The following is a 53,880-nucleotide window of genomic DNA, read 5'->3' as shown; positions in this document are numbered from 1 at the left end:
CTGCTAATCCCGTCCAGCAGGTGGTTAACCCACCAGCACAACCTCCTCCTGTACCAGAACCCCAGCCACCTGTATTAACTCCTCTCAAGGTCGCCCTCCCGGAGAAATACCACGGAGACCCAGAGGTATGTGAGGGATTTTTATTGCAATGCGATATTTACTTCGCCCAACAACCCCCGCCTGGTCCCAACGATAACGCTAAAATAATGTTTGTCACTTCACTACTCTCTGGTAAAGCCCTAAAGTGGGCTACAGCGCTCTGGTCTCAAAACCCCGCGATGAATGAGAGTTATGAACTGTTTGCCAGTACTTTCCGGACTGTTTTTGGCAGCCCAAAGGGGGGTAGAGAAGTTGGGGAACAACTACTGGAGCTCCGACAAGGCCGTAACACAGTAGCGGACTATGCCCTTACCTTCCGCACGTTAGCCGCGCAAAGCGGTTGGAATGAGGCTTCTCTCATCACGGCGTTCCGAAGAGGGTTGTCCGAAGTAATCCAGACTGAGTTAGCTTGCCGGGATGATGCGTTGTCTTTGAATGACCTTATCAAGATGGCCACCCGTCTGGATGTGTTACTGCAAAGCCGGCGTCATACGTCACGCGCCCAGCGTGGTCACGCATTGCCACAGATAGTTTCAGCCGAAGAGGGTGAACCTATGCAACTGGGACACACGCGGCTCAGTCAAGCAGAGCGCCAGCGCCGCATAGAGGGCGGTTTGTGTCTTTACTGCGGAAACGGGGGTCATATGAGAAGTGGCTGTCCTAATCGACCACTTTCAAGGCCAGGCAACACCACCCAGCGCACGAGTTCCGATTCGTGCGCTGACGCAGTGAGTATGCCTGATCCTCTCATCTCAATAAAGATGTTAACTGTACCTGTAACTGTACACTACCTTAATCAGATCTTTTCCTTTGCAGCCCTCGTGGACTCCGGAGCGGCAGGCAACTTCATCGAGAAAGCCGTGGCCGAGAAACTGAAGATTCCAGCCATAAAATTAGATACTCCATTAAGGATTCAAGCCATCAATTATCAACCCATTGGAGAGGGCACAGTAACGCACATCACTGAACCCGTAACTATAACCATTGGATCTGTTCACAGTGAACAGATTTCTTTCCATGTCCTCCGAGTGTCCTCTCACCCCATTGTTTTGGGTCTACCCTGGCTCCTTAAACATAACCCTAAAATCTCCTGGGAAGATAGAGACATTGTTCAGTGGTCCAGCAATTGTTTTGAAAACTGTATTAAACTGACCTTGGCATCTACCTCCATTGAAAGCCCCTTAGAACCCAGTCTCACTGACATTCCGGATGTCTATTTAGACCTATTAGAGGTTTTTAGTAAAAGAAGAGCCTCTGAATTGCCACCTCATCGACCCTGGGATTGTTCCATTGAACTGGAAGAAGGAAAAATCCCTCCCCGAGCTCGCATTTATCCTCTTTCAGTCAAGGAAACACAGGCAATGGAGGATTACATCCAGGAAGCCCTGAACCAGGGTTTCATTAGACCCTCTACTTCTCCTGCCTCCGCAAGTATGTTTTTTGTGGAAAAAAAAGATGGTGGTTTAAGACCGTGTGTGGATTATCGTGGTTTGAATGAAATCACAAAAAAGTTCCGTTATCCACTGCCTTTGGTACCTGCTGCTTTAGAACAGCTTAGGGGAGCCCGTTATTTCACAAAATTGGACCTTCGCAGTGCATATAATTTGATTAGAATTAAAGAAGGTGATGAATGGAAGACTGCTTTTTCAACTAACTCTGGCCATTATGAATACCTGGTGATGAGCTATGGATTGGTAAATGCTCCCTCTGTCTTCCAGTCATTCATCAATGAAGTTCTGAGAGACATGCTGGGTAAATATGTCATTGCATTTTTAGATGATATTCTTATCTATTCTGCGTCTCTTCCTGAACACGTTCAACAGGTGAGGCAAGTACTGCAAAGACTCCTACAGAACAGACTGTACGTCAAAGCAGAGAAATGCCAGTTCCACCAGACCCACATCTCATTCCTGGGTTATCTGATCAATCGTGAGGGGGTCCACATGGATGAAAAGAAAGTGGAGGCTGTAACTGGATGGAAGCAACCTGTGAGTAGAAAAGATTTGCAACGTTTTCTTGGATTTGCCAACTTCTACAGAAGGTTCATCCGAAACTTTAGTTTGGTGGCAGCTCCACTCACTACTATGCTTAGAGGAGGACATAAGACAGGCTTCTCGGTCAGAACCCACTCCTCATAATTGTCCAGCTAATCGTGTGTTTGTTCCCGAATCATGCAGGGACAGGTTGATAAGATGGGCCCACACCTCTCTGGCTACGGGTCATCCAGGCACAGCCCGCACCTATCATCTGCTGGGAGAACGGTATTGGTGGCCTCGGATGGAGCCGGAAGTACACGCATACATTCAGTCCTGTTCCCTGTGTGCTCGTACCAAGTCTCCCAGATCACTGCCGGCAGGTAAATTAGAGCCTTTACCCATACCTCTCAGACCCTGGTCCCATCTGTCCATAGACTTCCTCACCGACTTACCTCCATCACAAACATTCACCACTATTCTTGTAGTTATAGACAGGTTTTCTAAGGCCTGTAAATTGGTGCCTTTCACCACTATACCCACGGCATTCCAGACTGCAGAGGCTTTGTTCACTCACGTTTTCAGGAATTTTGGGATACCGGAGGACATTGTATCCGATCGGGGACCTCAGTTCACTTCTTCAGTTTGGAAAGCTTTTATGGATAAGTTGGGGATTACTGTCAGTCTCACGTCAGGCCATCACCCCGAAGCTAATGGACAAGTGGAAAGGCTCAATCAGGAAATAGGTCGTCTGCTGCGCCATTACTGTCATGACCAACAGGGGGAGTGGTCCCGCTTTCTGCCGTGGGCTGAATACTCTCAGAACTCTCTACGTAGCTCATCTACAGGTTTAACTCCATTCCAGTGTGTCCTAGGTTACCAACCACCATTGTTCCCTTGGAATGCAGAGAGGACAGACGCTCCTGCTGTAGACGACTGGTTCACACACAGTGAGAGGGCTTGGGAACAGACACACGCACGTCTGGGTTTGGCTGTCAGACGACAAAAAGCACAGGCAGATCGACATAGAGGTAAAACCCCTTTATTTAACCCAGGTGACAGAGTTTGGCTTTCCACAAGGGACCTCAAGTTGCGCCTGCCCTGTCGTAAACTCAGTCCACGGTTTGTTGGACCCTTCAGAATACTGCAAAGAATTAACAATGTGACTTATAAATTGCTTTTGCCCCGTAACTACAGAGTCTCACCCAGTTTTCATGTGTCTCTCCTCAGGCCGGTTATTCCTGGTCCACTGGATGATGCCTCCCCTCTCTCATCACCACCTCCAGCTCTGGACATCGACGGCAGTCCTGCCTACAAAGTCAACACCATTGTGGATTCACGTCGGAGACGGGGGCACATCCAGTATCTAGTGGACTGGGAGGGGTACGGTCCCGAGGAGAGGAGCTGGGTGTCTACATCGGACATACTGGATCCCTCTCTCATTACGGATTTCCACTCCCGCAGGCCGGAACGTCCTGCACCCAGACCTCGGGGCCGACCCCCCGGCCGGACTCTTGGCGCTCCTGGAGTAGCGCGTAGGGAAGGGGGTTCTGTAACACCTGCTCGCACTACACCTTTAAGATCCGCCTCTCCTGAGTATTGAGGCTGACTCCTCCTCTCCCACACACCGGTGGGAGATTACTCATTCACAAGACTATATAAACTGGACTCATGCACTGCCTAGTTGCGAGATATTGCCACATTGTGTCTTATCGAGCGTTATTGAATGTTACTGTTTCCCTGGTTTCTGATCTACTGCTTCCCCTTGACTACGATTCTAGCCTAGCGTGTCTTTTCTGGTCTTTTGAACCTTGCCTGTCTGACTACGATTTTTGCCTTCTGTTTTGGACTAATAAACCTGTCTGCATTTGCATCCAAACTCCTGGTTGGTTTCTTACATTCCTAGCTTGGGCATTCCATGTTGAAGCCAAAGACTGTAAACTATTGAGGCCAAAATCTCTTTCTACTTTGCTCTTTATGCTTTTTATATAGGTGAGTACTCATAGCCATTTTAGCTCATTTTTTTGGTTTGGCTAGAAATGGTAAACATTCAGTATTTCAGTTTAAGTATTTTGGAATAACAGAACTCATTAACATTAGGTGGCGGAAGTAGCTACATGTGCTGAAATAAATACTGCATCTGTAAAGCTATTTTTAATATATACATGAATATTAGTTTATAATTGCATGCATATCACTAAGGCATTTACGGAGCCTGACTCAATTAAATTTTTTTTTATCCACAGCCCCTCCCGGGCTCTGTAAATAAGTGGATTTTATATTTATTATTAGTATAACTATTATTATTATTATTATTATTATTATTATTATTATTATTATTATATTGTTATAATTATAAAGATATGTTTTTTATTTTTTACACACATATTCTGAGTCTGCAGAGAACTTGACTAAGAGGCATTCCCTGTTGAAGCTATTGAGGCCAAAATCTCTTTCTACTTTGCTACTTCTTCTGTTTTTTTATACAGAAGAGACAAACACACAGACTGAAGCTGATTCCGGTGTCCTGAGCTTTATTTCATACACACACAACACAGAAGATAGCATTAGCATACAGATCAGCTACACGTTGTTTAAATAGCAACAGAGCTTGTACATATATATATATATATATATTTCTGATATATCTGATATAACAATATAACATCAGATATATAACATCTGGTGTATTGCTATTTTGGCAGCGGAAACACGTGTGCCACTGACTGATTTCAACCCTGACAACAGTTACTCGTCAGAAGTCCATTTGTATCTTGGCTATGCAGGTGCGAAGCACGCGCCGTGTGTGCTCGGTGCGTACACTGCCACTTGTTATACAAACACACAAACACAAGGATGCGCAGCAGTGCTTTTACATAATCAATAAACAGAATACAGAATAAAATAACATTACCTGTAAATTATCTGCCCAAATTATCTGCCCATCTGCCAAAACACTGCATGCAGACATAACATGTTTTAGAAAACTCTTCCAGTTATCAGCAGGCGATGCTTAGCATCAGCACAACGCCTTAAAAATTCCTTAAGCGCCTTTGCCGTGGGATTAAAGTTGAACTATGTTGAACTACAACCATGGTTAGCCTGAGTGTGGTGGAGGCGTGGTTATGGACGTGGAAATTCACCACTTTCAGCACTGCTTAGCGGCAGCGCTAAACAATTTAATTCAGCAGTACGGCTTACACATGCAGTGTGAGTGCACCTTTACGGTTGCCAAAGTTCAACTTGGTTACAGTGTGACCATGCGACAATCAGTACCACAGTAGAAAATGTGTGACATAAATTCATGCAAGTAGGGAAAAAATTTAGTCCTAATAAAAACATGGGCGAGCGACTCTCAGAAACATTAGAAAAAAGCTCTGATTTTTTGTCCTCCTCCTATTATCTCTACATGAGTGTAGGGTAATGTTGTCAGGAACATCTCAGGATATTCACTAATCGTTAATATTAATCACTCCTCTTTTTTGTTGTTTAGATAATTTTCTGCTGCAGTACCGCTTGTCAAAGTTGAACTTTGTCCATAGAAAGTGGCATGGTTACGGGCACGGAGATGCAGCGCTTTCTCCAAGCAGTATCGCAGCAGAAAATGTGTGACATGAACTCATGTGACCAACGTAAAATTGTAGTAAAAAAAACAAACAAAAAAACAAACAAAAAAAAAAAACATGGTTGAGCAACTAATATTAACGGTTAGTGAATATTCTGAGCTGTACAACACCTCCCTATATTCATATATAACAGGAGGAAGACCAGAATCAAAGCTGTTGAAATAGATGCATGTCTACAGATGCTGTACTTAGCACCATACACCATATCACTGGTTGCAGACGTGATGTGTTTTCAAAAAAACCCTGCTTATTATAAGCAGGTGATGCTCGGAATCAGCAGCTGCACAACAAACCACAATTGGCCAGCGTCAAGCAGAGGGAAAGAAAAGGAGCCCACTGCTGACGATGTGAAAGCGGCTAAAAAAGTGTATGCCTTGATGACTAGATATGTTGTTTTTCTGATATATTTATAATTGTTCGTAGTCATGGACATGTAATTACACCACACTGTGTGCAGTGAAATAGATTTTATTTGAACCAAAAACTAAAAAATGAAACAAATACACTGTAACTTTTACTCTATACATATACACATGAATACATGTACAATAGAACTCAAAAGGTGATATCAGGAGGTGACTATTATCCTGATTTGGCAGTAGAAACATATATTGTTGTCAAATAAATCAGTATTTTATTGTTTAAAGCTTGCAATCAGTGATTAGTAACTTACACAAGCAAAGGGATATAAACAAGGTTGTACAACATAAGAGCAAGGTTGTAAAACATAACAGCAATATAGCAGATGTAAAAAATAATTATCAAAAATGGAGACATTTAATTATCATTATAAGCCCTCCGAAACCACATATGTGAATGTTATATTAATTTTAAGAGCAGTGAATGAATGACACATCAGGCAAAAAATTGCCTTGGCTACATATATTTTTTCTAGACAAGCTGTTACCTAGAAGTAACACACGGATGGTAGGATAGTAACCGATGACCAAAACAAACAGGCTCAGTGAAATTATATTGAAAGCCTCCACTTTTAATTGGTGTTTTTTTTTGCTGACTGTTAAATCTCAGATAATGTGCGGCAATCACAGTGTGCAGTTGCATTTTGGACATTCTTCATTTAACCTCACCTGCACAATACCGTACACAAGTGTGCACACAGTTAATGTCTTAGCATAAGCGGTAATTTCTATTTAAAAAATTGTATTACTACAAAGCTCTAAATTCATTGCCACTGCACAAGCCATTGATGTACTGAAAAAAAAAAATTGTATAAGTATTAATAATTATTGTACAAAACATTTTTGATGAATTTAAATAAAATATTTTTTTTTACGCTTAGATGTTGCCTACAATCAGTCAGTCTTTCAGTAAATGTTTTAAATAAGTGAGGTGCATGGTATCATGGTATCATGTTTAACTTTGAGAGATAAAGGAATGAATGGATGACACATATCGGCAAAAACAGGATAAAAGAAATTCCCCTGGCTATACATAACTCTTCATCGGGTATCCTTTTCTCTAGAAGTGATGCACAGATGTATGGAAAGTAACCAATTACTAACACAACCAGGATCAATGAAATGATCTTAAAAGCCTTCAGTTTCAGAAGGTGCATCTCTCGTCTTTCTCCATTACCTGGACTAGGCTGCGTTAGTGCTGCCAGTGTTGCCAGATTACATATCAGTATCACTAACAGCATTAGAGAGTAAGGCACTGAATACAACCATTCAGGTACATTAAAGTTCAGAGAGGCAATTATTACTGCCAACAACAGAGATGAAATCCAAGTGAAACTCACCCACACCAACTTATACCTGTACTTCTTGAGCTTTAGAAAGAAAATTGGGAAAACCACAGCCAGACAGTGCTCAATACAGATCCAGCTGTGGAACTGAGCCTGAGCTACAGTGCTAACGAAATCAAAGAAGAAAGCAACTGAAGAAAGAAACAGCAACAAATGTATAGTGTTCATGAAATAAAGAATGTAGACAAAGCACACAATAATACATGAGTAAAACAGGTTAAGAGTCAATATGTCGGAGGATGCAGAGCGCCCATTCATAATCAGTTTCCTTGTGCTCAGGAAGAGAGACCAGATGTTAAATGGGATGATGAAAACACACATTATGACCTCACCAATGATGAAAAAAACCAAACAAGTTAAAACTGAAGTGATGTTGGAAGACGTGGAGGTGTTGTCCAAAGTGAAATTCATGTTTGTAGATTTTACTGTGGAATAATTAACAGCAGTATTAAATGAAGACAATTATTTTTCTAGATTTAAAAATAGTAGTAAATGTATATTATAATTAGTACATGTAAAATATGCAAAATTCTTAGCTAATAGGCTGACTGGGTTTGACAGCCCTTATAACAGTAAAAGAAAACAAGAAATCTTTACATTTTTTAATTTTAACTTCTAGCTTGATGTTATGTAGATAAATAACTGTGTGTCAGCATATGTTGTAAAAGCTTTTTTGCTAATTTGCTTGTCATATATTGTTAGCTAAACTGAATTATTGAACAAGCATTCTGTTGGCTGCTAGTTAACCACGCTTACTTTATGTGCATGTCTGTCTGTGTGTCTGTCTGTGTGTGTGTGCATTACAGAGATAAAAAAAAAAGTATAATTTAAATAAAAAAAGTAGTCTGACAAGGACAAGCTTATCATGCGCCTTCATTACTGACTGTGATAATCAAATTTGATTCATTTAGAGTGGTAGACTGTAAAACTTATTGTATTAAAATAATTAAATGTTATTGCTCTTCTATAGCATCACTCCTCCAGTCTTGCTAGGGCAAACAGGAAATTTCTAAACAAAAAACACTTCTTATTCTTAATTTTCTTATTATTTCACAAAATACAGCACAGACTCCTAGCATACTTTAGTCTCAGCTTAGTGTAGCCAGCTCATTTATAACCTGTAAGCAGATATATTACTGATATAAAAAACAAGGCGTAATGTATAGTCTCATATGTTTTCTTGTAGAAGCATTTCTGAATTAGATCTTGTTTTAATGTCAAACAAAATTTGATGTTTAACCTGTGATCTGCAGTAGATATGTCTCAAAATATCACTAAATATGTATAGAATGTACTTTAGTCTCTGTTTTGAAGGGCAGGGAAGCGTGATGTTTACCTAACATTAACCAACATATTCACTGGTAACACGCAGGTTTACCATCATATTACATGAATCTGTTAAATAAGTTTTAAGATTATGTTAGAATGTTAAAAATAATCACAAAATAAAACAAGTGGCATGGAAATCCTATAATAGTATAGGTTTTAGTACTTGTATTGTAGATGAAATAATAGTTTGTATAACTGGGGAATATCACCTGAAGGAAATGTTTTATGCAGTCAATAAAATCAAACATGTTCATAACATAACATTGACTATGGTCAATAAAGAATAAAAAAAGGGGTTTGTTATCACATCGTATCATATCACAGTCATATTATATATCACAAACCTGGAAAAATGTCAACTGAATGTAACTAATTAAAACATTAGCAAAAACATTCGACAATATTATCTGTAGTCTCAGTGTGATTTTACCTGTAATGCGAAATCTGGAGATCTGGTTTGTCTTGAGGGGAAAAGCCTGCAATGATTATGCCTAATTCATATTTCCATATTTTTTGTGTCCTGGTTATTAAAGGGACAGTGCACAGCAACAGAACGCTATATGCTATATTGTAGTGTATCAGTACCTGTATCACCACCACTTGATACCTCTTAAATTGTTGTTACTAATAGATTCACTACAATTAAGTTTAAAGACTTGCAACTAGCCACATTTTAGATATTAAAACTCTTTAACTGTATTTAAGAGAGACTTGAGGCCCTATCTTACCGTTCTGAATATATCTACGCTGATGGGCATGGTGGTCTGAAAGTGAGGTGTGTTTAGGTAAATGTTTGGTGAAGTGTTATCTTGGCTAAAAGCACATACATGCTCATTACATGCACAAGGAGTGTACAAACCCAACTTTTACATCACCAATAAACAGAATACTGTCAGAGCACACCTGGCTCTTAAAGTGAATGGCAATTGAAACACTGATTGGTTTATTTTATATTACACCTAAAACACACCCATAAATAATTAAAAGAATTGGTATATGTATTTTGTTTTGAGCCGCACAACACATACTTTTCCTGTTCTTTTGATAGCAAAGACACACTGACGCACCCTAAAGCTGGCGGCTTGCCAATAGATTGATAATATTGGGACCACAGACCTTTGGTGGACCGTTAACCCTATTTTAGTAATCTATAGATTAGCCGTCAACCACGCACTGCTTTATTAAGGAAGTGTCAGTTTGTCTTTGCTATCGTAATACCAGGAAAAGTACACCTAGTGTGTTATAAAAACATTATAATTTTTTTTTGCTACAGTTCATGGCTTAGTTTCCAGAAGCATAATAGTGTTAAGATCTTCTTATCTGGTGAAGTGAGAGGTCAGTATGATGCTTGAATCATTTTTTAACATGTTTGCAACTTCTGACTGCAAACTATAGATTTTCTTTTGAACTTTTAAAGAAATATGAAACCATTCAGATATAGATGGTAAATGGTAAAATAATTTTAGGAAAACAATAACATAGCATAACAACATAACATACAAAACAAAGCTTTTTATTTTTAATTTTTTGTTAGCATGAACAAAATAATTGAGTGTGCAACAGATGCCAAAACCATGTCTTGTGAAAAGGAATGGTAACATTACAAAGAATGTGGTAGAATGTGGTTCCAACTTTTTATGGAATGTGTTGCAGGAGTGCAGAAAAAGATGAAAATTAGCAAATTAAATACAATTAATCAGACACAACATGAAATACCCTGTTTTCATACTGTCTGCAATTAAATAAATTCTATGTAAATGTAAATATAAAGTTTTTTTTCTTTGTGCCAACCTTTTTTTGATTTGGGGGTTGCACAAATTACGGACAAAGTTCTCTTAAACTTTAGTTTACATAGTATACCAATATTAAACACTTTTAAACCAACACACATAAAGCATTTTTTCATATCTGTAATAACATATTTAAATTATATATTGTAAAATTACAGTTCATGGTTTGCAATGACAGACTGCAATCATATGTTAAAACAGAAGTAATTTTTTTTCTATTTTTTATTTTTGTTTTTCAAAAAATGTATCATAAGGGACTTCTCCCTAATAAAGACTTAAATACATGTTTTAAAAATGTTGGTCCAATTGTACAAACAGTTTATCACATAATACAACTGATTTTAGTCAGTCTTTCAGTAATGTTTTTAGATTAATGAGTTGCATGTTTTGTTGAACTTTGAGAGATAAATCAGTGAATGGATGAGGCATCCAGGCAAAAACAGCAAAAAAGAAATTGCATTGGCTATACATACACTTTTATCAGACATGTTGTGGTGTAGAAGTAACACAAAGATGTATGGGTAGTAACTAATGACTAATGTAAAAAGAGTAAAGGAAATGATCTTGAAAGCTTTCACTTTCAGAAGGTGCATCTCTCGTCTTTCTCTATCACATGGACTAGGCTGCCTTAGCGCTGCTAGAGTTGCCAGATTACAAATAATTATCACTAACAACATTAGACTGTAAGGCACTGAATATAACCATTTAGGGATATTTAATTTCTGAGATACAATTACTCCATATATCACAGATGAAATCCAAGTGAAACTCACCCACACCAACCTGTACCTGAACTGCTTGAGCTTCAGATAGAAGATGGGAAAAACCACAGCCAGACAGTGTTCAATACAGATCCAGCTGTGAAACTGAGCCTGAGCAATGAAACCGGTGTGATCAAAGAAAATAAAGGTTGAAGAATCGAGTCGGATTGGATAGTTAAGGTGGATAAAATAAATAAAGGAGACAATGCCTTGAATAACACATGCGTTAAACAGGTTAAGAGTCAGTATGTCAGAGGATGCAGAGCGTCTATTCATAGTCTGTTTCCTCCTGCTTAGCAAAAGAGCCCAGATGTTAAATGGGAGGACGACAACAAACATTGTGATGGTAGCAATAAGGTAGAAATCTGAACATATTGAAACTGTGTTGATACTTGACCCAAAAGTGAAGTTGGAATAGTTGAATGAGATGGAGGTGTTGTCTAAAGTGAAATCCATGTTTGCAGGTTGGATTTTACTGTAAAATAAATAACAAAAAAATTAAGTAGAAATAGATACTGATCAACCACATTAAATAAATGGCCTGTTAAATAAGATGCTATTAATCATTCAATAAAAGTGAAAAATGTGTAACACATTTCTCATGTAAAACATGCTTAGTTAAAGTTAAAAGTTAAAGTACAGCAGATATTTTTGTGTATTAAATAAGTTTTTGTACAATATACATTGATATTTGCAGGTAAATGTCAATGTCAATTTCAGGAATTTTCCATATGGAAAATGAGTGAAATGTCATGCATATTTACATAACATAAAATGTTGTTTAAAGAAAAAATCTATATAACAATATAAATAAAGAAAATTTCTTTTGAATGAATAAATAATTGTAAATTGTTCTAGTACATGTCCTGCTTTTTTGTGTGTGGTGCTGTGCCTCACTCCCATACTACACTGTCAGTGTAAAACTGTAAGCAAGCATATTATAACTTGCAGATTTGTATTTTAGTCACTGTTTAAAAGAGCATGAAAACAAGTAAATGGCTTAATGTTCACTTAACATACACCAGCACTTTCACTGGTAACATGGAACAAGCATATAATTACAGAACACTGGATGTATTAATATAAACAATAGCACAATATAATAGTGCCACAGATGTATTTTCATAATACATTACTAGAACATGTACTAGTAGATTTAACATTTAATTTAAGGAAAAATGACTTAGTAATCAAAGTACTTACAACATATTTGATTTTAATAAACATTTGTCGAAAAAATATTATTATTATCATATTAATATAATAGCATAGTTAGGGTCCACATCCTTCAAATGAGTTTGCCTAGTCAATTAAATTATATGTCGTGCAGTGAAAAAATTCAGATATCTCTTATATATGTCATTGATATTACCTGTCAGGTGAATCTTGGGGATCAGATTAGAGCATAGAACAGAAAAAATGTTGTATATAAACACAGACACATTTGTGCCAACAGCATACAAATTATGTGTCTCTACTCAAGGTGTTAGTTCTTAAAGGGACAGTGCACAGCAATAGAATGCTACATTTTTATATTTTTCAAATTTACAGTCAATAATTTTTAGCAATTAACATTTATAATATCCCTAAACTAGCTTTTGAGGGAAAAAAGTGTCTAATGTCACAACCATGAAAATATTTACACATTAATTGTCATTTATGTAGAAAAGAGCTGTAGTTCCAGAAGGGTTATTGGAGTTACTGGCTGGTGGAAAGAACATGATGTACCTCATTTCATGTCTAATGTCTGTGGTTACTTATATTGTATATGAAATTTAGGCATAGTAGCAAAGACAGCTCATTTAATTTTGTTAGAGAGAGATTAGAAAATCTTAATTTTAGTATGATACATAAAAATCACAGAAAAGATTCAGAAATTACTGCTACTACTTCTTCTACTACTACTACTACTACTATCAATAATAATAATAATAATAATAATAATAATAATAATAATAATAATAATAATAATAATAATAATAATAATAATAATAATAAGATGAAGAAGAAAAAGAAGAAAATGAAGTGTTAGGCATATATTTGTTTTAGAAAATCATTTGTGTAAGTGCAGGTGATCATTTGACTGCTGAATGTCATAGGCAGATGAAGTTTGACCACAGGATAGAAATAAAACATGACAATCTGTAATAACATATCCCACACATCCATGTTTAAACTAATATTATCTTTTTGTATTTGACATTTATTTAGCTGTCATGTCAGCAGTAAACATACAAGTATCCATCAACTATGGTTAAACTCTTCTCTTGTAAGCAATTCAAAACGTGTTTTCTTTGGCCGGAGGAATTTTTTGTGTTTTAGCAGTTACCCTGGGCGTTAGACCAGTTTTACTGACCAGGGATAAGGATTTGATATAAAGACAGACATCAGATGGCTTTGAAAAAAAAAGTGACATAATTAATAGAGGGGGCACCATATGGCAAAATGAGAACATTTGATTATTCCTTTTTTATTTGCTTTCTATTGATGTTATCCTTTATTTATAATATCTGCATCAGTATTGGAACCTGGTGAATGAATAGGTAGGATAAGCATGACCTGAACACTTAACAACCGGAGATCAATCTGTCCTTGTTATCTGGGTGTGCATAACCAAAAGTATACTATCAATCAAAATCTCCTGTTGACTTCTAATGGGAATGAATTGGAATAAATTGGAATAAAAATACATTTTGCATTACTATACCAGATTTCTATACCAAATATTTTACACACATTTTATTATTTTCAAATTTATCCTCAAACTGTCTAAAAATGAAAATAATAAATGCAATACTGGTCCTGCAAGATTCTCATGACAAATTTATATTATATGTCTTTAAAAAAGTATTTTCAAAATCTTCAAGTGTATGGTTGGCACCAGCAGCGGACTCATTTAGGGCTTTATTAGAATACGTTGTGTGCTCTGCTTTATGCTTAATGTGTATCAAACAGTCATTTTAATCAAATGGTCTGCTGTTACCTGCTGTAGTCTCCATTTATTGCTTTTTGAATTTGCTTTCTTTCCTTGTTTGTGTGCTCTCTGGTTTATTCACCCTTCATTACATCATTTGTAGTCATAAACATGTCTATTTTTCTTTTCTTCTTTAAAGAAAAGTGAACAACTGTTTCTTGTAATATGTTGTATGATCTTTAGGTGTCAGTAAAAACATACAGGCACTAAAGTTGTCACATGTTAGCCCATGTCTGTCTTGTGTTTCTCCCTCATTTGGTCTCTTGTACTCCTCCCCTCTGTTTACCTGTCATGTGTTTCCCAGCCATGTGCTTCTGTTGTGTTTTTGGTCCTGTCTCCGCCCTAGCCCCACCCTGTCATCAGTTATTTGTAACCCCGCCCCCTCTTGATTGATCCTCAGGTGTTTCCAGTTTCCTGTTCCCTCCTGTGTATATAGCCCCTTTGTTTCAAGCCTTCTGGGTCTAGTCTTTTGTTGGTTTGTTTGCTGTCTGTGGTCAGGTTTGTTTCATGTCTCATGCTGTTTGTTAGATTCCTGTTTTCTAGTTTAGGTCTTCTGTAGTTTTGTATTCAGTGTATATTTGGTTTATTTATTTTGTTTGTTTGTTTGTTTTAGTTTGTTTATTTAAATAAAATTATTTTATTTCTGCACTTAAGTCCATCCCTCCTCACTTTCGTAACAAAAGTATACATGCGAATTTAACATTTTATTTTGTTAAGCTGGAGGCCTGTGCATTAATAGAAGTCTATTCTCCCCTTTGCACTGACACAGAATGTGCCCCTTACTGACCCCCATACAAATGTACATACAGTAAATTACTAAAGGCCGTTAAGTTTTAAATTAATTTGTAAGCCCATCAAAGCTTTTATTACTGTATTAAACACATTTTTTTTCTGTATTGATTTATAAATAAATTAACCATTTATTTTCTATTCAATTGATTGAAATGGTAAGCAACAGGATTGTGAACTGAGTTTATAATTAAATTAAACCCAAAGTTTTAGTAGGGTTTCCAGGGTCCTGCTCTAACCTTCCTGGAACAAGGTGCTAAGCTTGTCCCTTGTGGAACAGCTTGGCAAGGACAGTAAATAGCAACCAAAATAAGAACGGTCCTCTTCTCTGAGCTCATTCTCCCACATGGCTGAGCGCTGCAAATCAGATGTAATACCCTACAACTGTAAACATCAAAGAAGGTGATATTTTATTTCAGACATGCCATGGTTGTTTTTCCGGTACCAGCTTATCTTGCATTAGAAAGCTTGAGTTTGACTTTATTAGAGGGTTTATACAAGGTTCAAATAAGATGTAATGTTGGATAATAAAGGTGAAATATGCATATCTACAGATTCTGAGAATAAAGCATAGCTGATTACTGTAAAATACATATTTAGACATTTAATTGATTTTCTTTTACTACTTTCTTTTAAAGACTATATTGTACATTTGTACTATATAACATTTTGAAAGTCAATCATTATATACATTTTCTTTTAACTTGCTTCAGACGCAAATCAGCGTAATGTCTCAGAAAAAAATTAAAGACAACATTGAATATTAAACTATATAAATATTTAAGCAAACAAATGAATAGTTAATGCAAGTGCAATGGATAATAGAGTATGCTGATAATTTAAGACAATGCAGGGACAATAAATTATCTTCTTCTAGAAAGTTTTTTTTTCAGTGAGAGCTGCGGGTAGCGGTAGAAGAATGATTGGGGCATTTCATCCCTTGAGCCCTGGATGACAGCTGGACTATTCACTGAGGATTCAAGTGCATTCCAACACTGCCTGCAGAAGTTTACACAGGCTTTACCACAGGACATTCTGGTTAAGAGTCCAAAGGGGAATTGGACTTGGAATTGGACTCTACGGTCCACAATACTAATACTAATGCAGCAAACATTTAATCCTATTTTTTGAATATTTGGATCTAAGCCCTGAGTGAGCAAGTCAAGCATAATTATGCCAAGCACATACTCATTAGGTTTTTTACTTTAGTATGATCACAGTTAGTTGTGATTTCCACTGAGGTTTTTCTTCTCTGGCTTCATAACAACATATCATACCAATTCAAATAAATAAATACAATACAAATACATGAACAAAAGTAAGAAACCTTGAGATGATCCAAGACTCAAGAATGGAACCATTCATCCTCTTGTTGACATCAAAAATCTAAACAGCTCTGATTGCACTATATATTTTTTTTAGAATGGCCCAAGCATTCATCCTGTATGCTTTTATTTTATTGGTGTGAGAAAACTACAACAATACTGTCATTACAATAATACTGTAGATGTCAAGAAGAGTGCTGTCAATAGAATGGAATACAGATAAAAAGAATGTCTTGTCCCCATAAATGGAGATCTCCTATTAAAAGATAAAATATAGTCCACATCTAGACTTGATCCCTGTCTGGGCAACTGACCCACCGATATCACAGATTAATCCTAAAATTACATTTTTCTCAAGTTTTCATAACACTTGTGTATGAAGTAAATTATATGTAATAAATGTTTATAGCTTTTAAACATAAAACCAGTTCATGGAAAATAATAATAAAAAAATTGTTCACAGCAGTTGAGCTTAGCCCAACTGATTTACAATGAAATTACCAACTAAGCAAATTACATACTGTTCAGCCCAGACAGTACAGACCAGTCAATCAAAACAAGTATTTTGTATATATTTACATAAATCAACCATAAGGGTACAGAAGAAATGCCACCTATTTTTCAATCTGCTTCGTCTTTGTTTAACAATAAGTCGTCAGAGTCACGATGGGTCCGGACTGGAATCATTGGAAATAAAACAGAAACAAAAACACAGCTTTATCTGTTTGGCTGCATAAATGTACATGTAATATAATTAAAAATATATAAACAGCAAATTATCTGTTTTACTTGTAGTGAAAAAGGAACATGATTAATGTAAAAAACATACACTCTCTGTGTTAATGTTACACTAAAGCCCTAACAGGATGGGATTAGTTTCTCAGTGGGTCCTGGGGTCATTTTCTCTTTTGGAACGTATGTATGTGTTTTTCTCAGACGTCCTCTAAGAAAATTACAGGCTGAATTACCTACTGTTTTTCGCTGAACTCTGTGGTCCTCCGGTAATTTTAGTCCCATCCGGACACACATCTCTGAGTTTCATCACCTCACGTTTAATAAAATAGCTATTTGTCCACTGCCGCGCACCTTAATTACGCTTTGGGTGCGCATTTCCATGGAGATCCACATAAACACAACAGCAAGTGGAAATGGAAGAGCTACTGAACGTGATGTCATGTAAACGAGAAAGACAAAAAACTCACTGGTGTTTTTTCAATTGCAGTCCGGATGCAAGAGTTTTCTGACTTTTTCACAGACGTCCCCCTGAGAAACTAATCGTGTCCGGATAGGGCTTAAGTGTTGATTCAATACAGGCAAATTTGCTGTGTACATGAAAATTTGCAATCTGTCCACGACAGGACCAATTTATATCAAAACAAGCAGCAGTGACACGAATCTAAGATCTACAATGAAGTCTGGACATGAGCATGAGACAAAGAGAGTGGAAGCTTCATTCTGCTACCTCCCCTCATGATGTACCATGCACATGTCTCCTTCTCAGTTTCTAACCCCTCCCCCTATCTCTTTCTGCCTTCCTCCCTCTCTCTCTCTCTCTCTCTCTCTCTCTTATTCCCTTTGGTCTTTCCCTGCAGACTGGCATGTGACACTTGGCTCTACCAGCTGGCTGCTCTGGGTGTCAGAGCTATGTGTGTGGGAGGGTGGGGGGGCTTCAACTTCTTCAACTTTTCCTATCCAACACTGTACTTGAGTCTCTGTCCCTCAGGACAGAGTGAAGATGAGGAACTTGTCTAACAGGATTACTGATGGGAAGTCGTGGAACAAGTCTTACATTTTCTGCAGCTGAACTCTCAGAGATATACATATTCTTCCATGACTAGCTGTGGAATAATGGCAACACTTTGTAAGTTAAGGATCTAAATGACTTCTGGATCATTTATGGGGAATTAAATCCCCAAGATTTATACATGTTGACCTAGCAATAAGGAGCAGTATGTGTGTCACATGTAATTACTTATTAAAATATAAAATTATTATGTGCTTGGTGGAAATAAATATGCTCGCTAGTGGACTTTTCCTGTAATATGTGAGCTACTGTTACTTCTATTGTAATTCTGAGGACTTTTTGTGGTACGTTTAGTATTTTTGAAAAAATCTACTTTGGCTGTTTCTACCTCGGAGTAATTCTAAAAGACTTCAGTTAAATCTGTGTTGAGAAAGAGAAAAAAAGAAGAGAGAAAGGAGCGAGTAGCTACTCTGGCTCCTTATGTACGATCGTCCTGTTGATGTTCCAGGGCAGAAGAAATGATTAAAGGCAATAAGACACTTAGCACCCAGGATGGAGTGGAAAACACTATCACTAACAACACAAACAAACAACTTAATCAGCTGGCACTGCTAGCCAGACCTGATGCCCCTAACTGGTAAGACACAATTTTTTTTTCTTATTTATGATTTGGATTTTTTTTTATTTGTTTGTTTGTTTCTGCTATTGTGGTGAGGAACAATCTAAGAATGTTATTTGTGTTTGAATGTGTCCTTTGTTTGGTTGTGTAATTGTATTTACCTGTTTGTCGTGTATAAGGTCTTGTCTCGTTCTTCATGTATTGTTTTTTTATTGTGTGTTTGTGTGTTTGACAGTGGTTAGGTTTGCCGTTAATATATTTATTGATATTGGCGTCCAAAGTAGACCATTCTAGTCTTTTAGGTTTGAAAAATGTATTTTTGTTTTAAGGAAACTGTGATCTGTAGCCATTTTCTTAATTGTTTGTTAATTGGTTGACTGATAGAATTATTGTTTTTGTGTATTAGTATTACAACTTTAAGCTTTAATACCTTAAGCTTATTATTTAACTTCCATTTAAGATAATATTTTTATAATTTTTTTATATTTCATTTTTTTCCCATTTTCTCCCCAACTTACACAGCTAATTACCTAACCCACTCATTAGGACTCCCCCTATCACTTGTGTTGCCCCAACACCAGGAGGGTGCAGACTAGCACATGCCTCCTCCGACACATTTTAATCAGCCACTGTGTGAGTGATGTGGGGAAAGAATGCCATCTACCCACCCAGAGAGAGCAAGGCCAATTGTGCTCGTCCAGGGCTCTGGTAGCCGATGGTGAGCTACATGAACAGGATTGTTGAACAGTGCTGGCCCACACTTAGCCCGCTGGACCACTCAGAGCCCCTAAGACAATAAATTTAATGTGCACAAAATTAGTTCAATTTTTATAATAAGTGCAGTTACATGTAAACTACTGGTTACGGTTATACAGGATACAGATTCTGTAAATATGCAATTACGTAATACATCTTAACTTGTAAATAGCATAAAAATAAACAAGTGTATCTCAGCAGTTTATCACATATTAAAATGCATTTCACAAACTGTATTGTTGTAATGGAAATCTAAATGTGATTACATAACCAGTACTTAAACTGCTGTTACATATTGTTACTGATACTTTTTTGCCATTTTATATAAAATGGGACTGTTATAGTGTTACTGTTATGTCATGAATTAATAATGGCAAAACTTTATGTTTATTATTGCTAATTATTGTTACAGAGCCTTATAAAATGTCTGATAAATTATACATATATGACAAAAAGTGTGCTTTATGAAATTTCATTCATTTGTATTTGTATTTTATGACTGGCACTACATCTTCTTGTGCTGCTATTCGCTAAATACACACAAAGTTGCCTGACATGTACCCACAGATGAATTAAGAAAACAGTTTTACTACACTCACATTTATGCTGTTTTTTTAGGTTCAGGTAAGGTATGATTTGGTTACATTTAGGTGTAGCGTGAGTTATTGGTTAATAAAAAAAAATCACAGGGTAGCATATCGTCAGTGATGTGCTAAAGTGTATCTTTCCCCAAAATAGCAACTTTACAGGATAAGGTCCATTTATTTTTAACACAATTCAAATAATGCCAAAAGTAGAGAACTGCAATAATGGGTATACAGGGTTTTTGTATAACAGCTATAATATCTACAATTTATGAATTAGGACAGGTTATGTCCTAAATTAACAATGGTGAATAGTGATAAACTGAAAGACAGTTCCAGTATCAGACTGGTTGTGACCTCTTTCTATGAAGTTGGATGAAAGAGCTCTGCTGTCCTTTCCCTACTCTCCACCTTCATCCCTGGCACTAACAAAAGCCCTCTTCTGCCGTTTTTGCACAGCAACCATTGCCTTTTCAGCCAGTGATGTCACCCTGGTGTTTGCCAAACATCTTGCACTTCTTTCTGTCGGGAGGATTAGAAAGATGCTTTAATGGACACAGTCTAGGTGTCAAATTATGCTCAAAATTCCTCGACACCTAACCAGCCAGCCGAGAATGAAATCCATACGTGAAAGAGGCACATGTGAATAGATACACCCTGACCATTGGTGGGGTTTTTTTGTAGTTGTCTCAAATATAGTTTTCTCTAGATGTATTTATAGCTTACAGATATGCTATCAAAAATATTTATACCATAACATGATTTTAAATTAAGAGAAATGTCAATTATTGGACTGTAATGTTGAAATTAAAACCAGCTAACAATTTTTGATTGGTAGAACATAATCTCATCACCTATCAGGTTTTCTTATATATAGTATCTGATACAGTACTTACACTGACAATGACTTTTATTGCTTTAATTGTCTGATCACTGGGATAACATGTAGGTCACCTACATTACACCCAATTTCTTGCTAGCTCTCAAACACTAATAGACCACGTACAGAATTTTTACCTTTTTCCTCCCAATCGAACCTAAATTTCAGCCACAGCCACCACCTTTCTCCTATTTTTTTCATATTTTCATGGTTAGGACCTCAAAGGATCAACCCAGAGCAACTATTAGGCTATTTGGGTGGTGGGTCATTCTCAGATCTGTAGTGACACTGACATGGTGGTGGTGTGTTTGTGTTTGTACGGGTGGATCAGACACAGCAGTGCTGCTGGAGTTTTTAAACACCTCACTGCTGGACTGAAAATAGAAATATCCAGAAATATCCAGCCAACAGTGAAAGTAAATGTTCTATAAATGATCATTTACATTCAACTAATATTTAAGTTGCATTTAACAGACATGCCCTTGAATGTTATTTAAATGTTACTTGTGTCTCAGTGGGGCATCTACAATGAATATCTAAATAGCCTACTGGCTCCTTAAAAATAAAATTATATGGCTTATGACATCCAGCTAATATATTTAAAAGAACAAAGGGAACTTTAGGCTCTAAAGGTAGAGAAAACCATATAGTACACTATTTTACTTAAAAAGCTCATGTTTTAAACGATTTGCTAAATGAATAAATGACTATATCTGAAAGCCAGGATGCATCCACGACAAAAGCTAATGTTAAATTAAGGGTTATATGCAACTCTGGAATTATCTAAATATAAGTTACAGCAATGAAGAACATACTGTCTCTTATGTTTATCTGCAGAGCCACTCTATAATGGTATGCTGCCCACTTAAAATACACCAATGGGGTAAGAGGGCAGCCATTTCAAACGGCTAAGCACAAACTCAATAAAACAGTTACATACACTCCACGGTCAAACCCATAAATTCAGGACATAAATGAGAGGGGAACTGGAGTTCAAGTATGTTGACTGACCCTAAATATAAGCCACGTCATAAAATGTATCCATCAGGTGATTGTTATCTTGCCTCAAGTATATTGTATCAGGTAACACTGTTAAACACTATCAAAGATAAGAATGAAGTAGGTTTTATTAAAAGACCTGACAATCCATGTTCGGAACCCAATGGTTCCAAATGGTTTATAATCATCTCTGAAATGGCATGTATACCAGGGAGATAATAATGATCCTCTGGCTTAATATTAAAACCCTGATAGAGTCTAACATAGATGGATATTAGTGCAGTCTGTTTATACAGGGATATAATAAAATGAATAGCCGGGGATTATCTATCTGCAAGCGTGTGGGTTTGTGTGTATGTGTGTTCTCAAAACCAAGCCAAACAAAGTTCCCAACAGGAATTCTGCTGGGTTGCCAGCCATTCGATGATGGTTGTTGTTTCTTAAAATAGTGCTTACTTAAAAGTCCAGATTTATGAGGCTGTGATACCATCTAATCTATCTTTGAGTCATCCAAATTAGCAATAGCTTTGATTAATGGGTTGTTCTTGTCACTACACAGTAAAACATCCTGTTTTAAAGGAACACAATGGTAAAAAATAAAACTCCTAGATGGTTCTCAACTAGGTACACAGTACAGTTTTAGGAAAGACTTTAGTAAAGACCCCAACACATTTCAGTTACAGAAATAACAATCCACCAGATGGTTCTTCAGAGAGAATTTATATATATCAGTGTATAGTGTTAAATTCGTATCCATGGTGTCAATTTAAGCCAAAGTGGACACAACAAAACACTATCTGAGTTTGTTTAACACTGATAACAGTTTTTCTGCTCACACACATGTGTAGTGTTGATTGAGTGTAGTGAATAGGGAACAAGCAGAGGTTAGCGGGGACAATTTCCACGCCTACTCTCGAGAACAGCTCAGCATTTATATTCTGTCAGAATTAGAAGTGTTAATTGCAGTCTGGCTGTCAGCTGCTAATGAAAATGTAATTGTGCTTTTTATATCACAAGTAGATCTAACATCAAAACTGTTAAAACCAGGTCTCTACAAGTTACAAAATCTTAGAGTAGTGATTTTTTTAAAATGTATTTTTACATTTAAAAAAAAAAACAGTTATTTTATACCATACATTCATACTCTTATAGACGGCCTAAAGTCTGTGTTTTACTTTTATGGGGCGATAAGAGACTAAAAGGTATGTTTAGCTATGCTATTTATGTTTCCAGAAGCTGTGAGTCTCAGCATGTCTGTGTATGTCTAGGTCAAACAGGTGGCTCAAGTGACCTTGACTTTGCGACGGGCAAATGGAGAAAATTTTATATCTGGGTGCCATAATATGATTTATGAGGTTTATTATTATTTAGTAATAGATTTCTACCATTTCTTTCAATGGACAAGAGGTAACAAGATGTGCTTTATCTCCTGGAGTACCTTTAGTCCACTTTGGCCCTGTTTACACATGGTCAATTCACATGTTTTGAGGATCAGGATTATATTTGGAAAGGGCAAAGTCACTTTAAAATGCAAGTGTAAACCCATTAAAAACACAATAAAACAGGTAGAAATCGGGTCATGCAAATCAGTTTATGAGCCACATTATATCAGTAAACACATTAGTTTCTCCTAGATTCATCCGACAAACGAAACTCCCAGTACAACCAAAACAACAAAAAAACTAATAACACAAGCAAATATGTATGTTCCATCCCACAGAGCAATTGTATTTCAGTCACATTCAAGTGACAATATTATAATCACCTCCTTGTTTTTCTACACTCTTTGTCCATCACATCAGCTTCACTAAACCTTTAAAAGTGCGTATTATTCGTTTTATATGTCTATATAGCAATCAAGCTGTTAAACTTCAGCTTTACAACAGGACACTGTTGGCTGGATATTTCTGGATATTTCTATTTTCATTTCAGCAGTAAGGTGTTTAAGAACTCCAGCAGCACTGCTGTGTCTGATCCACCCGCACACACACAAACACACCACCACCATGTCAGTGTCACTACAGATCTGAAAATGACCCACCACCCAAATAGCCTAATAGCTGCTCTGGGTTGGTCCTTTGAGGTCCTAACCATGAAAATATGAAAAAAAATAGGAGAAAGATGGTGGCTGTGGCTGTAATTTAGGTTTGATTGGGAGGGAAAAGGTAAAAAATGTTATGTTGTAGCATTCTGTACGTGGTCTGTTAGTGTTTGAGAGCTAGCAAGAAATTGGGTGTAATGTAGGTGACCTACAAAGTCATCCTAGTGATCGGACAATTAAAGCAATAAAAGTCATTGTCAGTGTAACTGTATCAGGAGTGATAATTCCATTTGACAGCACTAGCAGAGACACTGAAAAGAAATCGTCACAGCAGTGGCACAGAATATGGGACATTGCAGCCTCGAGAAATTTAAATGTGCTATACTGTGTCAAATTATTTCAAGTCATAATATAGTCATAGAACTTTATATTGTATAGATTGTGTGCTGGTCAGTAGTAATAATATACAGATAGCACAAAAGATTATGTTTTTCTATACGTAATTCAAAAAAATAGAGCAGAAAACATGCTTTCGTTCACAATTAGAACATTTTCCTTATTAAACCCTAAAAGCTAAATCATAAAATCTCAGTTTTAATCACTGACTCACAATGAGTGCTAGTGAGCCTAAAGTACAGCCTTCCCATGGAGGGGTTAGTTATAATGCCTCAGTATACACATTCCATAAAGCTGAAAATTCCTGTGCAAATTCACAAGTTTTAGTACTTCTACTTCCTGGGGATTATTTTCCACAACTGCAGGGACATTTTATGTTAAGTCTCATTACTACTGGAAAATAATATTAGTTCTAGCTATGGTGATGTGCAAAAAAATACCAAATGCTAGATGGAAAATAGGATAAAGGATAGTTGCTCCTTAAATCATCAATGGTTTTCACAGACTTTGTCACATTGTGTCTTTGCAGAGACCATAAACAGCAAGTACCAGAAACAAAGACTACATTTTCATTTGTAGCTGCGACATGCAATTATAAGCCCAACTCTAACCCAAATAGGATGATTTACTGCTCTATTGCTATGGTGTTGCTGTGAGATCTGGAGAAAAAGGCAGCCAAAGTTTAAGTTAAAGCAGTAGAAAATACCTCCAAACAAGCAAGCAAAAATCAATCAGTTAATCAAGTTTTCTAGGACACTATGTTGCCTTTCATTATGAGTTTAATACCATAGTTAAAAAAGAGAGATAGCAGGTGTGCATAGGCTCATCGTCAACTACATGTTTTTGCATACAAGCAAAGGAAAGGGGCAGGGACGACCAAGAAATGCTAAACTGCACGACAAGTGGTTTTAAATACAGCCGAAGCGGATGCATGGCATAACTTACTGACACTATTACAAGAAAATGTCACACCAGCATGTTCTGAAACCATGTGCATGAGATAAAGACAAAATACTATGTTAGTGTGTGTGTGTGCATCCCGAAATAGAAAGTGTGGAGGTGCTGAGAGAATGAGATCCTTCTTAGCCGAGGTGATGAAACCATAGCTCAAGAGAAGTGTACTTCCATTAAGAAGAAACCTTAACCAGAACAAACACATCTTTTAATACACTGTATGTGAGACATATTACATATAGAATGCATAAATGAGAAAAAAAAGAAAGGGAATACCCAAAAACTACTTGAAAAAAAAACTTGTATATTAATCATACGACTTATAACTCAGTCATTAATATTGATGATATACAGACACAATAGTAATGTTTATGTAGTTACGAGCATGAGGTATTGCATTGTTGACCCATATCCAAGTTCGTAAGGCCAAACAATTTATGTCCCGTTTTTATTTCATGCTGCCTTTGAGGCTATTATAAGACTTTGAGGCCAACATGCCAGTTGCTGTGGTTTGAGCTATGATTATCATGTCAGCAAGGCCTTGCTCAAATCTAAGGGCTGAGGAGAAACCCAGCCCATTAATGAATGATATGCTTTCCCATGAGACCTTAGGCTCTATTTGTTTTCATTTTGTCCAATTAACTGTCCGCTTAACAGGCTCCTGGGGGCCTTTAATATTTATTCCTGTGTGATGCCTGCCAGATGGAGACAGATGGTGAATGGTGTCACTGCTCTGTGAGGATATGTAGCCTTATAGATCATTACTGTAGTACCAAATGTTCAGAGGGACAGAATTGTTGAGAGGTTCTCTGTCCTCACTCAATTTGCAATTTGATTAAGGTTACAGGGAAACCGATGATAAAGTATACCACAGTATTTAAAAATAAAAATGTATGACATGCTTTGACATGAATAATGTTTCATACTGTTTTACTGGTCTGTGTGTTCAGTTTCTGGCACACATCCAAGCACAGCTCATTCCCTGAGGTGCATTTAGGAGGACTACATAATGGGGGTGCTGTAGGAGATCACTAATTGGTGATGACATGCCCTGAAAACAGTGTAGACATAATATGACCTTAGTAGATTTTAGTGAACTGCTCGTGTCATTCCAAATAAAAGACAGTAAACAATCCTGGATGGGCCAGTCTGCTAAATGTGATTAAACACACATCCTACATAATATCTATCCAAAATATAGTTTCTCTGTTCCAACATGGTTCCAAAGTGCTGGTTAGTGTTAGTTACGTTAAATGCAAGAGAGCAGGGTGACCAAAACTCGTTACTTATATGAAGCTATCATTTAAATCTAATGGTGATTTAAGTCTTAGTTAGCTGGAACGTAAACATTGCTGTGGTGTTTAACCTTGATGCTCTACTTGCTTTAGTATGAAAAGTTATGTCTGTAGCACAAATATCAGCCGGATGGCATTTTTTGGCTCTGCAGCTAAACTCGCTAAGCAATTAATTAGCTAAGAAATGTAATTGTCTTCTGTGGTGAGCAGAATGTAATCACGCTAACTAAGCTAATGCTTAACAGCTTCTTTTTGTTTACATTAGTTTGCAGTTGACTGTTAATTTAAGATTTATTAAATAACTGATTTGACTCAGTTAACACACGGTCTCTTCTTGTGACTAAAATCTGGACTGTATCCTTAAATAATTGTACCCACTTGCGTTTACAAGTGGCTGTTAAATGCGGCTCTGATTAGTCTGACTGAAATCAGATTGCTGTGTGATTCTAAATATACAGATCTGCTTGCTGTGATGCAACTATTACTGTTGTTTTCCTAGTTCAATTTAAGCCTGAGCAGCTTCTGCTTTTTGTAGGAAGGCAGCAAAGTGAGATAACCAAATTAAATAGAGGAAATGGGGCAGTGGTAGAAATGGTTGCAAAGACTAATCATGACATGCAAGCAAAAGGCATGGTGTTTATAGGGTGTTGGATAGAAGGGAGGAGATGCTTCAGGCAAGCTTAGTTATTTTATTTGAACTGGGAGGAGTTTGGGTTGTTGAATGTGTCCTGGACTTGATACAAATGTGTCTCAGAGCACCTCCTTAAGTGTTAATGTGATTTGACCTTATTCAGATATGATCTTGATACTGAAGATCTGGGATCAGGTGTTTTTTGTCTGTTTTGGCTATTCCCTGCACCTGGTAATATTGTCTTAGGTTGTAATATTTGAAGATAGTATGGCGCAAAGATAAACATGGACCATGTCCCTCTACAGTCAGGCCCATGCATCTTCATGATTTGGGCTCTGCATGCCACCACGTTAAATTTAAAATTAAACCAATGAGATTTAATTAAAGGGTGGATTTTCAGGTTTAATTCAAAGGGTTGAACAAAAATATTCTATAAAGTGTTTATGAATTGCAGACATTTATCTACAAACCCTCCTCAATTCAGGGTGTGAAAAGTAATCGGACAAATTATCTGGCTATTCCCTCATTAATTCATCATCAGTAAAGCAGGTAAAAGGTCTGGCGTTGATTGCAGGTGTGGCATTTTTGTTTGGAAGCTGTTGCTGTGAACCCACAACATGTGGTCAAAGCAGCTTTTAATGGAAGTGATACAACCCATCATCAAACGCTTCATAGTATATGTTTGTTCAACCCTTTGAATTGAAACTGAAAACGTATATACTTCAATTGCATCTCATTTGTTTCATTTTAAATCTATATATGTATAAATGTTGTCAGCTACTCAGAAATGTTTGCAGGGGTTGCTCTCTCTCTCTCTCTCTCTCTCTCTCTCTGGCACTTACCTGCTGTTTTTCAACGCCCGTGGTGATTACAATCTGTCACTATGCAGGGATTGGACACACACTATGACTTCTCGCTTATCACTCGTGGGAATATGGACAGAAGACTAGGTGAGGACATGAGAGAGACTGTAGAGAGGGTGATGTAAGGCTAATGTTGAGCCATTAGGCCTGGGTTATGGGTGGATTAGCAGTAGATTAGTATATGGTGTCTCACTTGGATGTACACCACCACCAAACAAATATAAACCAAATTGGTTTTGGTAGACATACATAACACAAAGTTTTTTTTTTAATTTACAACGTGTCCAAAATAGTCCTGTCAATACATCATTTACTTTTTACTAGATGGAATTATGACTGGAACCATGCCATGGAACAATCAAATGATCATACTTCGAGAGTTCTAGCTATTTTAAAACATGCCCTGTTTCTCTTATAAGGTTTGCAATGATCTAGTGAAACACCTAATTACACCCATAGCCAAAAAAACAGCACTGTGTTGTCTCCTGTTTAAAGGAGAAAATTGTGTTTGAGAAATAAGCTTGTAGTCACAATGAATGTTGGATAAAACATGGCTGATCACAAAAGGAACTGCAGACCTTATTCTGTCCCCTTTTATTATGCCCGACAATGCAAAATGTCTGCTTTTAGTTAACCTAACCTAGTCAAAAGGAACAGTCCTGAGTACAGGCTTAAAGAGTTGATGTCATGACCTACACATGTTTATTAGATACAGACACCTCTTGTGTGATTTAAGAGTAGATGTCAGGCTTCGACTTATTTATTACTGCTCCTGCACGATGTTTGACGTCGTCAGCCACATAACTCAAATTTCCTCAGGCAGCTGGATGGAGCCTCATGAGAAACATGACCCCTGGAGACATGGGGGATGTGGGAGGGGGGGATTGACTCCCCAACACAGTCATACACTGTTACTGAAGAGTTGATGACATTTAGAAGAAGTCATCCTACTGCCTTAAATTTAATCGATAGTATTATTTTCTGTTGTCATGTAGGTTAAGAAAATTATCCAATTAAGCCATCACTGGCCAGTTTTGTCTCTGAGCCAAAATGCTTTGCATTTTATTTCTTATTCAAGATTAACGGCATGACTCCAGTTGCATCCACGAGACATGACGTTATTGGAGTCCCATCATTAAAGCAGCCCATGTCTAAATTGGGGGCTAAAAACCTATGCAATCTCGCCTCTGAGACTATTTTAAGTTACCTCCTGATCTTCAGTGGCTATGTTCCACAATATCATGTGATTGCCATGTAGACACACTAAAGTTGTGGGCCTACCTAAAGTAAGTAATTGGCTTTTTGGTGGTAACAGGTTAGAAAAGTTTACATAGAAAAGTTAAATTAAGATAATATTATATAAATTTACACAAACTCATGTATGCAGCCCTATAGGCCCACCAGCACATTACATTATTATCCAGTAAGTATAGGAAATTTGAATACACATTTCCTTCCTTTTAAAAGAAATGAAGCCAAAATTGTCTGCCATGTTGTCAATTTAGTGTCACAACAACTAGCACAACTGCTCATTTGGTAGACCTGCCACTTTCTCCCAGACCAATCATGTCTTTTAGCTTAATTGAGTTTACAGCACAGAAGCAAATTATGATACCCTGGTTTGTCCAGTAGGTGTAACGTTTCAGGAGTGAATATATATAATTATAGAACTTTATGGACCTTTCACTTTTGCACTGTCCATACTATCTACAGCCATTTGTTTTTTGTGTGTACTGGCAATTAAGGCATGAAATGCTGGAGTAATGGTAATTTAATAAAATATTTCAGTATCACATTTTTGGAAGACCTGTATCTTACTCTATTAAAATTAAATGAACACTTGTACAAGAAGAGACAAGACTAAGTTGATCTGGAGTTTTCTCTTTTCAACAAAACCTTCTGCTGTGTCATTTATTTTTTGCTTTCTGTGCACTTTTATATTTTACAGACTACACAAATACACTTTCAGTTTTGCTGCATGTGTTCAGGTTTATTGGTGGACAGTAACAAAGTAAATGTAATTTCCTAATGTACTCAAGTAGTTTTTCTTGTAACTGCACTATACTAATTTTTTTGAATTTTGGGTGACTTTTTACTTTAAATCTGTTACAGACCGAATTCAATTATTTTACTTTTTTCTCAACTACATTCCAAAAAGTAAAAATAAAAAACTAAAAAGGTGCAAGTCGTTCTTTTCGGATTCTGTGTGCATAAAATGTATCAAAATATCATTATATCAAAATAAAAGATGCACAAAGCAAGCACACCAGTAATGTGCACACTTTGTTTTGAACTCATTTTGACCCTTTAGAATTACAATAGAGTCTTTTCACCTACAACTTGCTGATTAAGCAAGAGTTTTAAAAGAGTATCAAAAACCAATTTCACAACCACAACCCTTCTTTCAAGTTATTTGACATATTTCATTTATTTATCAAAATATAATTTTATTATAGTAATTTTAGAAATAAAATCAACTTATAAAAGGTTTGTAGGCTTTAAAATGGCTTTACAATTTAAATATTGTTATTTTTCTTACTATTTTATCTCTTTTATTGTCTCAAGCTTTTTATATTTAGTAAGCTAATGCTGCAGACTGCAGCCACTGTCCTTAGTCTGTGTGTAAGCTAGTGTGCTAGTACTGTCTGTATGTGTATCAGATAATGCTCTCACATCTAATAAAAAATATATATAAGTAGAACTATAGAAATGTGCCAGTGATGTTTTCTTATACGCTTAAAAATGTTTAAAATGAAAGTAACACACCTGTCCCCTGTACATAATAGTTTGCATGTCTGATTTGAATCTAAAGGATTCTGTTTGTTCTGATATGACCCACTCACCCCTCCTCCTAAAAATCTAGCTCAGGACCAGCTGGTCAACCAGAAAAATTCTATGCTGGTAGGTTAGCTCGTTTACTAGCTCTTGACCAGCATATAGTGTTTTTTTTTTTTTTTTGGTTGGATAGTTTTTCTAAAGGGAATTGGGTTCCTCCCCCCTAAAACTCTGTTCCTAGAAAGCCCTTAAAAGTATATATTGCAGTTTATAAACTTGTATGTATTAATAACAGTCATCTAATTTACAGTTTAATTTCTTGGTTCAGGGTTCTGCTTTTGGGTTCACAAAACATGTGGCCCTTTTTAGAAGCAAATCAAATTAGGATGTGTTTGGAACCAAACCAATTTGTTTTTTTTCCTTCTCACGTTTGATTAAAATTCCATACTCCTTTGCGCAAGTTCACATGAAATTATTTATAAATTCCAGTTTATAAATCTATTTTTTAAACTCTTGTTATTACTAAACATAATCTCGTTTTCTAGATTTTTGGTTGAATAACTATGTGGGCCAACATTAGAACCAGACCAATCTCGACCCATCTGGCGTGTTAGAGCGTGATAGATAGAGCATCAGTCTGTACTGTAAATGTAGTGCAAGTACACATGCGCGAAAATTACGCGCATGCGCGATGCGGATCGGTCCGCGACGAGCAGCAGAGACTGGGGAGATTTGAGTTCAGGAGAAAAATGAGTCTTCAGTGATGAAAGGCGAAGGATGAGCGACATGAGAACCTAGGTATTAAATACGAGGTATGTTTTTGGAGCGCGGACGCGTAGCCGAGCCGCCTCAGTAGCCCCTGCAGGGTGTTTTTCCCCCCGTGTCGGTTCACACTGTCCGGGGTTTCCTCCAGGAGAGGAGAAGGCGGCGGCGGCGGCGGTTTGACTAGGCCGGACGAGGCCTGCAGTTATATCAGTAACCTGACTGCGCCCTTTATGCTGTTAAACCCAGCCTGTAGCTTCTGATGTATTTTTGGATCGTGCTTTTATTGTCAACAAGAATACCGTGTGGTTATATCTTACATAATCTAGCCTTTTTGCTTCCCCGTGCTAGGTTTGGTTAAGCTAGTTAGCTATCTTAGCTAAGCTAGCTAGCTATCCCAACAACTGCACGACGAAACGTGTTTACAATGCCCTAATTCATTAATAGGAAGTATTGGAAAAACTTTCTGGAGCCTTTCTTACGGCTGAAGGATGCAATAGTGTCCCGCGTTGAGTTCTAACTGACTCTGTCATGCGTGTTTATGTATTAGCAAGTTACCCTAGCTAGGAAACTGTAAGTTGGTATCCTTGACTACACCCAGCAGGCCTAAAGTGCAACACACGCCTAAACCCGAAATCAAGGTCCAGTAGGTTTGCAATTAACTGTTAATGCTTTTAACAGACATGCTGCGTTTGTGTTTTCCTTACTAATTCCCTAGCTCAGTAATGTCTGTAAAGGGCCAGTTTGACTGCATATTTTCATTCCAGTCAGGAAGAAAACCTGCAGCTATATAAGGCCATTACTAGTGCTAAAAGTAATGGGTATTTTTTTTATTAGTATATTTGTCTGCAATTATTTCTGCCATGAGCGCCATCTCTTTTCACATCTGCACACATGTGAATGTTACCCCGCCTGTACCATAATATCAACAAGGTCTCATGTCAAATTAAAATAATGACCCCTAAAACACAGATATGAATTTTTAGCTTCATAACTTAACTGAATGTATTTGTGAGAGTAATAAATGTGGCCACAAAAAAGAAATACATCAATGAAATAATTAAAATTAAAGTGCAACCATTGTTTCAAATGTATAATTCATAAAAGGAGTATTAGCCCCAGGATTTAGTTGCAGTCTAGAACTCAACAAATGGTGTCAACAAAAGCTGTGCATTGGCAAGAAAGCAATACGATGTATAAAACATACAGGGGTTTTGAGTCAGTAGCACGACAGGAAATATTTTACAGTACTTTACTTTAGCTTTTTTAACAAATAAAAAAAGTCATAAAAAGTCTGCTTTGTATGCAATTATAAAAAAAAAACTTTTTTAGTACATTACCCAGTTATACAGTTTTCAAGGCTTTTGTGTTGGGATTGAGTTTGCAGAAATTACAATTTTATCTAGCACATGTAGCACAACACACTATATTTTTATACCGTCTTTAAAACACTTAAATCACAAGTCTTTACCCTTACATTGAGGTAATTTAATTCTTCAGTAATCAACTGTCACTCAACTCCTCTTCAGAGCAACCATAAGCATTCAAAGTCTTGGGATTGATGTGCTTTTTTCCAGAAGTAATATTCTTGTATATTTGTAATATATTTGTTTTTTTTTATTATTTATTTATTTTTATTTGTGTCTTTCTCTCTCAATATGTATTAACTGCAATTACTGCAAGCTTTTTATTTCGAAAGAAGAATATGTTCTGAAATGTTAACTGTTCTTAAAATCTCCCAACTCCCTTTTTTGTTATTTATATTTTATTTATTACTTGAGGGCAGATGTGAGACCCACTTCTGGGTTTAGGGATGACCTTAAAAAACCTGCAGTATTAAATTTTTTTTAAATAATTTTAATAAGAGTGATGTACTTTTCACTCCACATGTGGAACATGTCTGGCCCATGCATCCTGCATTTGTTCTGTACATACGTTCTGCTGTCCATAGAAATGTATGTGATGCGCCTGTGAGATGCAATACCAGCATAAACAGTGGAGCCAATTTAGGACTCCCCTGTGTGTGAAAGAAAGTGGGGGGGAATCGCAGCCTTCTTGTCCCTATTGTCAATAGTTGAAGACAGCAAGCCAATAACCCTGTCTGTGTTTTTTGTTTTTTGTTCCCTCAACTTTTTCAGCTTTGCGTTGTTCTTGGAAAGTTGTGTTACGAATTCCCTGAACAACTTTAGGAGCCCGCCTGTCTTTGGCCCTGCCTCCCTCCATTTGGCCCAGATAAAGGCTCGTCTGGCCCTGCACCACCTGAATGTGATTGCTGCTGGAAACGTCGCACCCCCTCTTATTGCTTCACCTGCCCTGCCCTTGCTCAACCTGCTCAAAGTTACCATGTCCCATCCTATGTATAATAACCGTGGAGGACTCTTCTCCAGTGGTCAGAGACCTGTGGTAACTGGGCAGTATGGTCTTGGGTCACAGACTGGTCTGGACATTGGGCCAAATGCTCTAGGCCCTAACTCCATGTCCAGTACTCGTGGGGGAATGATGGTAAACCAACAGATGACTTTTCCATTGGGTCAGCGGCAGTCGCAGATGTCCCAGGACCTTGAAGCTGGAATTGATGCGAACATCCGTGGAGCTCGTGAGGAAGTGCGTCTGGTCACTCAAATGCTACAGCAGCCAAAGTCAGATAGAAGAAATGACCTTCGGGATGATGGGATTTCACCAGGTGGCAGTGGTTATACAGCGCCTGGTGTTGCAGGACGGTCTGACGTGGACTGGAGTGGTTACCAGGTTCCTGGTAAACTTTTTACTTCCCCAGCTATAGGTCATTCCTCTAGTTCTACTGGGTTGTTCCAGTCTCCGGCTTTTGGCAGCAGCGGAGGACTAAGGGGTTTGGATAGCAAGCTTCCATTAGACCTTCCACCTGCACGTTATACTTCAGAGAGTGCCAGTGGAATCTTGGCAAGTTTTGGACTTTCAAGCGAGGACCTTGAGCTCCTTAGCCACTACCCTGATGATCAGCTGACTCCAGACAACCTGCCCTTCATTTTGCGAGACATCCGGTTACGCAAAGCCAAGAGGAGCATCCCCGACACTGATGCAAGAGATCCCCGGATCACGGAAGCACGACAGGGCAAAGTGATTGATTATGGACATTCTAGTAAATTTGGCTTTCCTGAGGAGAAAACGGACAGCTATACATCTGATCACCTTCCTAAAGAGTCCAGCAAGTACAGCAGAGAAGTCCAGCTCTCTTCGTTCAGTGGCGTTGATGTATCAAAGCACCCACAGCAAAATCCGAGAGTTCCTGCCAAGGCTTCGGTTCAAGAGCTTCAGAAATCTTCAGCAGTGACTCAAAGATCCACTTCACAGAGTTTGGACATGCAAAGGACCAGTACAGTCACTGGAAGACTGCCCACTGCAGCGTCTGTACCATCTCCCGTCACTCGACTGCCACAGATGCCGCCTCCACTTGCTGTTCGACCACAAGCTCCTGTGATACCATTGGTCTCTGGAGGTCAAAAGCTTTCCTGGCCTCCTGGTTTCCCACCTTCAGCTTCTGCTCCAGCTGTGAAAAGACTGCCGACTCCCACCATGATGAATGATTACTCTGCAGCTACCCCGAGAATCTTTCCACATACATGCTCTCTGTGTAACATAGAATGTGTCAAAATTAAGGTGAGTATCTACCCCTCACATAGAGTTTAAAATTTGAAACGTGTACAAAATGTGTTGCCTAAAATTCTGTGATTTGTGAAGTGACTGTTTTGGCGTTTGCCTCACAGCAACTATAACTGTGATAAAAAAGAAGAAAAAAAATCAATAAATTGAAAAAAGCAAATGTAATGTATTTAAGTTTGTGTTTTTACTTCATAGTGAAATGTGATTTTTTAATTAATGTGATGTATTTTATGTGTAATAGTAATAGCAGGTAAAGGTGATGTAATGTTAGGCTAGGTTTTAAATGTAATTAAGAAATTAGCTGCTTTCTGTATATTCCAAGCCTGGGATACACAGTTCTTTGGAATGAAGACTACTGAATGTTTCCTGAAGACCTAAATGGACCCAGAAGTAAAGGAACAGGATTCTTTTTTCTCTTTTTTTATTTTTTTTTTATTTATTTTTTATTATTATTTTATTATTATTATTTTTTGGACTGAACATTCTCAATGAGGAAAGTTGATGGCCTATAAGAAGACACTTTTTACTGATATTTTCCAACTGAATCACCTTGGAAAAGGACTTTTTGTAAGCTGTGGGACGGTGCTTCAAAAGAGGACTTTTTAAGCAACAAATTTATTGACTATCTTCTATTTTTAATAGTCATTTTTATTTTAGTGTTTTTCTTTTATGAAGCTGACTTTGTAGCCTAAAGGCTAATTTATACTTCTGCATCAAACCTTTGCCATAACCTACGTGTCCCCTATGCGTAGCCGCGTAGCCTATGCTTGACCTGACACACACCCTCTCCTAGATGTAACTATGCATTATGGACAGCAGCTGCTGAGCCTTGTGTTCTGCCAACATATTCATGCCTTTATGGTTTAAATTGTAGACGATACCTAGACTTAACGCAGAAGTGTAAACCAGCCTTAAAGGTTGTGATTTTTTGAGAATGGAGTGTTATTCAGCAGTCTAATAATTCGATGTTTATCGCATCTACATTGCCAAGTGCTCCGAAGTTGGGTTAAGCAATATTTGCTCATTGCCCTCTTTTACATATTTGTTGATTGAGACTTATTTTTCAGAAATGGAACCCTGTGATTGGGATATTTAAAAAAAAATGTTGTAATAATCATCACAGTTGTTGCTGAATATGATAACATTTAGCTTTTGTCAGTGTCTGGTCTGAGTTTTTTTTTTTTTTTTCTTTGACAGGATTGGATTGAACATCAGAACACAAATCTTCACATTGAGAGTTGTAGGCATCTCAGAAAACAGTATGTATTAATTATTTATTATAATTAGTAGTTCTTATACTGTGCTTTACATTTACACTTTGTCTTGGGGAATTAGACATTTACTGGAAGCGCGCGTGTGTGTGTCAAATAGATATCCAGATTGGAATGTTGAGGCGGTCCCTGTTACTAGGCAAGTGGTGACACTTTATTTTTTTTACATTTAAAATTTGTAACTTTTTTTTTTATCCTTTCATAATTGTATTATTATTACCTTTTTTTATAGTACTGAAAAGAAATCAGAACATCGTAGTCCAAAACGTCGTGCTCGTTCACGTTCCTATTCAAGAAGCCCCAGCCCAAAGCGCCATCATGGCTCAACCAGTCGTCGACAGCGAACTCGATCCCGCTCACGGAGCCCTCGGCGGTATCGCCGCTCCCGTTCTCGAAGCCGAACACGATCCCCTCGCAGGAAGACTCGTGGTGGATCACCCTCGTACCGGCGGAGGTCTCGTACTCCTTCAGGACGAAGGTCAAGATCACCAGGATATAGCAGTAGTAGACGTTCACCTGTACGAAGTTCTCGGAGGGCGAGCCCTCGCCGGAGCAGCCCTTCTCGCCAGCACAGATCGAGCAGCAGTGAGAGACTAGCTAAAAAACTTCTTGAGTCCTCAGGTAAGATGAGTGAACAGTAATTACTTGCCATAAGTGTGCTCATTGCATTTTTAATTGTTACTTTATTTGTTTTTCTTTTTTAAATGCAGAACTCTCTAAAGTCACAAACAGTAGTAGTCTAGAGGCCATGGTGCAGTCGTTGGCCCCAGCATTGCTAGCTGAGCTGGCCAAGAAGAGGAACAGTTCTTCTTCTCCCTCAGTGAAGAGTACCAGCAATCGGAGGCGATCTTCTTCTCCTTCTTTGAAAAGAAGTGAATTCTCCAAGTCAAGCTCCTCAACTGTGAAAAGCAGCATGCCCAAGGTCTGAGAAGCTAATGCGCTACATAAGTTTCTCTGTGTGTCTCTCTGTGCTCAGTTTTTTTCCTGTTTTTGCAATTTTTGTGTGTGTATTTGATTTGTTTATTAATTCATTGATTTATTAATTTATTAATTTAGAGTGACAAGGTTAAGAAGCCCGCTGGACCTGGGACAGCCTGCTTGCTGAGACTGAGGGGCATTCCATTTGGTACAACTCGTGAAGAGCTAGTGGCTGCAATTGAGCCATATGGCAAGATTCACACTGCCATATTGCTTAAAGCCATTTCAGAGGTATGTTTAATTCTCTAGTGCAATAAGTAATATTTTTTTTTCTATTTATTTAATTGAATCAATTAAATATAGTGTGTCAACAAGAAGTACTGTCACAGTATTATGTAATTAAAAGTGAGTAATAGTTAGTATATTTCCTTAATTGTTTTTGTTTTCAGGCATCTGTGTGTATGGAGAAGGTAGAGGATGCCAAAGCTTTGGTTAAATTTCAGAACCTGAAGTTGCATGGAAGGCATGTTAACATCTGTATGGAGAAGGTATTTTTTCTACGTTTTTATCCTCAGTTCTTTGCATCAATTTCTAACCACGCATGATGTTTATTTATGTCTCGGGCAGATTTCTGGTAAATTATTACAGATGTGGTCTGATAAGGGTGTAAATGTTTTCCCCCACAGACCTCTTAAAAGACTCTTAAAGGCTGCTTTTGGGTAGTAGGGCTGGACCCGAATATTCGGGTATTCGGATATTCGTTCGTTGAGTAGGTATTCGGTTTTTAATTTTGGTATTCGGATATTCGTTTTTTTTCTCCTTTCCAGAGTTCCACCTCACTCTAACCACTTCTGTTCTCGCGGGTCCCGTCAGAATATCTTGCGCGCGGGACAGAACTGAACTGTTATTGGCTGGAGCGGGAGTTTAATCCAGACGATGCGGGAGCAAATTAATAAATAGTTAAGAAAACTGTAATAATTGTAAAAAAAAAAAAAACCTAAAGAAAACTCTCAACGCGCAGGATGGACCGACACACACACGCACACACCGATGGTGTTTGGACTGGGGTAAGGAACGGGACCGCACTATTCAGCACTGCTGTTTTAATAAATATATAAGTAAATTTGAAGCATTAAATGTAGTTTATTTAATTTATATTAGGAACGTGGGGCGGGAGCGGCAGAAATGTGTATGTGGCGGGCGGGCGCGGGATTAAAAGAAGCAATTTTTTTGCGGCGCGGTAACGAGACAGAAACGCGGGAGCGTGGAAGAGTGGGTTTAAAAATCAGTCTCGCGCAGACCTCTATTATACATGATAAAAAAAAATGCAGGCTCTTCGAAACTGATTTATATAATAAAACGTAAGGGGTAATGTGGCAACAGTAGGGGCTAAATCTGTTACAAAAGCCTGGCCTACAAAAATGATGTCTGAACAAATTTCCTCTTATCTAATATAATTTAAAATGGCTTAAAAATATAAAATAATTTCTAAGCAAACAAAATATTTAATATTGAGCTTATAGCCCAAGTGCAAAAATACAAAATCAGTAATACGGCTATGCCCTGCACAATCCGTAAACCGAAATAGACCAAGTACAATAACGTCATTAACAATGACTTTCCTCTACTCTAATATAATTTAACATGGTTTAAAAATATAAAATAATTTCTAAACAAACGAAATATTTAATATTGAGCTTATAGCCCAAGTGCAAAAATACAAAATCAGTAATATGCCCTGCACAATCCTTTAACCGAAATAGACCAAGTACAGTTTACAATGACTGTGATAATTAACAATGTTTAAGAATATAAAATAATTCCTGAACAAACGTTTTTTTTTTTTTTTTTTTTTTTAAGCAAATAGCCTAAGTGTGAAAACACAAACAGCAATTTACTGGGCTGGCAGAAATTACGGGATGAAAACACAAAGAAATCTGGGCTAAAAACACAGAAAAAATATGGGGTGAAAACACAAACATCCGTGATAAAAACACCAAAAATCCGGGGTGAATATGTCTCGTCGGTCAGAGCAAATTGAACATTTTTCAGTGGATTAAAGGGGCCGTGATTTGCTTTTTTTATTTTATTTTTTTTACCTCTTTTTTTTTAAACGAATATTCGAATATTCGCTTCGAATCAGTGCCGAATATCCGGAGCTCAAAAAACGCTATTCGGGCCAGCCCTATTGGGTAGTGTACCTCTAGGTGAGAGGTTTTTTCTGGTAGCCTCTGTGACATTTTGTCCATTTTAAAAGACCTCGAAGGGGTGTGCATTGGACTAGGATAAACATCCAGTTCTGATTAGTAGGTTTATTAAACTTTTGCTTTCTCCGTTTAAGAGTGCTCACAGTTTTTCAGCCTCTATCAAACATTAATGGGCTATATGACAGCCAACAATTAGCATGCCAGGAATCCCTCCCAACATGGATGAAAGGCTAGCTTGTGTTGAGCACAGGGCAACGCCCAAAAGTTTAAAACTTAGAGCTGTGTGACCCTGTACACCTGCCGCAGCATGCTGTTTATCGCTTGCTGCTGTTCAGATTGAAAGCAGCTGTGTTCAGATGGTGTAATCTGTGTAATCTTTTATATATATATATATATATATATATATATATATATATATATATATATATATATATATATATATATATGTGTATGTATATATATATATATATATATGTGTATGTATATATATATGTGTATGTATGTATGTGTAAATATATATATATATATATGTGTGTGTGTGTGTGTTTATATATATATATGTGTGTGTTTATATATATATATATATATATATATATATATATATATATATATATATATATATATATATACACGCACATACTGTATGTAAAACATAATTGTCTGTGTTTGATATATAGGATACAAGAGATGAACAAAGAGAACAGAAACAGAAAAAACCTCTGATCAAAAAGTAAGTGTTTGTTTTTAATGCTTGCAGAATTTCAATGTTATGTCTATCACAGTAATATGAATTATTTTTATGACACTGATGGTTTTATTTTCCATTAAAGAAAGGACCAGAGCACAACAAAGACACCACAACCATTTAAACCTAAAGGGGTAACAGGCAAGACAGTGCAAACAGCTAAAATGAATGACTTCACCAAGAAACCACCACCAGGGAAACAAACAAACAAAGCAAAGCCCTTAAAAAAAGGTCCAGGTGAGCTGTAGTATCTTGTGCAACATCATATACACACGTTTCCTGCTTTTTTGTGTTTGATTATAAGAAAGATTTTATTAACTCTGTTTTTGTTGTTAAGGTGAGACTCCAGTTGGTAAAAAGGTTGTTAAGAAGGTAAATACATACTTAATATTGTAGGTCTGACATTTTAGCAAGCAATGTTTTAAACAGAAAAGCTAAATAAAATAAAACTTTTTTTAACCCACAGGAGATCCCTTGGAGGCGAAATATAGTTGAGATCACTGGTCTTCCACAGGAAGGAGTCACTGAAGAAGTCCTCAAAAGTCTTGCTAGTCCCCATGGATTTGTTTCAACCCCAGTCATAGCAGTCACTCAGCAAAAGGTACAGTTTTTTTATTTTCAGTATTTATTTACTTTTAGATTTTAGATGTATTACAAAATAATGCACTAATTAATACATTTTTTTAGGCGTACTTGGAGATGCCCAACACTGCGGCAGCAGAGGCACTTGTGAAGGCTTATGCAGAAACTCCGGCCAAACTGCAAGATAAAGAGATAACCATCGCAATGATGACTCGACCTGTGGATCTTAATTATACTGTGCGTCCTTTTTATTATGACTCTTTGACTCTCAAATGTGCATTTAGCCAGTATAGTGTTTCCCTAGTGCACGTTTTGACTGTTTACACTATATATTAGGCCACATTGCTCAAATTTGATTTTTTTTGTTCAGATTGGATTTGATTATTTTGACAGTTCACAATCACAAATGTAAGTGAGCTGTATCTGTGTGTAATGTGAACAAATCTGAATCTCCTCACATGCGCACATTTGTACGTATTTAAACGTCTTTTTCTTTAACAACAACAAAAAATGTCATACTTGAGAGATGACTCGTAGCTTTATAAAGGGAATTGGATGAGTTAGCAGCTCATATGGAGTGGAGAGTAAACGGCTGGTCTGAAGTTGCAATTTTCAGTGTAACCTATAATAATAATTTTTTTTCTTTATAATTCTTAATAACAGAAATGTGTTGTTGTGAGTAACTGCATTCAAGTGTCATTATTTAAAGGGTTTTCATTTCATTTTTCCTCCAGGAATCCTTATTTAGAGTGCTGATGGAAATGGAGAAATTACCAGTAAGTAAATCAGTAAAGCTCTCTTTCTTCTAGTTGAATTTGGTTAGAATAAAGTAAATTTGGTATGTTATATTTATGTATGTTCATTGCAATAAAAAAATCCTTAAAACATTATTTCCCCTCTGCTTTTCCACAGCCTCAGGCCATTGCAGTGCTTCCTGAACGTCTCCTCACAGTCAGTAATGTGCCTAATGAAGTCACCGCAATCAAGGAAGTTGAGAATCTCATCAAACGTTTTGGTTCATATAAGCAGTCTCTGCCTCTCAATGGCAGGGTAAGGATACAACTCAATTAGCCTTTTTTGGCTGTTTCAGTCTTTAATGCTTGGATTAGGTGTATTGGGAACTGCAGTAGAACAAATAGCGGCCATTTGCAGGTCCTACAAATTAAGCATCTGACCACAATTCTAGAAAAAAATATATATATATATTTTGTTTATTTGTTTTCTCATCTTTTTAGATCATTTTTGAAATGGATACACCTGCTATCGCTAGATCGGTTTACAGCCGGTTCCTCAAGTTTCCATGTATGGTACGGAATAATTCCCTCACGTTCAGACTCGCCAAAATGCCAAAGACTTCTGAACAGGTACTGTTGGATTAATGTAATAATTTATTGCATTTATGTAGTTATGAAGTGTATGCCGTCAGTGACTTGATCTATATTTAAATTTGATTTTTTTTATATTCTTGCAGATTAAAAAGAAGCCTGATGCTAAAGTGTAAGTAAAAGCACTATACATTGTTAATGTTGCTTCAGAAGCGCTTTAGACAGAGTTGCAGTTTTTTGCTGTATTAAATCTTTAAATTTATTAATTAGTCATTTTGTTTGGCACATTGTACTAAAAATACTTTTTTTATAATTAATTCTATTTCATTAAACAGAGCCATAGTATTTGACATGGGTCACTGTTACTATGTTTATTATACTTTACCTTGGTCATGCTAGATATGCTGAGACATAATCTTTTGATTTCTTCCCTTTTAGGGCTAAACCTGTTCCAAAAGTGGGAACTAAAGCTCGTGCTAAGCCTAAACCTAACAAGCCTCGGGCATATAATGTTACACAGGTTCCTGCAGCGGCGACAGTAACACGTACTGAAGATGACAAAACTAAGGCGGAGGACAGTTCTGTGAAAGAAGTAACTCGAAATGAAGCCAAGTCTGTGATGAACCCTAATGGTACTACTGAACCATCTGCTGCAGAGATGGGAGCAGGAGTCACTGCATCAGACAGTGAAACTAAAAAGGATCTTTTATTTGATGAAACACCCTCTGTTAAACTTAGTGACCATGTGTTGGACACACAATCTACCGAAAAAGCTGCGCTGGAAAGCAGTGACTCAGAAATGGACTGTTTTATTATTGAAACGAAGTCATGTCAAAGTGTCCCTCACAGTGAAAACAAAATCGAGACCACTGGCACTGAAAACATAGTGAGGGTGATCAAAGAGCCTGAGTCAGGAGATGGTATTTTGCCTGCAGGAACCACTGAGGAAGTTGGCTTTCCTGTTGGTTCAACAGATCAAGCTGAAAAAGAACTAAAAACAACTGAGAATGCTGAAGAAATGACCATGGACACACTTGAGAATGCTGAAAAGGACCCTGTGGACATAACTGAACTTGGTGAAAAAACAGACATGGACACAACTGAGCAAAGTGAAAAAGAAGACATGGACACAACTGAGCATAGTGAGAAAACGGATATGGACGCAAATGAGCGTAGTGAGAAAACGTCCACGGACTCAAGTGAGCATAGTGAAAAAACAGATCAGGACACAACTGAGCAAAGTGAAAAAACAGATACGGACACAGCTGAGCAAAGTGAAAAAACGTCCACGGACTCAAGTGAGCATAGTGAAAAAACAGATCAGGACACAACTGAGCAAAGTGAAAAAACAGATACGGACACAACTGAGCATAGTGAAAAAACAGATACAGACACAACTGAACATAGTGAGAAAACAGACACAGCTGAGCAAGGTGAAAAAGCAGACATGGACACAACTGACCAAAGTGAAGTCACAGACAAAGCTGAGCATAGTGAAAAAATGGCCACAAATTCAGAAAAGTATGGTGAAAAAGCAGACATGGAAACAGCTGAGCATAGTGAAAACACACCAATCACCATAACTGAGCATGGTGAACAAGCACTCTTCGACAGTGCTGAATGTAATGAAACAACATGCATGGAAAGTGGTGATAAACTTCAGACCGAAACTACTACCGAAGTTGAGGCCATGTCTGTCGAAGAGGATGAGGCTGTCAACGCTAGGCTAGTAAACGATAATGCTGCAGACTCTCCGACAGAAGGACAAACGGTGGTTGTTGGTAATATAGCGAGTGGTGAGAACACTTTGGTTTCAGAAACAGAGCATCATAGTGTCCCCATAATGGAGTCTGCTCTAGTCAGTGAGATGATGGAAGATGACCTGAAGCCACAGAATGCTATGGCTGAAAATGAGCCCCAACTCCATGATGACTTGAAATCAATTGAACTGGATCAGACTGGTAGCACTTTGCAGGCTTGTGACCAAAGGCAATTCTCAGATGAAGGTACACCCCAATCAGTGTCTCTTCCATTTGATGATGCGTCACTGGACTTTCCACCTGTTACGCAAGAGATTTTAAAAGCTCTGGAAGCAGCAGTCCATCAGTGCCGTTTGCAGTCCTCTATGAGGCGTGCCGAAGAAGAAGCCAGGCAAAAGATGGCGGCAGAGAAAGTAGCTGACAAGGCAAAGAAAGCAGGTTATGCTGACAGTCGAAAGACCCAATCTGTCAGGGGGAAAAAATCTGGAAGTTCTCAAACTGGCAATGGTGAATCCCCAGAAAGAGAATCCACATCTAAACACAGACGAAAGAACAGTCCAGAATATATGGCTCCTACCACTAGACGTGGAGGTTCAAGTTCTTCCAGTGCGTCTCGCAAGAGTACGTCTGAAAGCAGTCCAGTCTCAAGGGATTCTAGGGAGCATGAGGAGGATAGCTACAAGGTAAGTACAACCAATTCTACCCATTCAAATTTTTGAAACTTCTGTTGTTGGATTCCTAAAGAAAACAGTGTCTGCTTGTATCTAACAAGATTTAAACACTGTTATTGGTCTGCTTTATATGCGGATTAAGATGTTTCACTTCAGGGATATTCTTTATTTTCTTTATACACAGAGCCGTAGCACCAGCAGAAGTACACGTTCTTCTAGAAGTGCTTCAAAGTCAAGGAAAACCACAAAGGTGAGTTAAAATATTTCGGTCTTTTCCTTTTTATATTTATTCAGTATTGCTTTGTTGCTTATTGCTCGGGTAATCTTTTTCAGCCAAAAGAAGCAGAGGAAGAACCTTTTCCCTTCAACCTAGATGAGTTTGTAACCGTAGACGAGGTTGTGGATGAACCAGAAGAACACGTTCCTCTTTGCTCTGAACCTTCTCCCGAGACTGAAATTTCCCCTGGTGTCCCCAGCGGCTCCACTTCACCCTCCACACCTCAAAAGAAACTCCCAACTTCCTCCTCCAAGTCTAGTCCTGCAACTAGATCAAAACAAGCTAAGAAACCTCTACCTTCAGCCACAACCCGCAGGACAAGAGCATCTGCTAAAGTAGTTGAAGATGAAGAATCCAAGACAGCCACAGAGTTAGAAGAGGCTGAAAAGCTGGAAGAGAAGCAGGGGGCTGAAGATGTTGCTTCTGATATCTTGCTAGAGGCTGGGACGGTAGAAACCAACATCTGTGAATCAGAGAAGACTGTGTGCGAGTCTACAGAAGAGCCGTTACCAGAAACTTTGTCGCAGGATGAAAACAAGGAATGCAGTACTGAGGAAGAGTCCCTTCTTGTCAAGAAAGACCCCACAGATGGCGGTACCACCTGCCAGCTTGAACCAAACCAGATTGATTCATCTGACCCCTCATTAAAGGATGAACTCCATCTGGCCTCTGAGGAGAAAGAAATAAAAACTAATGTTGAATGTGAGATGGAGGTTAAAGAAGAAGTGAATGATGAAGACTCTGCAGTCCCACCTCAAGATGCCCTGGTGACACTTGATGAGGTCAATGAGGAAGACGAGGATTTCCCTGATGATGAAGCAGATGAGGAGGAGCTTCTAAGGCTCCAGGCTGGTGAAAATCCTGAAGCACTTTTGACTGTTGATGAGGTGGGAGGTGATGAACCAGAAATTGACTATCAATTTGAGAAAGAATTTCAGGGCTTGGTCACTCTAGATGAGATTGTTGAAGAGGAGGAGGAAGGGGGGGAAGCAGAGATGGAAGAGGAGGAGGCAGAGAAAAAAGAGGCTGAGAGAGAAGAAGAGGAGGAGGCAGAGAAAGAAGTGGAGGAGGATGTGGAGAAGGAGGGGGAGGAGGATGAGGATTCTTTTAACCCTGAGGTTGGTAATTTTTTTTTAATTAATTTTTGGTTGCTAGTTTAATGTCTTTATTGTTATTACAGTCAGTACCTGGTTCTGGAGGAACTGCCACATTTACTCCTATCACCTTACTTCACTGGTCATTTCTGTACAATTTTTTTAGACTCTAGTTACATTGGATGAGGCAGGAGGTGACGAGGAGACAGACGAGCAGAATAAAAGCATACAAGCTTGTTCTGAAGCTGAAACCCCAGTTTTGCAGGAGGGTCCTGTGGAATCATCTTGCCTAGATGAGGAAGCATGTCACATGGAGGAACTAAGCAGAATGAACTTTGTGACTGTGGATGAAGTAGGGGAAGATGAAGACAATCAGGAAGAAGAGGAGGAAGAAAAAGAGTTAACTGTCACCAGGAAGGGTGCGAGGCCAAAGAGGAGACCTCGGCAGTCAGGTAACTTACCCCAACATGCAAATTAATGACTTCATGAAAATTGATGTGCCGTAGAGTACATGTACAATGCATAAATCTTATTTTATCTATTTTTTTATTGCGTCCGGAAAGCGAGGAGATCCAGAAGAAAGAAGAAAGGAAAGGCCAGTAACCAGACAGAAGAAACTCCTGAAGTATCTATTCCAGAAGAAACTTCATCAGTCACTGAAGTCTCAACCTCAGTCACAGAGTCAATGGATCTAGATCTCAAACCAGAACTGCAGAATCTGAAAGAGGAGGAGTCTGCAAACACTGAAATTCCACCATCAGATACAGATGGAGAGAAGTGTGTTGAACGTGAGGACACTGACAGCCAATCTGGGACTCTTTGTACTCAAGCTGTGACTGAAAAAAGAGCAACAATTAAAGGTATTTGAGGATGATTTTGAATTAATTGTTTTTACCTTTAAGAGAATTGAAAAATAGTTTTAATCTTCCAGTAAATATAGTTTAAACTGTTGATTATAACCAGCTTTTGACACATGCAGATATATGGTTAGAATGGGTTAGAAAACCAGATTCATATTTTATTATTTAATGTTTAAAGGTAAATGTTTAAGCTGTTTATCGGCTTTTGTTTTTGTTTCCTCATTACTTGTTTCTATTTTATCGCTACATAACAGTTAAACAGTATCATAAAAGTATTTCTGCTTTTTTCTTTAATAAAATCTCAGGCGCTGATTCAGAGACCTTTTGCAATTTGGCACTCAGCCCTTAATGTTTTATTTTGACTAAAAGGTCCTGCACTGACGTATTGATGTGTTTTTCCCCTTTATTTATTCCAGAGGAATCCAAGCAGAGGAGAGACGATGAACCAGAGAAGGAGCCAGAAACGAAGAGACCTTGCACTGAGCCATCAGCAACAGAAGAATTCACTCTTCCCCCATTTAACCCAAACAACCCTATTGGTAATGGGTCTATTTAATATTGTCTTATTGTGTGTTTGCATGTATATACATGCACACTGGTGTAAAGTATTTGCCCCCTACAAATTTCTTTGTTTCTGATTTTATAAACAAACTAAAAATCAAAGATAACCTGTGTAAATATAAAAACCATTTTTTAAATGATTATTTATTAAAGGAATAAATATCCAAGTATATTTAGCTCTGTGTGAAAAAGTATTGCTTTAATGATTGCCACATACTTATGATGTGTTTTGCTGATAGGCTGCCAGAATATGGTTTGGTTGTAGGGGTGTGTGATATGGCCCCAAAATAATATCACGATATTTCATGATATTTTCGCGATAACGATACTCTTAGTAATATGACAAAACACTGAATAAATTTTTTTTTTTAAGAATACACTACTGCAACAAAATGAAAATTCCATTTTAGTATTGCATATGATATTAGGTGGCACATCTCTGAGATAAAAAATACAACAGAAGTCGATGATGCAGAATGTCATGATCCTAATAATGCACTCCAAATATCTCCATATATCCAGTATTAAAGTAAAACTAATTATACTGGTACAGGAATAATCTGTCTAGTAGATATATAATGGAAAATGAGAACGGTGTACATTTTTCTTTTGCTAAAAACAGCACTAAAATTAGTACCCTGATGTACTAATTAGGGGTGGGTGATATGGCACGATATTTAAGGGTATAATATTGTTCACGATATTAAAAGATGTTAGTGATATTATCGCATACCTGTCAAGTCTCCTGTTTTGGCCGGGAAACTACCGTATTTTACTCCTCTTTCCCGCCGTCCTCCCGTATTAGTATTTTCCCGTAAATTTCCCGTATTATACTAAATAAAAAAATGTATAGGCCACAGGCGACAATGCACTGACCGCTGTGTGTCTCTTAACCAATCGTGGTGCCGGTTCAAGGAGAAAGTCCCGCCTTTCAGGAGAAACAGCCAATCAGTTAGCTGGTTTTGCGGAGCGCAGTTTAGTGTGCGGGAAGCCCCGCCCCTCCCCTCGCTGTGAGTTCAGGCAGCTAGTCGGAGCAGCTGTCGTTAAAACTAATCTGGATATACGGAGATTTTTCTAAAAGAAAGGTAATTAACCATGTAAACTGTGATGAGATTGTTTCTGATAGCTGGTTAAGAAGACTCTTCTCTGAATCAAAACATAAATTAAACCCACTGTGTGTTTAATAAAATATAGCTTGTGACTCAGTTAGCTTAACTTTAGAATTAGCTAGATAGATATTCAGGGTTTGAGAAAAATCTACATATATATATATATATATATATATATATATATATATATATATATATATATATATATATATATATATATAATGCCCTGCCCTGATGTGCCTGATCAGCCAATAAACTATAATTTCCAAACTCTATTAGTTCAGGGCTAGTTTTAGGGTTTGTTAGAATTTGTTTAAATCTCAAGTATTGTGGTAATGTATTATAATGTAATGTAATGTATTATTTAGAAGGGGTAGAAGAGATGGTTGAGCTGGAGAGAGAGAAAATGTGGAGAGGGCTGAAATTAACTGAACTGATCAGGAGTGGACTGAACAATAGAAAGAAGTATTAATGAAAGATTATTAATTGTGTAGGCCCCTTAGGACTATTATTTACTTATGGAATATATCTGATCCATGTCCTTTTTGTAAATTTGTGCACCCTTCAATTTCAATTTTAAATCTATTAAATAAAAATATATATATATAAAATAAAAAATATATATTTATACTTTATATTTAAAAAAATGTTTCCCCTCGTTTGGGCTGTTGGGGCGGCGGAAAAAATCCCTTATTTTTAAGTCCAAAACTTGACAGGTATGTATTATCGCGTACGATATGATATGACACACCCCTATTTCGTCATATAATTTGTTAATTATAAAAAAAAATTGGAGCAGAAAATGGCAAGTTGAGAGCTGAAACGTTAGTATAGTCTCTTTCTGTGAGGATGTTTCATGTAGACGGTAAATATTTGACTGGAAAGATCAGCATGGATCAAAAATACTTAAAACTTATTCTCGTGATTTCTCAACACTACAATATGACATTTACTTTGTATCAAAATTAACTTATTTAACAAATGTAACTTATTTTGTGTATCATCCACAGGTATAGACTTTGTGGTGCCAAAGACGGGCTTTTTCTGCAAGCTCTGCTCTCTGTTTTATGGCAGTGAGGAGACGGCAAAGAAAACACACTGCAGCAGCTTACGACATTACCAGAGCATGCAGGTACACCATCCCATCTCTTATTCAGCCTTATGCTTACCGTAAAGATAGAAACGTCTGTGTAATATGAATATTTTTAAGCATTTTTAGTGAATGTCTACTTTTAGTTAATGCAGATAAAGTAATTGTGTTTTCTTTCACCCATCTCCCCACCCCCTCTTTTTTACCCTACAGAAATATTATGAGAAGCTAAAAAATCAGAGTGGAAATGCTCAGACACCAACCAGTCAAAGTTCTGCATCTGATTAAGTTTTTCAACAGTTGTGTTCTTTTGGGGGTTTTTTTATCAGAAATTCATCCATGGGTCCAATGTTTTGTTAATTGCTTGTTATGGGCTAAGTTTATTTTAAACTCAAAATGATGCAAATGTTACAGACAAAAAATAAATGCAATCTTAGTAAATGATTATAGTATATTTTATTTCAAATGTTTGATTTATCCAGCGGTACATTTCTTTTTTTCTTTAAAGATGTGTTGTAAATGATGACTTATTGTTTGTCATGTCATTTATCAAATTTTGTGTGGACCTAAATCCTGTAAAATGAACTATTTGAAGAGAGCTGTGAGCCTTAATCTTCGTATCATTTGTTTTTAAGCTTTTATCATTTGCACATTATAAGCTGTCAATTAAACAATAATAGTATTTAGATATGGGAAAGCATACAACGAGGGTGAGTTTTACAAATTTGTGATCATGTGAAATAGAAAAAATGGAAACTGGGCTTTATTTAAAGGGCTTAGTTATCACTTTTAGAAAAATGTATTTTAAAAAAAAAAATATTTCATGGGGAGCAACTTCAGAACATTATATATAACCTGCATAACCTGGTTTAAATTGCAATGTCTAAAACTGTAGAAAGAGAGAAGAAAGAAAATTTATATTCGATTTGCGCAATTTAATACCTTTTGAAATAAGATTAATGCGATTAGTGATCTGTGTAACTGATCATCCAATATCACAATCTGTTCTAACATAATGCTGAATGTTGCAGCAAGTGCTGTTTATACCCTTGATATTTAGGAAAGATCATTAGATGAGCAGTTTTCGACCTTATTTAGGATGAATCTAAAATCTTTCTTCTATCTGACCAGTAGATGGCACCAACGCGCCATTTGAGCATGTTATCTCTCGGTCTGCTGTTTAAGGTTTGGTGCTGCTAAAAGTCTAGTTCCATGTGTTTTTTTATATAGCTACAGCTCTGTAAACAGCTGTACAGCTATAGTATTTCAGACCACAACAAGATGGGCGTTAACCCTTTAACCACTTTTGTCCTCCATTGCCCTGTATTAAACAACAGGCCTTACTTACTTAGTTCCCATAATTTTGAAAGCAGAGGGGTGAGTGAGGCAGAATTAATATTTTGGAGCTCACACACCAGCAAAAGGGGCTTTATCCCTGAAGGAAGCCTTTAGTGTTCAGATAAGTTTCCTTCATTTTCCTGTTTTCTGTGTTCACAAGGAAGAATCCAGATGACTAATTATAATACCAATACATGACCCTGCGTCCACTAAAAGGGACAAAACCAAACCAAAACATCTTTCATTGTTTTCCACTGTAACATTCCTTTCAACCACAGTATTTTGTAATTAATCATTTGATAATTTATTTAAGGTCTAAATATTAAAACTAATTTTTGGCTTTCTGGAGGATATACTGGTCAGTTTCCTCCCTAAAGGCTCCCCAATATTCAGTGCCACTTCCTGCAAAAAATGATGTGCCCTCTAGATCAAGAGAATTTGATAATGTATCTCAGTAAGTTCCCATCCTCCTGTTGATTATATTCTAGACGTTTTTAATTTGGTAAAATCCAAGAAACTCAATGTTTAAGTGGTTCCCTTATTTTGTTACAGAGCTGTATGTTCAAACAAAAACTTGTGCCATTATGAAATGCATTTTATGCCACCCCAACTAGATGAAAAAGTGCCTTTTCTACTAGAGAAAATGTAATAGTGGGGCTGTATATGTTCTCGTACAGGTGAGAAAACATGACGTGTGAACAGGTTGTTGTCCCACCAGTAGGTGGCTTTAAAAGAATTTCATCCCTGCCCTCAAAACACCTCTGGTTCACTGTGACCAATCCTTGGTCAAATAGACGATTAAATACTTTCATAATTAGCTTTCAGGTAGAATATTTGCAAGACCTAGATTCTTTCTCATAGGTGTCACTCAAGTGAACCTGTCTACATTGTCCTAAAACTTAACTATGTTGAATTATTCTATCTTTATATACTTTGCAAATAAAAAAAATATTTGGGCCATATTTAAATTTGATTCAAAACATTGAAAATTTACTGAGGTACAGTTTAATCCAATATTTCAGTTTTAAATATTATCCTAAAAATCAACAGAAAGTGAAACTGTTAGTGTTAGCTGATGCTGCTCTTGTACTGGTTGTTTATTCACGTGTCTACTTCCTCATTGCAGGAGCGCTGACGCTAGCGCCGTTGACTTTTATCTCTTATCTCTTTTATATTTTATCTATAGGCTGACTTTTATCTCTTTTCCCGCAAATGCAGTAAATCCAGTAAATCATTACGTGATTCTCTAACCCCAATGTTGGAGAGAGATTTTTTTCCCTAAACCAGAAGGAACCATCTTGCAAAAGGATTGTTTTTTGAGATTTAGTATTTTGCACTATTGATAAAGGCAAATTAAGTTATCAGCAGGCTGTATCTTTCAACTTAAATGTTGGCGTTATCTCACATAACCTGTGACTGTGTGGGGTTGACCTAATTCCAATTAATTTCTCATATGACAGCATATATCTCAGTGTTAACTAAAAGAAAGGCTGTGTCAAGACAGTAAGTTGCTTATAAAATATATAAAATGTACAATTGTGACAAAAAAGCTACTTTAAATGTTTACACTCCGGGCCCTATTTTAGTGATCGTCAGTCTGTCTTTATGGAAAGGAAACATTACCATGGAAAAATGAAAATGCAATTCACAAGCTGCATTGCTTTTCCTCACTAACATGCAAAATACATGCTAAAATGAAATGCAAAACTACTATTACATTACATTTCACTGCACTTGATCTCTATGTTGAAAATAGAATTTACATTTTCAAAATCAAACGCTGAATTCGTGTCAGAATTGCACACAAACCTCCTTAAAATTCAATCAGCTCAATAGCAATGTATTCTGATGTGTGGTGTTGTGAATGTTCAAAAGCTAATCACAATGCACAGGATTGTATTTCGTCTAGGAGCAGTGCGGTATTCGTTCCAAAATAAAATGTAACAGAGACTGTAAAAAAGATGGACGCATTGCCGACATTCCCATTCATTTAATGAAAATAAAGCCAAAATCTTCCGCCATGTTGGCTGTCCTGAAACCCGAGTCTGCGCAGTAGAGACCAAAGGAGGGAGAAAGGCTGTGGAGAAAAAGACTACTCATTTAAATAAACCTGCTCCTGAGGGCTGCCTGGAGTTCACAGGCTGCGGAGCTGACGGTCTGTTATTGGTCCCGCCCATAACCAGCCCTTTTACAATAACCACACCTTTTTGGATAGAGCTGAATAACGTTTTAAAAAACTAATTCTGTGGGGATGTAAAATACAATATGACAATATAAGCAGAGGTTACACTAGCTGTTGCATTGGGAGGTAGAATTACAGTATATTGGAAAAAAAAACGTGATTGAAAGTTCTCTGTTTTGCTATTGAAACCTGTGGGGATGGGAGGGGTTACGCTGCTTTCTGCAACCGAACAGCACGGGGCTTGTGTAATCACTGCCCAGTCAGAACCCACTACTTAAATTAGGGCAAGGCTAAGAAACCAGTCAGAAGCGACCACTCATAGCTATACATTAAACCTGAGAAAATGTCTTTCGCAACAGGATATAAGAAGAGTTATACAACAGTTAGTTCCGACCTCACAATCTGATTGTTTCAAAAGTGTTCTAACCATGCTGATATTTGTGATAACAGCACAGCCTTCTCACACTAAATCTGTATCACTCCACCAACGCCTTGCAGAGTAACGGCATATACACACACAG

General features: G+C 37.4%; 1 protein-coding gene across 2 annotated transcripts; it reads left to right on the top strand.

The window, feature by feature from the left end:
- Positions 1-18,115: 18,115 nt before the first annotated feature.
- On the top strand, positions 18,116-50,444 carry znf638 (zinc finger protein 638). Of its 2 annotated transcripts, none has more exons than XM_049481914.1 (25): positions 18,116-18,812; positions 33,869-35,366; positions 36,567-36,628; positions 36,741-36,779; positions 36,873-37,261; positions 37,351-37,562; positions 37,697-37,849; positions 38,008-38,028; positions 40,443-40,495; positions 40,596-40,747; positions 40,848-40,882; positions 40,977-41,111; positions 41,198-41,329; positions 41,827-41,868; positions 42,005-42,142; positions 42,328-42,456; positions 42,564-42,589; positions 42,856-44,860; positions 45,033-45,098; positions 45,182-46,243; positions 46,386-46,671; positions 46,783-47,079; positions 47,496-47,618; positions 49,760-49,881; positions 50,053-50,444. In XM_049481914.1, the coding sequence occupies exons 1-25, from the start codon at positions 18,694-18,696 to the stop codon at positions 50,125-50,127; spliced, it is 7,371 nt and encodes a 2,456-aa protein (XP_049337871.1). In that variant the 5' UTR covers positions 18,116-18,693; the 3' UTR covers positions 50,128-50,444. The 2 variants fall into 2 exon arrangements, with proteins under 2 accessions (XP_049337871.1, XP_007248081.3); XM_007248019.4 differs by having other exon boundaries at positions 18,117-18,812; positions 38,008-38,106.
- The last annotated feature ends 3,436 nt before the right edge of the window (positions 50,445-53,880 follow it).

Source organism: Astyanax mexicanus, chromosome 8, assembly GCF_023375975.1.
Source record: "Astyanax mexicanus isolate ESR-SI-001 chromosome 8, AstMex3_surface, whole genome shotgun sequence".
Classification (NCBI taxonomy): domain Eukaryota; kingdom Metazoa; phylum Chordata; class Actinopteri; order Characiformes; family Acestrorhamphidae; genus Astyanax; species Astyanax mexicanus.
This window is presented reverse-complemented; position numbering and strand designations above follow the sequence as displayed.

What these genes read in the sequence shown, in the direction of transcription:
- znf638 (XM_007248019.4), top strand. Translation starts at nt 18,694, where the DNA reads ATGATTAAAGGCAATAAGACACTTAGCACCCAGGATGGAGTGGAAAAC. An exon ending in TAGCAGTCACTCAGCAAAAG is followed by an intron (nt 41,112 to 41,197) that starts GTACAGTTTTTT and finishes ACATTTTTTTAG; the next exon opens with GCGTACTTGGAGATGCCCAA. An exon ending in AAAAAGAGCAACAATTAAAG is followed by an intron (nt 47,080 to 47,495) that starts GTATTTGAGGAT and finishes TATTTATTCCAG; the next exon opens with AGGAATCCAAGCAGAGGAGA.